General features: G+C 44.4%; 2 protein-coding genes across 3 annotated transcripts; both read left to right on the top strand.

Annotated features, from left to right (window-relative positions):
• The first annotated feature begins 7,913 nt into the window (after positions 1-7,913).
• rraga (Ras-related GTP binding A) lies at positions 7,914-27,243 on the top strand. Its single transcript, XM_078211613.1, has 9 exons — positions 7,914-8,072; positions 14,109-14,208; positions 14,547-14,613; positions 16,797-17,019; positions 17,728-17,823; positions 19,452-19,574; positions 23,330-23,421; positions 23,954-24,069; positions 24,799-27,243. The coding sequence occupies exons 1-9, from the start codon at positions 8,046-8,048 to the stop codon at positions 24,894-24,896; spliced, it is 942 nt and encodes a 313-aa protein (XP_078067739.1). The 5' UTR covers positions 7,914-8,045; the 3' UTR covers positions 24,897-27,243.
• Positions 27,244-40,488: 13,245 nt separating this feature from the next.
• On the top strand, positions 40,489-57,918 carry LOC144492935 (short coiled-coil protein B-like). 2 transcript variants are annotated; one of them, XM_078211606.1, is made up of 5 exons: positions 40,489-40,575; positions 40,652-40,738; positions 53,783-53,866; positions 55,694-55,832; positions 57,726-57,918. In XM_078211606.1, exons 1-5 carry the CDS (start codon positions 40,563-40,565, stop codon positions 57,757-57,759), a joined length of 357 nt encoding a protein of 118 aa, XP_078067732.1. In that variant the 5' UTR covers positions 40,489-40,562; the 3' UTR covers positions 57,760-57,918. The 2 variants fall into 2 exon arrangements, with proteins under 2 accessions (XP_078067732.1, XP_078067733.1); XM_078211607.1 differs by lacking the exon at positions 57,726-57,918 and having other exon boundaries at positions 55,694-55,836.
• Positions 57,919-59,611: the final 1,693 nt, after the last annotated feature.

Below are 59,611 nucleotides of genomic sequence, written 5' to 3'. Positions count from 1 at the left end.
CCTTGAAAACATATAATGTTTTGGCCTCATCTGCTTTCTGGGGTAGCGAATTCCACAGGCTCACCACTCTCTGGGTGAAGAAGTCTTTCCATATCACAATCCTAAATGGTTTACCTCCTATCCTTAGACTGGTTCTGGACTTCCCCGCCATCAGGAATCCTTCCTGCATTTACCCTGTCTAGTCCTGTTAAAATTTTATAGGTTTCCATGAGATCCTCCCTCATTCTTCCAAACTCCAGCAAATATAATCATAACTCACTCAAACTCTTCTCATATGACAGACCTGCCATCCCAGGAATCAGTCTGATAAACTGTACTCCCTCTATAGTAAGAACATCCTTCCTCAGATAAGGAGCCCAAAACTGCACACAATATTCCAGGTGTGGTCTCACCAAGGCCCTGTATAATTGCATCCCTGCTCCTCTACTCGAATCCTCTAGCCATGAAAGCCAATATAGCTCTTGCCTTCTTTATTGCCTGCTGCACCTGCATGCTTAACTTCAGCGACTGGTGTACAAGGACAAAAGGTCTCGTTGCACATTTGCCTCTCTCAATCTATAGCCATTCATATAATAATCTGCCTTCCTGTTTTAGCTACCAAAGTGGATAACCTCACACTTATCCACATTATACTGCATCTGCCATGCACTTACCCACCCACTTAACTTGTCCAAATCATACTGAAGCATCTCTGCATCTTCCTCACAGCTCACCCTTCCACCCAGCTTTGTGTCATCTGCAACTTTGGAGATATTCGCCAAAAATCTCTGTCTGTGTTTGCAGCTCAGATTTTCTGGTGCCACTGAAAATGAATGGAGTTTTCCAAATTTTCCATTCTGACTTGAAGTGAGGTGGCCACAGATGAGATCAGAGAATTCTGCCCATTACATTTAGTTCCCTCATCTAAATCAGGTGAACTGGTGCGATGACAATAATCTCTCCCTCAATGTCAACAAAACAAAGGAGATAGTCATTGACTTCAGGAAGCATAGTGGAGGACATGCCCCTGTCTACATCAACGGGGGCGAAGTGGAAATGGTCAAGACCTTCAAGTTTCTTTGTGCTCAGATCACCAACAACCTGTCGTGGTCCCTTTGACTCTCACTTACTTTTACAGATGCACAATAGGAAGTATTCTTTCTTGTATCACAGCTTGATATGGCTCCTGCTCTGTTCAAGACCACAAAAACTACAAAGGGTCGTGAATGAGGCCCATCCATTGACTCTGTCTACACTTCCTGCTGCCTCGGAAAAACAGCCAGCATAATTAAGGACCCAATGCACCCCAGACTCTCTTCTACTTTCTTCCATTGGGAAAAAGATACAAAAGTCTGAGGAAATGTACTAACCAACTTAAGAACAGTTTCTTCCCTGCTGCCATCAGACTTTTGAATGGACCTACCTTGTATTAAGTTAATCTTTCCCTGCACCCCAGCTATGACTGTAACACTACATTCTGTACTCTCTCCTTTCCTTCTCTATGTACAATATGCTTTGTCTGTATAGTGCACAAGAAATAATACTTTTCACTGTATACTGATACATGTGACAATAATAAATCAAATCAAATCAAACCTATATATATAGAACATAGAACATAGAACATAGAAAGCCACAGCACAAACAGGCCCTTCGGCCCACAAGTTGCGCCGATCACATCCCCACCTCTAGGCCTATCTATAGCCCTCAATCCCATTAAATCCCATGTACTCATCCAGAAGTCTCTTAAAAGACCCCAACGAGTTTGCCTCCACCACCACCGACGTCAGCCGATTCCACTCACCCACCACCCTCTGAGTGAAAAACTTACCCCTGACATCCCCCCTGTACCTACCCCCCAGCACCTTAAACCTGTGTCCTCTCATAGCAACCATTTCAGCCCTTGGAAATAGCCTCTGAGAGTCCACCCTATCCAGACCCCTCAACATCTTGTAAACCTCTATCAGGTCACCTCTCATCCTTCGTCTCTCCAGGGAGAAGAGACCAAGCTCCCTCAACCTATCCTCATAAGGCATGCCCCCCAATCCAGGCAACATCCTTGTAAATCTCCTCTGCACCCTTTCAATGGCTTCAACATCTTTCCTGTAATGAGGTGACCAGAACTGCGCGCAGTACTCCAAGTGGGGTCTAACCAGGGTCCTATAAAGCTGCAGCATTATCTCCCGACTCCTAAACTCAATCCCTCGATTAATGAAGGCTAGTACGCCATACGCCTTCTTGACCGCATCCTCCACCTGCGAGGCCGATTTAAGAGTCCTATGGACCCGGACCCCAAGGTCCTTCTGATCCTCTACACTGCTAAGAATGGTACCCTTCATTTTATACTGCTGCTTCATCCCATTGGATCTGCCAAAATGGATCACTACACACTTATCCGGGTTGAAGTCCATCTGCCACTTCTCCGCCCAGTCTTGCATTCTATCTATGTCTCGCTGCAACTTCTGACATCCCTCCAAACTATCCACAACACCACCTACCTTGGTGTCGTCAGCAAACTTACCAACCCATCCCTCCACTTCCTCATCCAGGTCATTTATGAAAATGACAAACAGCAAGGGTCCCAGAACAGATCCCTGGGGCACTCCACTGGTCACTGACCTCCATGCAGAGAAAGACCCCTCCACAGCCACTCTCTGCCTTCTGCAGGCAAGCCAGTTCTGGATCCACAAGGCAACAGCCCCTTGGATCCCATGCCCTCTCACTTTCTCAAGAAGTCTTGCATGGGGGACCTTATCGAACGCTTTGCTGAAGTCCATATAGACCACATCCACCGCTCTTCCTTCGTCAATGTGCTTGGTCACATTTTCAAAGAACTCAACCAGGCTCGTAAGGCACGACCTGCCCCTGACAAAGCCGTGCTGACTACTTTTGATCATACTAAACTTCTCTAGATGATCATAAATCCTGTCTCTCAGGATCCTCTCCATCAACTTACCAACCACTGAGGTTAGACTCACCGGTCGGTAATTTCCCGGGCTGTCCCTGTTCCCTTTCTTGAATATAGGGACCACATCCGCAATCCTCCAATCCTCCGGAACCTCTCCCGTCTCCATCGACGATGCAAAGATCATCGCCAAAGGCTCCGCAATCTCCTCCCTCGCCTCCCACAGTAACCTGGGGTACATCCCATCCGGTCCCGGCGACTTACCAACCTTGATGCCATTCAATAGTTCCAACACATCCTCTTTCTTTATGTCCACATGCTCGATCCTTTCTGTCCTCCGCAATCCAGCAGTACAACCACCCAGATCCCTTTCCACCGTGAATACCGAGGTAAAGTATTCATTAAGCACCTCCGCCATTTCTAACGGTTCCGCACAAACTTTTCCCCCTTCACCTTTTAAGGGTCCTATGCCTTCACATCTCATCCTTTTACTCTTGACATATTTGTAGAAAGCCTTGGGATTCTCCTTAATCTTACCCGCCAAGGTCTTCTCATGACCCCTTCTCGCTCTCCTAATTTCCTTCTTAAGCTCCTTCCTACATCGCGTATACTCCTCTAAATCCTTAACACCTCCTAGCTCTCTGAACCTTCTGTACGCCTCTCTTTTCTTATTTACCAGGTTCATCACAACCTTCGTGCACCACGGTTCCCGTACCCTACCAACACCCCCCTGTCTCATCGGAACGTTGTCATGCAGAGCTCCAGACAAACATTCCTTGAAAATCCTCCACTTTCCTTCGGTACTTTTCCCCAAGAATGCCTCCTTCCAATTTACCCGTCTAATTTCCTCCCTGATGACACTGTATTTCCCTTTACTCCAGAGAAACACTTTCCTAGCCTGCCTGACCCTATCTCTTTCCAATGCTATCGTGAAGGAGATAGAATTATGATCGCTATCCCCAAGATGCTCACCCACCGAGAGATCCTCCACCTGTCCAGGTTCATTAGCCAGCACCAGATCAAGAACAGCCTCTCCTCTAGTAGGCTTATCCACATACTGTGTCAGGAAACTCTCCTGGACACACCTAACAAACTCCTCTCCATCCAAACCCCTAGCCCTAGGGATATTCCAATCTATGTTTGGGAAATTAAAATCTCCCATCACGACAACTCTGTTATTCCTACATCTCTCCAGGATCTGTTTCCCCATCTGCTCCTCAACATCTCTGTTACTATTGGGCGGCCTATAGAAAACACCCAGCAAAGTTACCGACCCCTTCCTGTTCCTAACCTCCACCCACAGAGATTCCGTAGTCAGTCCCTCCACGGCGTCCACCTTCTCTACAGCCGTGACACTATCCCTGATCAACAGTGCCACTCCCCCCCCTCTCTTGCCTCCCTCCCTGTCCTTCCTGAAACATCTAAAACCCGGCACCTGAAGCACCCAGTCCTGTCCCTGAGACATCCAAGTCTCCGTAATGGCCACCACATCACAATTCGAAGCAGCAATCCACGCTCCAAGCTCATCCACTTTATTCACTACACTCCTGGCATTAAAATAGACACATCTCAGACCTTCAGCCTGAGCACTTCCCTTCTCCCTCACTCGTCTAACCTCCCTCTTACCCTGTCTACATTCCTTATCTATTTGCGAGCTAACCTCCTCGCTCTCAGTCCCCTCATTTCGATTCCCTCCCCCCAACCTTTCTAGTTTAAAGTCTCACCAGTAGCCTTAGCCAACCTTCCCGCCAGGATATTGGTCCCCCTGGGATTCAAGTGCCACCCGTCTTTTTTAAACAGGTCACACCTGCCCCTAAAGAGGTCCCAATGATCCAAGTACCCAAATCCTTGTCCCTTGCTCCAGTCCCTCAGCCACGCATTAATTCTCCACCGATTCCTGTTCTCACTCTCCCGCGGCACAGGCAGCAATCCCGAGATTACTACCTTTGCATTCCTCTTTCTCAGCTGTCTACCCAACTCCCTATATTCTCTTTTCATGACCCCTTCCCTCTTCCTACCTATGTCAGCAGTACCTATATGCATCACGACCTTGGGCTCCTCTCCCTCCCCCTTCAGGATTTCTGGGACTCGACCAGAGACATCCTGGACCCCTATATATAAAAGCAAATTACTGCGGATGTTGGAATCTGAAACCAAAAGAGAAAACACTGGAAAATCGCAGCAGGTCTGGCAGCATATGTTAGGAGAGAAAAGAACTGACGTTTCGAGTCCAGATGACTCTTTGTCAAAGCCTCTCTCAATCTACAGCCAGTCATATAATGGCTATAAAGCAAATAAACCAATATATATTGTGAATGGCTCGGGTCCTAGCACTGATTCCTGCAGTACCCCACTAGTCATTGCCTGCCATTTAGAAAAAGACCCGTTTATTTCTATTCTGTTTCCTATCTGTCAATCAGTTTTCTATCCATCTCAAAACACTACCCCCAATCCCATGTGCTTTAATTTTACAAGCTAGTCTCGTATGTGTGACTTTGTCAAAAGCCTTCTGAAAGTCCAAACAAACTACATCCACTGACTCCTTCTCATCAACTCTATTAGAATTCCAGTATAATTGTCAACTACAATTTCCCTTTCATGAATCCATGCTGCCTCTGTCCAATTCTGCCACTGTTTTCCAAGTGTTCTGCTATTAAATATTTTATATTGGACTCTAGCGATTTCCCCACTCCAGAAGTCAGACTGACTGGTCTATAATTTCCTGTTTACTCTCGACCTCCCTTTTTAAATAGTGGTCTTACATTAGCTACCCTCCAATCCAGAGGCTATAGAATTTTGGAAAATGACTACTAATGCATCGACAATTTCTAAGCTCACATCCTTAAGTACTCTGGGATGGCCCTGGGGATTTATCGGTCTTCAATCCCATCAACTTCACCAACACCATTTCCCTACTAATATTGATTTCCTTCGGTTTTTCCCTCTCACTAACCTCCCAACATTTCTGGTATATTGTGCCCTCCTTTGTGAAGCTAGACCAAAAGTATTTAGTTGGTTAACCATTTCTTTGTTCCCCATTATAAATTCCTTTGCTTCTGATTGTAAAATTAGTCTTCACCAATTTTTTTCTTTTCACATACCTATATAAATATTTACAATCCATTTTTATATATCATGCAAGCTCTCATACTCTATTTTCCCCTTCTTAATCAATCCCTTTGTCCTCCTTTGCCTATTTCTAAACTGCTCCCAATCTTCTGGTCTGTTGCTTTTATGGGCCAATTTATATGCCTCTTCCTTCGATCTTATACTATCTCTAATTTCCCTTGTAAGACATGGTTTTTCTACCTTCACTGTTGTATTGTTGCGTCAGACAAGAATGAACAATTGTTGCAGTTCACCCATGCACCCTTTGAATGATTATCATTGCCTATCTACCATCATCACTTTAAGTAACATATCCAAATCCATCATAGCCAATCCACACCTCATACGATCAGAGTCTCCTTTATTTAGATTCAGGACCCTAGTCTCTGAATCAATCATGTCACTCTCCGTCATAATGAAGAATTCTATTTTATTATGGTTACTGATCCCCAAGAGGCCTCCCACAACTAGATCGCCAATTATTCCTTTCTCATTACACAGTACCCAGACTAGGATGACTTGTTCTCTGGATGGTTCCTCAACATATTGGTCCAAAAAAACCATCCCATAAATACTCCAATAATTCCTCCACTATGGCATTGTGATTAATTTGATTTACCCAATCTACATGCAGATTAAAGTCACCCACAATTACAGATGTTCCTTCATCACATGTGTCTCTAATTTCCTGTTTAATGCCATTCCCAACATCACCACTACAGTTTGGGGGTCTACATACAACTCCCATTAACGTATTTAGCCTCTTTCTCAGCTCTACCCATACAAATTCCACATCACCAGAGCTAATATGCTTCCTCATTATTGCTTTAATAACCGGCAATGTAACTCTGACAATCGATAATGGTTCCATGGTCATCAGTAGATTCCTAATTCCGCCATCTGCCATGGCGGGATTCAAACCCGGGTCCCCAGAACATTAGCTGATTACTAGTCTAGTGTCAAGACCACTACGCCACTGCCTCCTCTTTTGCTAGGTCTTGTATTCACATTGGCCTGGATTTTCTCCTCAGCAATGAAAGGAAGGCTTTCATCCTTGACCTTATACATAGTTGTCCATCGACTTTTCATGGGCTTGTTAGCTGAAATGTCCACTAATCTATCATCTGTTTCAATGCAGCTCCTTCTACAGGGGATCTATGGGGGAAGCATCAGCAAGGTTCTTAAAGCAACCACTGAACAATACAGAGTTAAACCAGGAAGAACTAGGAAATATAAAGTATAATCGTGCACAGGAAGTAATGGGAAATACCTGTGAGGTCCTACTTTTTAACTTGCTTCCTAACTCCCCGTCTTCTGTTTTTAAGACCTCATTCTTTTTATTACCGATGTCCTTTGTATAATGCAGTGGTTCCCAAACTTTTTTCACTGGGCCGCACTTTTGGAATAAAAATTTGCTCGCGCCACACCAAATTTTTTATTGATAAGAAATACATTCAAAAACAAAAAAAAACAACTCCTCGCAGTGCTTGATTCATAACATAGAACACAACTACTTTATAATATGATCATGGGACATCCAGAAAGTATAAAACAATGCTTGTTTAAACCATGTTTAAATGTTTCTTTGATTGTCCTGGAATCTTCCCGCCACACTTGCCATCCTTTCTCGCCGCACCAGTGTGGCGCGCTGCACCCTTTGGGAACCACTGGTATAGTGTGTACCATAACCACTACCTGTGCATCCTCCCCCTCCAGAATCTCCTCCAGCCACTCTTTAATTACATTGCATTAACAATACAGCTAGAACAGCATTCCAGTTACATTAATTCTGCAAATAACTTGTTGATGCCTTTTAATGTGAAGGGTGACTGACACACTGACCACTGAGACAAATCATCCACTCAACATTGGATTTACGACAATGTCGCAAACTGGGAGGACGCGCCGTACAGTGGTTGCCATGGAAATGACGTAAGTGAAGCGCGTGACTACGGCCTGTTGGTGATCCTGAAGCCTGAGAACTGCGGCTAGGAGGTGGAGGCAGGGCAAGGAAAAACCCCTGGGATAGATCAGGACATTCTGCAGGCGGGGGATGCCGAGCACAGCCATGAAGAAAAAGGTAAGGATAGAGTTGTCTTCAGGAATAAGAGGGAGGATAGTACAGCGGGGGTTACCAGGGCAACAGGAGTTCCCCCCCCCCCCCCCCCCGCAGGCTGAGTGTGGATCAAGTCTTTCCCTTGTGCCATTTACTCTGGAAGGTAGCAATACCCTCCCCCTGGGCCATCCCAAACAGGGTCATCCCAAGAACCCCCTCCTCTCAGTTCTCATCAAGGCCACTTCTTTCACTGTTGCACCAACGTTGTCACCCATTGCCTTTATCAGACTGTGGCTGCACTTCCCCAATATCTTCCCCCATTGCATCTCCTTTTCTGCTGCCTTTCAGAACCTGCAAGCTGACCATGACCTCAGCTGCACTCCAGTTGACATCCTCGTCAGCCCGTCCTCACCAAACTTCATTTAAAAAAAAACCTTTTCAATCTTTATCCTAATTTCAAATGTTTTCATGTTTTTGCTTGCTGAGGGACCATGACTGGGTGTTTAAAGTTTATTTATTAGTGTCACAAGTAAGGCTCACATTAACACTGCAATGAAGTTGCTGTGAAATTCCCCTAGTCACCACATTCTGGCTCCTGTTTGGGTCAATGCGCCTAAACACACCTTTCAGACTGTGGGCGGAAACTGGAGGAAACCCACGCAGACACGGGGAGAACGTGCAAACTCCACACAGACAGTGACTCAAGCTGGGAATCGAACCTGGGTCCCTGGAGTGTGAGGCAGCAGTGCTAGCCGCTGTGCCACTGTGTTACCTCTGTGAACATTGCTTCTTTGTTCACCTTGTTGCCCTCTGGAACTAACCCCAAGTTGTCCACCTTCTCCTTTTCCCCTCCCCTATTAGTCCATTTAATCTCCTAGACGTTAGAAGTCATTGCATTATGGGTTCATCAGATTCAAAACTTATTATGTAATAATCAGTTACCATCAAGTGTTTGCCACCTTCCTCATTCTATGCTTGCTGATGTCCATTGGGGAAGTGCTGTGAATTGGGTTCTTACAGGTATTGTATTAACTGCAGGAGCAGCATCTTTGTCCCAAGGACCTTAACAGGGTTATTAATGCAAGATTTGACACAGCCTCAAAAGGCAATCCAAGGGATGATGCCAAAAAGCTTATAAAGCTCATAAAGGAGGGAGGGATGGTTTAGAGAGGGACTTCCATTACAAAGCAATATGAGACTAGTCCTCTTGCCTGACTACTATACTTCACCAGATGCTGCACAGTTTTTTTTGTTCAAAGGATGTGGGCCTTATTGGCAAGGCCAGCATTTGTTTCTCATCCCCAATTACCCTTGAGAAGGTGGTGATGATCTGCATTTTTACACCACTGTGATCCATTTGGGGTTGTTACACCACAATACCATGAGAGAGGCAGTTGCAGGATTTTACACCCAGTGACAGTGAAGGACCAGTAAGTAATATGTTTTCAGGATTTGGAGGAGAACTTGCCTGCTGCTATTGTTCCTCTCGACGGTTGAGTTTGGAAAAAGCTGGGGACGTGCTCGATGGCGGAGGGGTGGGCTGGATGAGCCCCCCCCCCCCGCGCTGGCTGAGCGCGCGGGGGCGTCCGTCTGGCGTGCGGCCAAAGCCATCCTAGACCTTGGGATGGTCGTGCTCGGCCCCGAAACTGCGCGCAAACTCGAGGCGGCGCAGGTGTGCGGTGGGATCCCGCCCGAGCGTTACCCTGTTCGGACGGAATTCCACATTGGCCCAAAACCTCAACCCCCCCTCCTCGGGTGAGGTGCCCCACAGCATGAGCCGCCTCACGGAAATGTCCTCCGTGCCTTTTTCTACCGCGCGGAGGCGTTTCCTGTGCGGGCTGCTGCTGCACACCTTCCACTACCGCGTCCTCGCCTGTCGCCCGGATACACCTTGGCGGGCCTTGTTGCCGCCGGGCGGTGGAGGTCCCTCTATTACGTCGGGGACCTGGGGTGGAGGATGATGCATGCAGCAGTTCCGCACAACCGTAGGATTCACTGGTTCACAGGCTCCGAAGACTGCCCTTTCTGTGGCCTTGTGGAGACCGTGGACCATGTCCATGTTTTGTGTCTTAGGCTGCACTCCCTTTTTGTTTTCCTAAAGAACCTTTTATTGATCTGTTTGCACTTCAGTCCCACGCTCCTGATCTACGAATACCCGGTGCGGAGAGGGGAGGGTTGGGATGGCGACCTCCTCGTGAACCTGCTCCTGGGCCTGGCGAAACGCGCCATTTACCGGTCCAGGCAGCGGGCGATCGAGGGGGCTGTCCATCCTGACTGTCTGCCCCTCTACCGCGGCTACGTTCGCGGCCAGGTGTCCCTGGAGAGGGAACATGCGGTGTCCACGGGCGCGATTGACGCCTTCCGTGCCTGTTGGGCACCGCAGGGGTTGGGGTGCGTTATTGACCCTGACAATCACATTTTAATTTGATGTTTTTAAGTTTCCTTTCTACTTTGATTTTTGTTCGGGCTGCTCCCCCCCATCCTTTTGGGGAGCTGCCCCTTTTGCTTTGTCCCGACTTAATCTGAGTTTGTTTATTTGGTTTGACCTAAAAAGAGGTCAAGGGAGCCTTGGTGAGATGCTGCAGTGTGCCAGTGGTGAAGACACAGTTTTTAAGGTGATAGATGGGTATAAATCAAGTGGGTTGCCTTGTCCTGGATGGTGTTGAGTGATGGTGAGGCACTCATCCAGGACAATGAAGAGTATTCCATCACACTCCTGATTTGTGACTTGGAAGAGCATATGGAAGCAGCTCAGAGAAAATTAACTAGGCTAATTTCTGGGATGAGTAGTTTGTCTAATGGGGAAAGATTGGGCCTATACATTTTGGAGTTTGGAAGAATGAGAGGTGATCTTATTGAAACCTATAAGATCCTGAGGAGATTTGACAGGATTGATGCTGAGAGATTTTTTCCTGCTGTGGGGAATCTAGAACTAGGTGGCACAGTTTCAAAATCAGGTCTCCCATTTAAGACAGAGGTGAGGAAGGAATATCTTATGATGGTAATTAGTTCTCCTAAGCAAGCAGTGGTGATCATTTGAACATATTCAAGCCTGAGATAGATAGATTTTTTTTTGATTGAGAAGGCCAGCATGGTGGCACAGTGGTTAGCACTGCTGCTTCACAGTGCCAGTGACCCAGGTTCAATTCTGGCCTCAGGTGATTGTCGATATGGAGCTTGCAGGTTCTCCCCATCTTTGCATGCGTTTTCTCCCACAGTCCAAAGTTGTGCAGATTAGGTTGATTGGCCATGCAAAATTCCCCCTTCGTGTTCAGAGGACTAGCAGGGTAAATACGTGAGGTTACAGACATAAGGCCTGGGTGGGATTGCTGGCGGTGTAGGCTCGCTGGTCCGAATGGCCTCCTCCTCTACTGTATGGATTCTATGATTCTAAGTCCAGGGTTAAGGGGGAGTAGACAGGAAAGTGCAGTTTAGGCATTTCAAGCCATAAACAGACCAACCATGATATCAACCATGATATCGAATGGTGGTCATGATGTGGAGATGCTTGTGTTGGACTGCGGTAAACACAGTAAGAAGTCTCACAACACCCGGTTAAAGTCCAACAGGTTTATTTGGTAGCAAAAGCCACTAGCCTTCGGAGCGCTGCCCCTTCGTCAGGTGAGTGGGAGTTCTGTTCACAAACAGGGCATATAAAGACACAAACTCAATTTACAAAATAATGATTGGAATGCAAGTCTTTACAGGTAATCAAGTCTTAAAGGTACAGACAACGTGAGTGGAGGGAGTGTTAAGCGCAGGTTAAAGAGATATGTATTGTCTCCAGACAGGACAGTTAGTGAGATTTTGCAAGCCCAGGCAAGTCGTAGGGGTTACAGATAGTGTGACATGAACCCAAGATCCCGGTTGAGGCCATCCTCATGTGTGCGGAACTTGGCTATCAGTCTTTGCTCAGCGACTCTGCACTGTCGTGTGTCGTGAAGGCCGCCTTGGAGAACACTTAGCCGAAGATCAGAGGCCGAATGCCCATGACCGCTGAAGTGTTCCCCAACAGGAAGATAACACTCTTGCCTGGTGATTGTCGAGCGGTGTTCATTCATCCGTTGTCGTAGCATCTGCATGGTCTCCCCAATGTACCATGCCTTGGGGTATCCTTTCCTTATGCTGCAGGAAAGGATGCCCCAAGGCATGGTACATTGGGGAGACCATGCAGACGCTACGACAACGGATGAATAAACACCAGGCAAGAACAAAGAACAGTACAGCACAGGAAACAGGCCCTTCGGCCCTCCAAGCCTGTGCCGCTCCTTGGTCCAACTAGACCAATCGTTTGCATCCCTCCATTCCCAGGCTGCTCATGTGACTATCCAGGTAAGTCTTAAACGATGTCAGCGTGTCTGCCTCCACCACCCTACTTGGCAGCGCATTCCAGGCCCCACCACCCTCTGTGTAAAAAAAACATCCCTCTAATATCTGAGTTATACTTCGCCCCTCTCGCCTTGAGCCTGTGACCCGTCGTGATCGTCACTTCTGATCTGGGAAAAAGCTTCACACCGTTCACCCTATCGATCCCCTTCATAATCTTGTACACCTCTATTAGATCTCCCCTCATTCTCCGTCTTTCCAGGGAGAACAACCCCAGTTTACCCAATCTCTCCTCATAGCTAAGACCCTCCATACCAGGCAACATCCTGGTAAACCTCCTCTGCATTCTGTCTAATGCCTCCACGTCCTTCTGGTCGTGCGGCGACCAGAACTGGACGCAGTACTCCAAATGTGGCCTAACCAGCGTTCTATACAGCTGCATCATCAGACTCCAGCTTTTATACTCTATACCCCGTCCTATAAAGACAAGCATGCCATATGCCTTCTTCACCACCTTCTCCACCTGTGTTGCCACCTTCAAGGATTTGTGGGCTTGCACACCTAAGTCCCTCTGTGTTTCTCTTCCTGAATTTCTCTTCCAAGAGTGTTCTCTTCCTGTTGGGGAACACTTCAGCGGTCACGGGCATTCGGCCTCTGATCTTTGGGTAAGTGTTCTCCAAGGCGGCCTTCACGACACACGACAGCGCAGAGTCGCTGAGCGGAGACTGATAGCCAAGTTTCCGCACACATGAGGACGGCATCAACCGGGATCTTGGGTTCATGTCCACACTATCTATAATCCCCGTGACTTGCCTGGGCTTGCAAAATTTCACTAACTGTCCTGTCTGGAGACAATACACATCTCTTTAATCTGCGTTTAACGCTCTCTCCACTCACATTGTCTGTACCTTTAAGACTTGATTACCTGTAAAGACTCGCATTCCAATCATTATTTTATAAATTGAGTTTGTGTCTTTATATGCCCTGTTTGTGAACAGAACTCTCACTCGCCTGACGAAGGAGCAGCGCTCCGAAAGCTAGTGGCTTTTGCTACCAAATAAACCTGTTGGACTTTAACCTGGTGTTGTGAGACTTCTTGCATCGAATGGTGGAACGGGCTTGAGAAGCCAAATGTCCTATTCCTGCTCCCATTTTTTATGTTAGTTGTAGGCTGACCAGGAGAGCATTGGAATGGTAAAGTCTAGGGGTCATCGATGCATGGCTGGCCGTTTCAGCAGTTTCTGGGTGGAAGTTGGGAAAATTATAGCAGTAGAAGTAGACACTTTGTGATGAACAGGATATGGGGTAGGCAGTTCTGTTCCAGGTTAAACCTGGATCCAAGGTTGCAAGCAGTCCAGTTCAGTCTGACAAAGTTCAGAATGTGCTATGGAGTTCGGCCGAGGGTTGTCGGTGGTTGTGGGGAATAAAGATAGTATTGTGGTGTTAATTGGCAGAGACAAAGAGCTGATGGAAGCTGCTGCCATGTCTGTAGATAATACCAATGGCTAGCATGTAGATGAAAATTCGTACTTGGTTGATGTTGTATTCAAATGGAAAGTTATTTAACTGTGTGGGGACCCTGAAACAATTCAACCTTATTGCCTATCCACCAGTTCCTCTAAATTCACAGGATCTTTTGTGTCAAGTTACAAGCTGGTGGGCCACATCCTCATACTGTGGAGTGTCACGTTACATGCCCACTGATTTGTACCATGATGTTTCTGTTCTCACTAGGTGCTGTTGATGGGAAAGAGTGGGTCTGGTAAGACCAGCATGAGATCCATTATCTTTGCAAACTACATAGCTCGGGACACACGGCGCCTTGCAGCTACAAGTAAGTACTGTGCATGATGGAAGTTTGGAATGAGAGGATACCTTTGAGATGTAAATTGCATTTTTTTTTGAAGTAGCTGTGAAAAGTAATTCAGTTAAAGAAAACAAATATATTTTATGCAGGCATTTGTCTTTGATTGCCATTTACTTTTCTGCATTCTACACTTTTGCAACATTTTAAAATCAGCCGCAAATGACACATCTAGGATTTGCTAGTATAGAATGGCTTCTCTAGCAGCTAATATTAAGCCATAAAAGACACCATCATAACAGTACTGTACAGATAATGTAACATGATTATCATATTGTGAATCTGAAATATCTTATTCTCTTTTATAGTTGATGTGGAACATTCACATGTCCGTTTCCTGGGAAACTTGGTCCTGAATCTATGGGACTGTGGTGGGTAGGTGTTTTATTATTAAATCAATGATAGGAAATTAAGGGAGCATGTCTCTGTCCTTTTCTTTACTGATACCTAGTTACATTTCACAGTTTTGACAGAGAAGACCTGGAACTTTGTCAGATACTTCGGATTAAAATGAACAGATATGGGAGTGTTCGCATAAATTATCACCTGGGGGCAGAGAACCTACCTGCCTGCCAAAACAAGTGGGATGGCGTATATTGTAACATTCTAAACATTAGAAACAGAGTAATGTGATATGTATGTAATGGAAGTAAGATAGAGGCTTCTATTTAATCAAAGGGATTATGGTAGTTGATTTGTGAGGAAGAGAATGCCATTATTCTGGCTTTGCTTTTCTGTTTTGTGATGGGATTTGTGACAGACATTGATAGTTGCTTGACCTTTTGTCATTAGGTCATCAAGGAAAGATTAAGTTAACATGTTAATTTCTCACTTTATAATAAAGTGCTCACATATACTTAATAATCCATCAAAAACCAATGTTTTTAAAAGTATGTAATTAATATTAAACTTTAGAACTACGAAATAAGTTTATACATCATCTGGTTCTGCAGTGGTGGTTTATGACTTTAACTAGTTTACTAAAACTCTAAACTGGCTGGTGTCATACCTGGAACAAAGATTGTAATTGTTGGAGGGCAATCACCTCAGACTTGGGATGTTACTGCAGGAGATGCTCAGGGCTGTCTGAGGCCCAGCCATCTTCAATGATTTACCTCTTTATAAGGTCAGAAGTGAAGATGTTTACTGATGATCCCAAGGTATTCGATACTATTCATGATCCTCGGCAAAACCTGGACAGCTTTCAAACTTTGGCTGATAAGTGGCAAGTAATATTTGTGCCATGCAATGCCAGACAATTGCCATCTTCAACATGAAAGAATCCAACCATCTTCCTTTGGCATTACCATTACTGAAACTCCCACAATCAACATCTTGGTAATTACCTTTGATCCGAAACTGAATTGGACAATTTTTGGCTACAGAGCCAGTCAGAAGCAGGAAATTCTGCAGTGAAAAACTCACCTGATTCCACAAAGCTTGTTCACTATCTGCAAGTCAGGCATGTAATGGAATACTTTCCACTTACCTGGATGAGTGCAGCTCCAACAGCACTCAAGAAGCTCAACATTGTCCAGGACAAAGCAGCCTGCTTGATTGGCACCTCATGCATGCTCTTAAACATTCAATCCCTCTGCACTGATACACTGGGATACCAATATGTACCAAATACAAGTTGTACTGCAGCAACTCACCAAACCTCTGATGCCAGAACCTCCCAAACTCGTCACCGCTCCTACCTCGAAGGCCGCGGATGCACTGGAGCACCACCACTTGCAAGTCACAGGCTAATTTAGAGGTATAATCACTTTCTTCATTGTCATTGGATCAAAAATCTGGAAACTTCTTTCATAGAATTGTGAATCATAGAATTCGTACTGTGCAGAATGAGGCTTTTTTTCTTCATTTGTGGGACATGGGCGTTGCTGGCTGGCAGCATTTATTGCCCATCCTTACTTGCCTTTGGAGAGAGAGTCAACCAGATTGCTGTGGCCCTGGGCTAATATGTAGGCCAGACTGGCAGATTTCCTGCCCTAAAGGACATTAGTGAACCAGATGGGTTTTTCTGACAATCGACAATGGCTTCATAGTCATCAGTAGATTCTTAATTCCACTTTTTTAAATTGAATTCAAATTGCACCATCTGCCATGTCGGGATTCGAACCTGGGTCCCCAGAACATTAGCTGAGTTTCTGGATTAATAGTCTAGCGATAATATCAATAGGCCGATGGGGAGACGATGGCCTATCAAGTTTGCACTGACTCTTTGAAAGAGCATCTTACCCAGCCCAACCCAATCCCCATAACCCTACCCATTTACCATGGCTAATCCACCTAACTTACATATATTTGGACACTAAGGGGCAATTTAGCATAGCCAATCCACCTAACCTACACTCTTTGGACTGTGGGAGGAAACCCATGCTGACATGGGGAGAACATGTAAACTCCACACAGACTGTCACCTAAGGCCAGAATCGAACCTGGGTCCTTAGCACTGAGACAGCAGTGCTAACCACTGTGCTGCTGTTATGGCTTGCTTTTCTTTAGATTAATGGAATGACTAGTGGATATATATCTCTTTTTTTGAATCTCAGCCAGGACACTTTCATGGAAAACTACTTTACCAGTCAACGAGACAACATATTCCGCAATGTGGAAGTTCTTATATACGTTTTTGATGTTGAAAGTCGTGAATTGGAGAAAGATATGCACTACTACCAGTCATGCCTGGAGGCAATTCTTCAAAACTCTCCTGATGCCAAAATCTTCTGCCTTGTTCACAAGATGGATCTTGTGCAGGAGGATCAGCGTGACCTGGTAAGTGGAGGCTAGATTTACATTCGGTAATATTTTGCACTCACCTTCTGCAAATGAAAGGATACAAAGAATTGTGGCGCAATGGGCTGGGGGCTTAGGTTTCAGTTTACCATCTATTAATGGAATGAAATTTTCCTTTTTCACACATTATACATGTTCTATGTGCGGCAACTTAATTCTTGGAGGATGTGAATCCACAGCACAAAATGTTCAGATGTGATTCAACACAAATAGGATGTAAACTGGTGATCTCATTTGGTTAGAAAGCTAGCTGGTGTTTGAAATAGAAAATGCAAAGCAGCACACATGTTACTGTTAGGTTTTAAGCTCATTGTTAGAAAAGTGAGAACCTCTTTGAGTCAATCTACACCTGATCTGAGTGTGCTTTGAAACTAGGGCTCAATGTTGGAAATGGGAAAGTGTTTGATTCTTGCACTCGTATCCCTTAGGTTTTAAAACCTTAATTCTTATTTTCTGAGATTAGTAGATTTGCATAAACAGTCAAGGTCGGTAATCCCTGTAGTTTTGTAACACTAGTTCCCAGCTTTGTAGTTGCTCCGTGTACATTTTACACTTCGTCAGTGGGGACAGAGAATTTATTAAAATGGGCAGCTTCTGTTGCTGAGCCAATGCAGATATAACGGCGTCTTCTGTACTATGGGTGAATGGTTAAGCCTGTCCAAATTTATTTTAATTTCTTGATTATAGATTTTTAAGGAGCGTGAAGATGATTTGAGGCGCTTGTCACGTCCCCTAGAATGTACCTGCTTTCGAACCTCCATCTGGGATGAAACCTTGTACAAGGTAAGATTGAGTTAAAGTGAAAAGATGGAAGCGTTAAAGATAAAAGTTGTTCACTTGCTTTGGCTCATAATTTTTTCTTTGCTGTTCATTAATAAAGAATCTCACTTTCCATCAATCTGGTATTTTTCCCATTACTCCATTTGTAATTCTTGACTTTGGGCAAATACAAGCCGATGTTTATATAATAGATTTCAATAAACTCCAATGAAAAGAAAAGGCTAAGTGGTGACCTGATAAAGAAGGCTTTAAAATTTTATTGGATTGATGTAGAAAAGAAGTTTCCACTTGGAGAAGGTTCACAAACTGTGCCTGTGTGTTCATAAATGTAAAATGCTCATAAATCCAGTAGGAAATGCATGAAAAGCCTATATTTCCAAAGTGGTATGAATGTGGGATGCATTACCACAAGAAGTAATTGGGGCAAATAGCATAGATACATTATAGGGGAAGTTAAGCAAGCACATGAGGGAGAATAGAAAGATATTCTGATAGGATAAAATGAAGAAGAGTGGGAGGAAAATCGTGTGGAGCTTAAAAGTGACAGACCAATTGGACGGACTGACTGGCCTGCTCTGTGCTACAGATGTGATGTACTATTTAGAGGAGTCAGCACAGAGTGTAAAAATAACTTGCCAATTTGCACCTTTGGACAATGGTTGGAAAATATGACCTTGCTGAAATTATTCAGTTATGCCTCATTAGTGAGCGCACCTCTGTCTCTAACAAAGTGAAACGTTGCTTTCTGTTACCACTACCCTAACTGATACATTAGTGCACTCTGAGATGTGCAATTGGACTGCTGTGAAGTAAACTGAAAGAAGCTCTGTATGCTTGGAAGAAGTCCACACTTACAGTATGGAATTTATCTGGCCCGTTTAAGAGGATGTGAAATGGTGGTGGATAGCAGGGTTGAGTTGCGTTCTTAAGGATTTGTGGATGAATTGCATTCGGTTTGCAACTGTCCAAATGCTCATGTGCAAGTGCCCTTTCACATCAAACAAAACCTTATTTTCTTAATCTTCGATGCGGTGGTGGTAATGTCGGCCTCTCTGGAAAGAGAAAGCAATTATCAAAGGATCTTGCTTAACCCAGCAACTCCTGCTGGAAAGTATATTTGTGTTGATGTCAGGATAAAGGTGTATTGGATTTATTTTTTAAGTTTACAGTCTTTCAGACCATTGGAAGAAGCCAGAGCACCCAGAGGAAACCCATGCAGACATGGGGAGAATGTGCAAACTCCACACACAGTGACCCAAGCCAGGAATCGAACCTGGGTCCCTGCTATGAGGCAGCAGTGTTAACCACTGTGCCACCATGCTGTCTGGTTTGGGCAGATATAGGCCTGTCGCCAATTACACAGCCAAAGCTCAGCGCCTTCTGGAAAGGACAAAAAGGGGAGGAATAGTTGACATGTAAAAGTGTGATTGCAATTCTGACATAACTCTACCATCCAAAAAACATAAGTTGTCATCTTTATGATCAATATCTTTGCTATCAGGGTTGCATTAATACCCTCCAGCTGCATTAAAAATCTATTCCGGAGAAACCTTGTATCTATTCCAAATGATGGAAGTATTTTCATCAAGCCGTTGGTGTTTTCTACTCCTCATGAGATTTGCTTCTCTTAGGCTTGGTCAAGCATTGTGTACCAGCTGATCCCTAATGTACAACAACTGGAAACCAACCTGAGGAACTTTGCTCAGATTATTGAAGCTGATGAGGTGCTACTGTTTGAAAGAGCCACATTCCTAGTAAGTGCTTTGGATTTTCTTCCTTCTCGTTTTGATGGTGTTGATTTATGATTTCATTCCTCAGGTGTTGGTTGTTCCTGATAGCTTGAATATGTTTGTTGTGTTCTTGGGCTCAGTCTAGATTTCTATTATTAGCCTAGTAACGAAACCTCTACCGTACCCAGTTTAGTGAATTTATCTTTACACCTGATTTTAATTCAGCTAGCTCAGACGTTTTGGGTGTAGTAATTTTAAATTAAGCATTTCCCCATTAAGTCACCTTTAAGTCATGATTCAATAAAATGTCAAAAGGAGGATTTTAATCTGGTGACATGTTTCAGGTGAGCGAGGAGAGCAAGAACTGCAGGCAACATGGATATTCAAGATTTAAGAGGAGTGCAGCAGTATTAAAGGAGAGGTCTAGGAGTGGAGCATTGTAAAACAGAAGAAGCAGAGCAGCACTGGTCTCATTTTGTGCTGAGAGTCAAACTGAACAGAGGGGGGAAGAAAGGTGTTAAAGAGGAGATTGTTCTGGTACAGTTGCTCTGCATTCACACGAATAAAAAAGCCAGAGCTTCCCTGGATGGCAAAAGAGAGAGCAAAATGAAGCAGGAGAAATATGTATGAAAGAACCAGGCTGAATGTAGAAAGTTCAGAGGAGAAGTGAAAAGACTGACAATATAAAAGTAAATCTAAAAATCTTCTGTTGCCATGTAAATATAGTGAAAAGTTGGTGAGAGGAGCGGGGCCAATTAGGGACCAAAAAGGGGGATTTGTTCGTGAAGGCAGAGTGCATGACTGAGGTACTAAATAAGTACTTTGTATCCAACTTTACTGACAAAGAAGATGCTACCAAAGTCCCATTGAAAAGAGCTTGTTGAGATACTGGATGAGCTAAAAAACAATTGATGGAGGGATATTAGGAAAGCTGTCCGGCTGTAAGTTGATAAGTCACCAGATGCCTCCATAGATACAGTGAGAAACAAGGTGGAAACTGCAGAAGCACTATGCTCTCCTAATACTTCTAAGATACAGGGATGGTGTCAGAGGTCTGCAGAATTGCAAAAATTACACCCTTGTTCAAAAAGGTTCAAATGAACCTAGTGATTACAGGTCAGTCAGTTTAACCTCTGTTTCTGAAAACTTTCCCAACAATCTGGGAGAAAATTACCAGTCACTTGGACAAATGTGGAGTGATGATGGAAAACCAGCACAGATTTGTTAAAGACAAACCATATTTATCCAACTTGATTTGAGTTTTTTTGATGAGATAACAGAGGGTGGATGAGGGTATTGTGATAGATTTAGTGAACAAGGTCTTCCATGAAGTGCCACATAACAGGCTTGACAGCAAAGTTAAAACCCATGGAATAAAAGGGATAGTGGCAGCATGGTTACAATGTTAGATGAGTGATAAGAAAGAGTAGTGGTGAACAGTTTTTGTGCTGGCGGAAGATAGGGTATATAATTGTATAAAAGTCAACTTTTTGAGCTCAAATGTTTGGGCAAAAAAATAGGGAGTTGATTTGTACATATTTTCAAAGGGTGAAAATCCATGCATGCTCTTGGGTATGACAACGCACTCTGGGACTTTTGCTTTACCATTGCTTCATGCCAGGGCCGACAGAGAGCATATTTATTTATTAGTGTCACAAGTAGGCTTACACTGCAGTGAAGTTACTGTGAAAATCCCCTAGTCGCCACTAGGGCACCTGTTCGGGTACACTGGCGGAGAATTTAGCATGGCCAACGCACCTAACCAGCACGTCTTTTGGACTGTGGAGGAAGCCGGAACATCTGGAGGAAACCCACGCAGACATGGAGAGAACGTGCAGATTCTGCACAATGACCCAAGCCAGGAATCGAACCCAGGTCCCTGGCACTGAGGCAGCAATGCTAACCACTGTGCCACCGGCATACGTGATCCAATCAGTACCATTTTGGAGTGGTCTGTCCCACTCCTTGAGATAATTCGAGAGCTGGGAGAGGGAGGGAGTCGGCTTGCAGGAGAGGCAGCAAGTGGATGGTGATTGGCAAAGTAAGGATTTCCTGATCAAAACTTGGGAGTTGACCTTCATTCAAGATTGAGTATTACTCAAATATATATAGTTATATAGTGGAGTTACCCAGGGATCGATACCAAGACCACTGCATTTCTTGCTCTATATTGATAACCTTGACGTGAGTACAAATTTGGAGATGACACAACTTGTATTGTGAAAAGAACATTGGTGGATTTCAAGAGGACATGAAAAGGTGCGTGGCAGATGAAATTTAATGCAGAAAAATGTGAAGTGATACATTTTGGTAGGAAGAACAAGGAGTGGCAAATAAAATAAAGGGTACAATTCTAAAGGGAGTGCAGGAGCAGAGGGATCTGGGAGTTCATGTGCACAAATCATTAAAGAAATTGTGGCCAGTTGACCAACTGATAAGCTATACAGAATCTTGGTCTTGAAAGAGCGGCGTAGAGTAGAAAAGCAAGGAAAATATGGTGAACTTGTATAAAATACTGATTCAGCCTCAACTCTGTTGTTGTCTAATTTTGGACACCACACTTTGGAAGAGTGTGGAGGAATTGTGGAAGGTGGAGAAAAGATTTAAAAGTATATTTCAAAGATGAGGGATTTCAGTTGCAAGGATTGATTGGAGAAACTGAGCCTGCTCTCCTTGGAGAAAATGTTCAAAATCATGAGAGATCTGAACAGAGTTAATAGCAAGAAATTATTCCCATTAATTGCAAGGTCAAGAATTCAAAGACACAGATTGAAAGTGATCAGCAAAAGAACCAGAGGCAACGTGAGGAAAATCTTTCTCACACAGCGAGTGATTGGGATCCTGAATGCACTGTCTGAGAGGGCATTAGAGGCAGACAATGGTGGTTTTCAAAAAGGAATTGGATAATTACCCGAAGACAGAATATTTACAGACTATAAGAGAGTGGAACTAGGTGAGTGCTCTTGCAGAGTGCCTGCACAATACAATGAGCCAAATAGTGGCCTCCTGTGCTGTAACCATGTAGTATGAAATGGGCAAATTGATCATGAGAAATAGGTCCTGATTTTGGTTTTGATCTTTTGGTGCAATGGATTTGATTTTTTTTACAATATTACAATTTTTTTGGGGTGAAGGTTCATTAACATTATATTAAAGATTGCATAGTACATGCTGGTCAATTCTAATCCTAATAATATTTGGATAGTATTGCTCACTGGGGCAAACATTTCTTGAGTGTCTGTGATAAGTTTGTGCAAGGGAAGATGAAAGACAGTTGGAATTTTAATAGTGACTTTATAGGTGTCAATCTGACAGTATGTTGCTTCTAACACTGCTGACTGTCCATGTACAAACCCTGAGACTTGCAAAGACTGTGTTGCAAGACTCTAAATCGGCCTCGAATCTTAACACATGGGAAATACGTACTTTATTTGGTATTGAATCATGTCCTTCCCAGTGCCATATGCCATAGTCCCTTGTGACTTGTTGAACAACGCATGTTAATTTGCTTTTAAGATGTTTGCTCTCCTTTGTGAACCCCCCCCCCAATGCAAATTGAGCTGAATGCATCATTTGCAGTGGATGTCACTGGTAGAAACATGGGGAAACACTTTCTTTCATTGCTGTTGCAGTGCTGTATACTTCAGTAAAATGGTCATATGGTGTATTTGACAGTGTTACCTTTCAATAAAATGCTTTAATCTAGATTCTTGTGTTTGTTCCCAGGTGGCAGAGAGGTACTCTGACAATGAAGCATTTATTTTTCTTCACTCTTTTAGGTGATCTCTCACTATCAGTGTAAAGAACAGAGAGATGCGCACAGATTTGAAAAAATCAGCAATATTATTAAACAATTTAAGCTAAGCTGCAGGTAAACCTCTTTTTTGTCTGAGACGCTGGAATGTTTGTGCTCATCAAAATAAGCCCTATCAGTGCTAGGCATTAAAACACCATTTGCTTAGTCAGTACAGAACATTCCTAAATGGGGTAGGGTGTAGATTGGATGCAGGATAACAATTCACAATGTGTCTTACTTTTAATCTCAAAAAAACCTGTCCTGCCACACCAGTGAAGCCTTTCTATTTTCTGCAATTCTTTAAATCTTTAGTATTAAGATCAAATATGGACATTTTTTCCTACGTAGGAACCTTTGAAACACTGTAGCTAAATCTAAGGTGCTTGTAAAGCATATTCTGACTTAAAGAATGCATAACATCTTGAGCCTGGTCTTGATTAGTTACTTAATCCTGGGACTTGCTGTCCAAAGCCAATGTTTTAGTCGGGCCCTATTTGTTAGATACACTCTAGTCATGCGGAAATCAGTGGTACTTGCAGGGTTGTGTTCATTGTTCTTGGGTGTTGAGCATTTAGCTAATATGTTTTGTATGCTGCTCTTTCTGCAGTAAATTGGCTGCATCTTTCCAAAGTATGGAAGTTAGGAATTCCAATTTTGCAGCATTCATTGATGTCTTCACATCAAACACATACGTGATGGTAATCATGTCTGACCCCTCTATACGTAAGTTGCCAAAATTCTTTCCAATTTGTTGCCATTAACTGTGCAAGTGTTAAATCCATCTCGATGTTTTATTTGCTATGTGATACAAAACCAGATTTGTTTGTAGACAGTTTGACTAATGCAATCTAACTCAATGGTGAGATATGAGCTGCAACTTCATGCAAAGAAAAGCTTTTAATAGATTTGTATTTATATTTAAAAGACCTGATTTTCTTAGTTTTATTTATCTATACTAAGATTTAAAAATACTGGGTTTAAGGAAACACGATAAGAAAACAGACATGGGGTGGGGGGGAATTTTCCCGTCCTGCGCATCACGGAATCGTAGTAGTAGTGGGGTGGTGGTGTTTGGGGGGGGAGGGGGGACCATGCAAAGGTCCATTGACTGCCAGGATTTTCTGGTTTTGGGGCGCATGCGGCTGGAAAATCCCATCCTCTGCATTTGGATAAATCTTTCACCAGGAGATGGGTGATGCAGAGACAGGTGGTCTTTGTGATATAATGAGGCCAGAAGCTCACTTGGGATCAAATAGGATGGCTATAAACAAGAGAAGATTACACTGCTGAGAAAATAAAAAATATGTCTTTGAATCTTCCATTGGGGGCGTTCCCTTTCCCATTATTGCTGCAACTAAACTGCATCCCTTGATTTTATGATTACATGTGCGATTTAACTTGCTGTTTTTCATGTATTGCATTCATAACTTTTTTTTTCTAAACTCTTTTCAGCTTCAGCAGCCACACTCATCAATATCCGTAATGCCAGGAAACACTTTGAGAAGCTGGAGAGAGTAGATGGTCCCAAACACAGTCTTTTGGTGCGCTGAAGGGCAACGTTATTATAGACTGGATATCAGATGGGTGTATGATGAATTGATATTTCTTGATATAATTCTTTATATCGTGTCTGTTTTTTGAGTAATTTGCTGCAGTTGTCACATTTTTTGTGACCTTGAGCACCTTGTCACGTAACTCGTGTCATCTCCTGAAAGCAGCAGGACCTCTTTATTCCAGACTCTGCTCCAAAACTCTTGCAATGAAACATTTGATTGAAACAGTAGATGTCCCATTTTTATGGTAATCCATGCAGGAGCTGAAACCTTTAGAGAAGCATTCTGTGGGAGTCTGTAATAACAAGGCTTTTGACTTTGCATTCTGCATGTAAAATATACTATCTCTCTCTTTCTGACCTGACAATCTAACCTTTGTTTTGCCACCTACAAATGTTGCATTATGATCATTTGTAATTGTGAAAATCCTATCCAAGACGAAGTAATATCTACTTATTAAGGGGATGCAAATATATTCACCACCTATAATAATCCAGTGTTAGTGCTGGAATGAATGGCATGGCTACTTTCACAATTTTTTCCTCCTACCCCTCAAGAATTGAGTTTGTCTTTCAGTAATACAATGTAAAAATGTATGTGTTTCACCTGATGTGCTATTTTTCTTCAACCTTCCAAGATCACCGTGCTTTTTTAAAATATAAACTGGTTGGATTATAGACGGTACGTTGCCAGACTTTTGGATCTTTGCACATTCTCCTCTATTCCTACAGGTTCATTTTTTTTGGTTGCTGTGTTTGGATGAACAAGCGAGACTTCTGTCTCTTTTCTCCCCCCTCTAATCCTCTGAGATGGGAGAATCTGTGGCCAGTCTTCCTGGGCTGCTCTTGCACAGTTCCCAACATTTGGTGGGCCAATGTAAGGGAGTGGTTTCTCTGTCTGTTCCCTGTTAAAATAATGCAAATAATTTAATAAAATCTATTTCAATATTGAATCATCTTTTGTTGGAACCATTTTAGAATTACTCTGCAGTGTTTATTTCTTTCCAAAACCACACCTTTTAGCCCACAAAGTTGTATGCATTTTTTTGCAAAAAATTAGTGTTTCTGCTGACTTAAGCCAAAATATTACCATTGTTTAACCCATGTGATATAGGTATTTTGTTTGCAAATTTCACAGGACTGATCCTCTTCCTCCAGGGGCACATGGTGATAAGTGATGGTGTCTGTTGCATTCTCTTGTCCACTTCAGCATATAACTGAAAAACAAAAAAATCTTTGATCTGTATAATCAGTAAGAGTGAATGTGTGTTTTCACACACACAACTAAGAAAACTCAAAGATCTATGTATCGCACTTTTCACTTCGGGTTTAATTTTTCAAATACTGTCTAAGTTTTCTTGGTGTAAAGTAGTGAGGAGGAAGTTGTTTTGGGTGGCAGTTTGTAATTTTATAAAGTTTTTGTACTGAAAACATGTCAGAAGGCCAAGAGCTTGTGATGAGCTTTATTTTAAAATTGCTCAAAATACATTTGTCACTTTTAAACCCTAAATTGATTGAATTAATGTATGAACTTTTGAAAAAAGTTCACTTCTAAGCACAATTTTTTTTTGTTATATCCAATTCAATCCAATCAAAGTCCAATTCAAAGTCTCAACAAGTGAGACATTCCAGATTCAAGCTGACAAGACAGGCAAGCTTCTTTCTGTCTTGGGCCGGATCGACATGATCCAAGCTGATTGGAGCAGGCATAGCACCTTCTCCAGGGCTTGATCTCATTAGCATCTTAGCCAAAAGGCCTAGATGCCGTTTTTAAAAATTGCTTCAAATGAAGCCTCACTGTAACCTCATTTGACTTCTATCAAGTACAGGACAGCAAAACCATACTTGATCTTAGCCAAAAGGCCTAAGCACAAATGCCTGATTTACACGCACTGAGAATTGTTTATGGATTACTGGGTGTAGAATGTTCTATTACAGAATGTCACTGTAAAAACATCTGGAAAATGGTAGTGTTTCAAAAGCTTCAAGAGACTTTGAACTCTGGCATTTAATAATATTAAAATAATTGAGGTGATCTAATTGCAGCATCTTTACACATTCCCCTTCAAATTGACAGTATTACACCTACCATGTAATGTAATATAAATATTGGCTAATTTTACAGTTTCCTGATGCACACATTGTATATTCAACAGTTGATTTTAGGGTGGCAGACTGGGTGAGAACAGGGGAGATGTATGTTCACATTTCAGTACTACACTTGGAAGTAATTCATTTCTCCAGGACAAGCTGCTCTTTTTGTTTAAGCATTGTACTTTAAATTTCTGCCATTGTTTGTTAAACATCTGCAATTCTTTATATCTCAATAAAGTAATATAGAAGTAGTGCATGGCATTCCCTTTGTTATTTTGACAACTTGACTTCCAAGTTCCCAAGATTGTAGGTGATCAGCTGCATTTGTCCTCCTCTCCACATTGAATATTATATTGGCTAGCTGTGTTTGAATAGAACAGCTTGGATCATTGAAACATAACTCTCGGAGACCTGGAATTGTGTGACATGCTAGAATGATTCAGTGTGATTATTGGTAGTTACCTCTACAATGGAGGGCAATCAAATATCAGTTTCTGAAGCTAGTTCTCCTGATGCTGTCACTCGTTCCCCACCCCCACATGGTTACAGTAGGATTCCCCTTCTGTCCTCACCTTCCACACCACTAGCCTCCTGGACACAGTGGTTAGCACTTCTGCCTCAGCGCTAGGGACCCAGGTTCGATTCCTGGCTTGGGTCACTGTCTGTGTCGGGTCTGCACGTTTTCCTTGTGTCTGTGTGTGTTTCCTCCGAGTGCCTTGGTTTCCTCCCACAGTCCGAAAGACATGCTGCTTAGGTGCAGTGGCCATGTTAAATTCTCCCTCAGTGTATCTGAACAGGTGCCAGAGTGTGGCGAAGAGGGGATTTTCACAGTAACTTCATTACATTGTTATAAGTCTATTTGTAACAAAAACAAATTTAAACTTAACTGGATCATTCTCTGACATTTGCACCATCTCGAGCACAATGTTAGCACCAAACATATCTTTCCCCCTCCCATTTCAAAGGTACCAAGCCCGTTGTAATACCCAGGTGTGCTCCTCACTCACCCCAAGCACTCCTCCTTTTCCCACAGTACAAAGTGTACAAAACTTGCCCTTTTTGCCACCTCACTTTCCCCATTCAAGGCTCCCTTCCAGGTGAATGTGATTTACTTGCATTTTCAATTTTGTATACTGATTCACTGCTCGTGATGTGTCTATTTTGGGCTGACCAGATGTGGATTGGTGACTACTTTGCATAACACCATTCAGTTGCAAGCGTGACCCTGAGCTTCCCATCCTACTCTGACTACTTGTCCCCCTGCAGTGACCCAATGAATCTCAATGCAAGCTTGAGGAAAAGCACCTCATCTTTGAATTGAGCATTTCACAGCCTTCTGGACTCGCATTGGATTCAACACTTTTAGATTGTAACCCGTGTCCCTATTTTGATTTTCGCATTGTTGGTTTGTGCTTTCCTCCCTTGTTGCTCTCAAATTTCCATAGCTTTTGGATGACAGATATTCAGTGTCCTGTCATTCACATCTCCTCTAGGCACATCATTTTGTTTTGTCACTTGTCCCATTAGTACATGTTTTAGCCTTGCACCATCCATTCCTTTGTCACTTAATCTCTCCTCACCATCACCCTATTAAAGACTTTCTCTTTTTGTTTTTAAGCACACTCCCCATTCTCTATGCTCAAAACAATTACATTTCCAACATTTACTAGTTCTGCTGAAAGGTTACAGACCAGAACTGTGTTTCTTTCTTGGTAGATCCTACCTCACCCATTGAATATGGGGAGATGGGACATAAGCTATCATCAACTATTGTAAAAACCCATTTGGTTCACGCTATATCCTTTTAGGGAAGGAAATCTGTCCTTACTTGGTCTGCCCAATATGACTTCAGATCTACAGCAATATAGTTGACTCTTAACTGTCCTCTGAAATGGCCTAGTAAGTCAGTTCAAGGACAATTAGGGATAGGAATTAAAAGTATTTCCAGCATTTTCTGTTTTTATTATGGATTTCCAGTAAACAAGTATTTTGCCTTCTAATCTCTTCGGTTATAGCTTCCTCCTAATGTTTTTAACTTGTGTTCCCAGCCAAAGAAGATGTTTCAATGGGTAGCTCAAAATTCCAATGTCAAATTTGGCACCATTGCATGTGAAACAAGCATATTGCAGCATGCATAACTTGTCCCTCGTGACACAGGGCCCCACAAGATGCACAGATTCTCTTTATCCCAAGAGGAAAAACTATTCTGGAATATTAGTGTTCTGCTGAAGATGAACACATTTGTACAAAAGAAAGATACTAATGGTGCAAATACTTGTCAAAGATAAGATTGTGGGTCTGCAAGGAGTTATAATATTTGCTCTAAAATGTACTCTTTAGCTCCAATAGTTTACAAGACTATTGGAGAAAATCATTCACTGACTTTTTGATATAGTCCTTGTAGATAGCTGTGGGCCTATTCCCATTTCCTACCAGTATAAGAGTCCAGAAACAGCTGTAATTTGGTGCAAGTGGAACTCCATAAGAGTGTTAAAGTGATTTTAAAAAAAAACTAAATTGGTTAACATGAACTGCTCATCTAGGCAGTTAAATGTCAATCAGCCCATGAGCATTTGTGACTTTAGTGTGGCTCATAAGGTGTGTAAAAGTTAAAAGTACAGTATCTGATGCACAGACTAGTTGCAAACAGTGCACGGAGTTGGGGATTTGGTGAAAGAGGGACAGAGGTGCTCTTTTCCGCTTCCAAATGTGATTTTTTTTTTCTATAACAAGACAACACTAAATCTACCTATGAGTTAAACTAAGTCAAATAATTAGTTAAAAACAGACCCATAAACTAAATTGATTAAATACATGGACAAATTAAGTAAAGTGGGATTTTGTAGGATAGAAGTGCAGCAGGTGGAGATTTTGAGAGTATTTCAGTCCTAGACAACCACATATGCAGTAAATTCCACTCCTTTGTAGAAGAGGGCAACTCTAGCCATGCTCAACAGGACAGGGATGCAGGGCAATGGGGATCATATACAGGCTTATTGAGCCTGTCCGGAGTAGCAAGGTGGAATCCAGCCATGGGATATTTTGCAGAATGTCCCAGGTTTATGAGCTCCTCCATTCTCAGAATACCCATCTTCATAAAGAGCGATATGTGGCATCACTCTCAATAGAAGCAGGAGCATTGCACTGCCATTTAGTGCATTCCACATTCTGTAGCATTGACAGATAGGTTACACTGGCACAAAAGTGTATGGACAGGATTTAGATATCCCCAGCTGCTGGTTCGATCAGACAAGTATGTGCATTGGCATGAAAGGTCAGGTCCAGTAGGGTTGCCCCCTCCCGGGACACCATTGCCATTGGCTGCTCCTGGGCCCCTTTACTGAGGCACCATCTACACAGCAAGTTTCCATACCTGAAGCTGCCCGTGCTTTTGCTGGATAGGGCAGCTTGTGGTGGAGCCCCCTCCCCCTCCCCCACTGGCAACATGTCGGCAAAAGTAAACAACCTGCCCCACTTCTACCTCACCCTGTTGGGTAGCCTTATGCAGAGTCAATGGATTCAGCTTACAGCTCAATGGGTGACTTTATAATGCTTTTCTTGACTGATAAACCTTCAGTGTAATGAGGTGGTTCATGATCGCACCCTGATCTGAATGACCCCAGTGTTTTGAGGGCATTAAAGCAGCAATGTAATGAAGGCATATGTGACACAAAGATGGGTGTCAGAGGTGTGTTTTGCATTGTGGGGAAGCACCAGAAGTAACTGCGGCATAGGCATTTATGCTGTGGCACTTGCGGGAGAGGTGTAGTAATGGACCAAATTCACTCCAGGATGTACAGACTCACGTGAATTGTGTCTAGATCAACGCAGCCTGAGCTTCCCTGCTATCCTTGTCAATGGTTTGATGCCTGAGGAAGGTCTTGTAGTGCAGGATCACTTTGCTCCACCATGTTGTCCTCCTCTTCCTCCAAAGACTGAGGTTGGTCCTTTGGATCTTCCTCCCAAAAGTCTACACCTGGCTGGAGGGCCACATTGTGTAGAGCACAGATACCACCACCACAATGTGAGACACTGGTGAGGGGGTGTACTTGAGGGTACTCTTTGGCTAATCAAGGCATCATAACCACATCTTCAAGGGTGTGGTGGCCAGTGCTAAGATGGCAACAAGTGAAACCCCTCTATATCTTTGATATAGGATTGGACACAGGTACTAGTGGCCATTGTTTCAATGGATAGCCCTTGTCTCCTAGCGACCATCCATATAGTCTCTCCAGTAAAGTTAACTTTATTTATTAGTCACAAGTAGGCTTACGTTAACACTGCAATGAAGTTACTGTGAAAATCCCCTAGTCGCCACACTCTGGCACCTGTCCGGGTACACTGAGGGAGAATTTAGCATAGCCAATTCAGCTAACCAGTACGTTTTTCAGACTGTGGGAGGAAACTGGAGCACCCGGAGGAAACGCACGCAGACACGGGGAGAGCATGCAAACTCCACAAAGACCGTGACCCAAGTTGGGAATCGAACCTGGGTCCCTGGCGCTGTGAGGCAGTAATGGTAGAGCTGCATGAACTCCAATTACCTTAGGATGAAGGCATCATGGCAACCTCCAGAAACCTTGCAGGCCCAGGCAGAAAATTATTGTAACAGACACACACCAACAGTGCATTATTGAGGCAGTGATATACCTTCCTGTGAATAAATGTTCCCAGCTGATCCACCAGGGCCTTGATGACCAGATGACCTGCCAGTGAGACAATACCCATAACCCTCTGAACCTGATGGTCCCTTCAGTCTGGGTCAATATATTTCAATGCTGTCTTGTACAGGGCGTCCGTCACTTGTCTGTTGCAATGATGGGCAGCTACTTACAAACTTCCACAAAAACCTGCTGCCATTTCTTAGAAATAACCTGGAGGTGAAGAAGTTCAAGACTACTGTTTTGTGGTTACTGGTAAGGGATGCTCACATAAATGGTGAGGCTTGAAGACCTTGTCCACGAAAGCCCACAAATCAGCAACCATATGTTTCAACAGGCACAGCCTCCGGCAGCTCTGCTGTGCTGACATGTCCAACAAGGTTGAACTCAATCTCCTAAGGGTCGTAAACTAATACTTGATGACTTAAATAAAGTCACAAATGTGAATGTATGTGGGCAATGAAAAGATTAATAAAAAGGGGAGCAAATCTCTTACCATTTGTCACTTCGGAGGCAACATTCTGACCCAACTGAAAGTCCCAATGTGCAAGTATGCAGTGAGCTAGTTAACGTTTGCTTATGATATAATAATAGCCAATAGACTTTAACTGAGTTTGCAAGGAAATTTTGATCGTTGTAGTATTCGAAGTCCTGATGGCAGTTTACATCCCACCCCATGCGGATGTGAAGATCGCGCTGGACGAAATATACACCACTACAAAGAGCCTTGAGACGAAACATCCCGAGGCCTTGTTGATCGTGGCCGAGGACTTCAATCAGGCCAAGCTCAAGAGCGTACTACCAAGTTACCACCAACACGTCTCCTGCTCCACCAGAGGCCCAAACATCCTAGACCACTGCCACACAAATATCAAACATGCCTATCACTCTATTGTCCGCCTACACTTTGGCAAATCAGATCACACGGCTGTGATCCCAGCTTACAAGAAAAAACTGAAGCGGGAGAATCCATCAAAGAGAGTCGTGCAATGTTGGTCTGAGGAATCGGATGATCTTCTTCGGGGCTGCTTGGAGTCAGTGGACTGGTCAGTATTTAAAAGCTCTGCGACCAGCCTGAATGAGTACGCCACTACAATAACTGATTCATTAGTAAGTGTAAAGAAGCAAATCCATGTGTTCCCCAACCGGAAGCCATGGATGAACAGGGATATCCATTGCTTACTGAAGTCCAGGTCTGAGGCATTCAAGTCAGGCGACACTGACCTATACAAGAAAGCCAGATACGCTCTAAGGAGATCCATCAAAGATGCCAAAAGACAATACCAGACCAAGCTAGAGTCCTAGGCTAGCCATACCAATAACCGCCGACTATGACAAGGTCTGCAAGACATAACAGGCTACAAGATGAAGGCATGTAAAATCGCCAGCTCCAATACACCCCTCCTTGATGAGCTCAATGCATTCTATGCCCGTTTTGAGCAAGAGGTCAGTGAGAGTATGCCCTCCACCCTGGAAGCCCTGGATGAACCTGTATCTGGGGGTCACCATTGCAGATGTCAGAACAGCTTCCTTGAAGGTCAACCCACGGAAAGCAACTGGCCCGGATGGGGTACCCAGACGTGCACTCAGATCCTCCGCGGATCGGCTGGCAGAGGTATTCGCAGACATCTTCAACCTCTCTTTACAACAATATGAGGTCCCTATCTTCTTCAAGAAGACGACTGTCATCCCGGTACCTAAGAAAAATCAAGCAGCGTGCCTTAATGACTATCGGCTGGTGGCTCTGACATCCATCATTATGAAGTGCTTCGAAAGGTTAGTCATGGCACAAATCAATCCCAGCCTCCTGGACTGCCTGGATCCACTACAGTTTGCCTACTGCCGCAACAGATCCACAGCAGACGCCATTTCCCTGGCCCTGCATTCAACCCTGGAACACCTAGATAACAAGGACACCTATGTCAGACTCCTATTTATTGACTACAGCTCAGCCTTCAACACTATTATTCCCATGAAACTCATCTCCGAACTCTGTGGCCTGGACCTCAGCACCTCCCTCTGCGACTGGATCCTGAACTTCCTAACTCACAGACCACAATCAGTAAGGATAGGTAACAACACCTCCTCCACAATCATTCTCAACACTGGTGCCCCACAAGGCTGTGTTCTCAGCCCCCTACTATACTTATACACCTATGACTGTGCGGCCAAATTCCCCTCCAATTCGATTTTCAAGTTTGCTGATGACACCACCACAGTGGGTCAGATCTCAAACAATGACGAGACAGAGTACAGGAATGAGATACAGAATCTGGTGAACTGGTGCAGCAACAATAATCTCTCCCTCAACGTCAACAAAACAAAGGAAATTGTCATCGACTTCAGGAAGCGTAAAGGAGAACATGCCCCTGTCTACATCAATGGGGATGAAGTAGAAAGGGTCGAGAGCTTCAAGTTTTTAGGTGTCCAGATCACCAACAACCTGTCCTGGTCCCCCCATGTTGACACTATAGTTAAGAAAGCCCACCAAGGCCTCTACTTTCTCAGAAGACTAAAGAAATTTGGCATGTCAGCTATGATACTCACCAACTTTTACAGATGCACCATAGAAAGCATTCTTTCTGGTTGTGTCACAGCTTGGTATGGCTCCTGCTCTGCCCAAGACCGCAAAGAACTACAAAAGGTCGTGAATGTTGCCCAATCCATCATGCAAATCAGCCTCCCATCCATTGACTCTATCTACACTCTCCGCTGCCTCGGCAAAGCAGCCAGCATAATTAAGAACCCCACACACCCTGGGCATTCTCTCTTCCACCTTCTTCCTTCGGGAACAAGATACAAAAGTCTGAGTCACATACCAACCGACTCAAGAACAGCTTCTTCCCTGCTGCTGTCAGACTTTTGAATGGACTTACCTTGCATTAAGATCATCTTTCTCTACACCCTATGACTGTAACACTACATTCTGCACTCTCTCATTTCCTTCTCTATGAATGGTATGTTTTGTCTGTATAGCGTGCAAGAAACAATACTTTTCACTGTATGTTAATATATGTGACAATAATAAATCAAATCAAATCAAATCAAAGTAATATCTTGTGAGTTAATTAAAACACATTGTATCACTAGAGCTGTGTCTCATTAAATCACCGGCTCTATTTTGCAAAATGTTTTAGCCAGATGTTTTGAGTGTTTCCTATTCTTTGAGGTAGCAATATATGACAATAATGTACAAATACCTCCACTTAAGTGAAATATGGATATCTGACAATTTCCCATATAGACCCAACAGACACTGACAACTAGTATCAAAGATAAGGCATGACCAACATTAAAATGTATATTGCCCACCCCACTTCCTCAAACTAGTTCAGGCCTTTATGATAAGGGATTTCTGATTCTTGGACTTTTGCTAGCAATTGGATAGGTTCTATGCCCTGTCATTTACATGTCAATGCTAGTACCAATCAAGTCATCAGTAGCTTAAACTTCCTCTAAAATCAACTTTAATGGCTTACTTGATGTAACTTCCTAATGTAAGAACATCAGCAGCAGGAATTGACCATTCAACTCCTTCAGCTTTTTCCACCATTCATTAAGATCTGAACTTTCACTAAGATCAAAACTCCACTTTCTTGCTTCCCCTCCATAACCCTTGACTGTTTTGTCTGTTGAAAATCTTTCAAACTTGGCCTTGAATATATTCAATGACCCAGTCTACAGTGCTCTCTCGAATAGAGACTCTGGGGCACAGTGGTTAGCACTGCTACCTCACAGTGCCAGGGACCTGGGTTCGATTCCCGGTTTGGGTCACTGTCTGTGTGGAGTTTGCATGTTCTCCCCATGTCTGCGTGGGTTTTCTCTGGGTGCTCCTGTTTCTTTGCACAGTCCAAAAGATGTGCTACTTAGGTGCACTGGCCATGCTAAATTCTTCCTCAGTGTACCCGAACAGATGCCAGAGTGTGGTGACTAGGGGATTTTCACAGTAGCTTCATTGCAGTGTTAATGTAAGCATACTTGTGGCACTAATAAATAAACTTTACTTTTACCAAAGGTGAACAATTAGAAATAAAATATTGCAGATGCTGGAAATCTGAAGTGAAAACAGAAAATGCTGAATAAGCTCAGCAGGTCTGGCAGCATCCGTGGGGAGAGAGGAACAATTAACGTTTCGAGTCCATTGACCCAAGGGTCAGTAGACTCAAAACCACTAAGTTTTTCTGTTTTTATACCAAAGATTAACGACTCTCTGAGAAAAGACATTTCTCCTCATTTTTGTCTTAAATGGAAGACCTGTTATTCTGAAAATGTGCCTTCAGTGAGAGGAAAATAGTTCGTCAGCATCTATCTGTCATCACCCCCTTTCCAGGATCTTAAACAAAAGCAAAATACTGCAGTTGCTGGAAATCTGAAATAAAAACTGAAAAATGCTGGATAAACTCAGTAGGTCTGGCAGCATCTGTGGGGGGAGAAACAGAGTTTATGTTTCGAGTTCGTATGATCCTACAGAGCCCTGGGATGTAAAATGTTTCAATAAAGTCACTTGTCATTCTAAACGACAATGAGTGTCGGCCTAAACTGCTCATACTTGCCTCTGTAATTCCAGGAATCAACCTAATGAGCTTTCTCAGAGTTGCCTCTAATGCAAGTAGATCCCTCCTTAAATAGGGAGGTCAAAACAGTAAGTAATATTCTAGGTGTGATTGTACCAACAGTTGCAACAAGGCAACTCTGCCGTAGATCAAAAGACCTGCCTACATCTGACAGACAAATTGCTGCCGGCTTCTACTTTGCAGTTTATTAATAAGTGACAGCTTCAATCTTTAATTATTTCTTAATTAGTTTCCCTTTTCACTGGAGGTCAAACCTCTGCTTCCACTGGAAAGAGAACTGAAAACTCCCTGGAAATCTAGTATTGCCATTGCACAAACCTTTGGCTTTTGGAGAAACTCTTTTCCTCTCATGTTCTCTTTTATCATTCTTTATCAATTTCTTTGTCATCCGTTGCTGAATTCTGAAATCTTCCCAATCCTCAGGGTTCCTATTATTTTTGTCAACATTATAGGCCTACCCCTTTTATCCAATACTGCATTTAACTGTTTATTAGCCACAATTAGACTACATTTCTGCTGGACTATTTATTCAGTAAGAAGTTTAACAACACCAGGTTAAAGTCCAACAGGTTTATTTGGTAGCAAAAGCCACACAAGCTTTCGAGGCTCTGAGCCCCTTCTTCAGGTGAGTGGGAATTCTGTTCACAAACAGAACTTATAAGACACAGACTCAATTTACATGAATAATGGTTGGAATGCGAATACTTACAACTAATCCAGTCTTTAAGAAACAAAACAATGGGAGTGGAGAGAGCATCAAGACAGGCTAAAAAGATGTGTATTGTCTCCAGACAAGACAGCCAGTGAAACTCTGCAGGTCCACGCAACTGTGGGAGTTACAAATAGTGTGACATAAATTCTGATTCTAGGATCGCATGATAAAGACTCAGGAGGAAAAAAGCAGAAATATTTATGTGAAATAGTGTGACATAAACCCAATATCCCGGTTGAGGCCGTCCTTGTGTGTGCGGAACCTGGCTATCAGTTTCTGCTCCGCGACTCTGCGCTGTCGTGTGTCGCGAAGGCCGCCTTGGAGAACGCTTACCCGAATATCAGAGGCCGAATGCCCGTGACCGCTGAAGTGCTCCCCAACAGGAAGAGAACAGTCTTGCCTGGTGATTGTCGAGCGGTGTTCATTCATCCGTTGTCGCAGCGTCTGCATAGTTTCCCCAATGTACCATGCCTCGGGACATCCTTTCTTGCAGCGTATCAGGTAGACAACGTTGGCCGAGTTGCAAGAGTATGTACCGTGTACCTGGTGGATGGTGTTCTCACGTGAGATGATGGCATCTGTGTCGATGATCCGGCACGTCTTGCAGAGGTTGCTGTGGCAGGGTTGTGTGGTGTCTTGGTCACTGTTCTCCTGAAGGCTGGGTAGTTTGCTGCGGACAATGGTCTGTTTGAGGTTGTGCGGTTGTTTGAAGGCAAGAAGTGGGGGTGTGGGGATGGCCTTGGCGAGATGTTCGTCTTCATCAATGACATGTTGAAGGCTCCGGAGGAGATGCCGTAGCTTCTCCGCTCCGGGGAAGTACTGGACAACGAAGGGTACTCTGTCCACTGTGTCCCGTGTTTGTCTTCTGAGGAGGTCGGTGCGGTTTTTCGCTGTGGCGCGTTGGAACTGTTGATCAATGAGTCTAGCGCCATATCCTGTTCTTATGAGGGCATCTTTCAGCGTCTGGAGGTGTCTGTTGCGATCCTCCTCATCCGAGCAGATCCTGTGTATACGGAGGGCTTGTCCGTAGGGGGTGTGGGGATCGCCAAGGCCATCCCCACACCCCCACTTCTTGCCTTCAAACAACCGCACAACCTCAAACAGACCATTGTCCGCAGCAAACTACCCAGCCTTCAGGAGAACAGTGACCAAGACACCACACAACCCTGCCACAGCAACCTCTGCAAGACGTGCCGGATCATCGACACAGATGCCATCATCTCACGTGAGAACACCATCCACCAGGTACACGGTACATACTCTTGCAACTCGGCCAACGTTGTCTACCTGATACGCTGCAAGAAAGGATGTCCCGAGGCATGGTACATTGGGGAAACTATGCAGACGCTGCGACAACGGATGAATGAACACCGCTCGACAATCACCAGGCAAGACTGTTCTCTTCCTGTTGGGGAGCACTTCAGCGGTCACGGGCATTCGGCCTCTGATATTCGGGTAAGCGTTCTCCAAGGCGGCCTTCGCGACACACGACAGCGCAGAGTCGCGGAGCAGAAACTGATAGCCAGGTTCCGCACACACAAGGACGGCCTCAACCGGGATATTGGGTTTATGTCACACTATTTCACATAAATATTTCTGCTTTTTTCCTCCTGAGTCTTTATCATGCGATCCTAGAATCAGAATTTATGTCACACTATTTGTAACTCCCACAGTTGCGTGGACCTGCAGAGTTTCACTGGCTGTCTTGTCTGGAGACAATACACATCTTTTTAGCCTGTCTTGATGCTCTCTCCACTCCCATTGTTTTGTTTCTTAAAGACTGGATTAGTTGTAAGTATTCGCATTCCAACCATTATTCATGTAAATTGAGTCTGTGTCTTATAAGTTCTGTTTGTGAACAGAATTCCCACTCACCTGAAGAAGGGGCTCAGAGCCTCGAAAGCTTGTGTGGCTTTTGCTACCAAATAAACCTGTTGGACTTTAACCTGGTGTTGTTAAACTTCTTACTGTGTTTACCCCAGTCCAACGCCGGCATCTCCACATCAGGACTATTTATTCCCCATGGAACACATCTATTTCTACTAAATTATGAATAAATTCATAGTGGATGGGTGCAGTGACAGTGTGGGGGTACAGTGCCAGTGTGGGGGGTGCAGTGACAGTGTGGGGGTGCAATGACAGTGCCAGGGTAGGGGTGCAGTGCCAGTGTGGGGGTGCAGTGTCAGTGTGGGGTGCAGTGCCAGTGTGGGGTGCAGTGCCAATGTGAGGGTGCAGTGACAATGCCAGTGTGGGGGTGCAGTGCCAGTGTGGGGTGCAGTGGCAGTGTGGCAGTGCAATGTCAGTATGGGATGCAGTGCCAGTGTGGGGTGCAGCGCCAGTGGGGGGTGCAGCGCCAGTGGGGGGGGGTGCAGTGCCAGTGTGTGGTGCAGTGCCAGTGTGGGGGTGCAGTGCCAGTGAGGGGTTCAGTGACAGTGTGGGTTTGCAGTGACAGTGCCAGTGTGGGATGCAGTGCCAGTGTAGAGGTGCAGTGCCAGTGTGGGGGTGCAGTGTCAATGTAGGGGTGCAGTGCCAGTGTGAGGGTGCAGTGCCAGTGTGGGGTTCAGTGCCAGTGTAGGGGTAGTGTGGCAGTGTAATGTCAGTGTGGCAGTGTAACGTCAGTGTAGGGGAGCAGTGCCAGTGTGGGGAGCAGCACCAGTGGGGGGGGGGGGGTGCAGCACCAGTGTGTGGTGCAGTGCCAGTGTGGGGGTGCAGTGCCAGTGTGGGGGTGCAGTGCCAGTGAGGGGTTCAGTGACAGTGCCAGTGTGGGATGCAGTGCCAGTGTAGGGGTGCAGTGCCAGTATGGGGGTGCAGTGTCAGTGTAGGGGCGCAGTGCCTGTGTGAGGATGCAGTGCCAGTGTGGGGGTGCAGTGCCAGTGTGAGGGTGCAGTGCCAGTGTGGGGGTGCAGTGCCAGTATCAGTGTGGAATGCAGTGCCAATGTGGGGGTGCAGTGAAAGTGCCAGTGTGGGATACGGTGCCAGTGTAGGGGTGCAGTGCCAGTGTGCAGTGCCAGTGTAGGGGTGCACTGTCAGGGTAGGGGTGCAATGCCAGTGTAGGGGGTGCAGTGCCAGTGTGCAGTGCCAGGGTAGGAGTGCAGTGCCAGTGTGCAGTGCCAGTGTGGGGGGTGCAGTGGGGCGGTCTCTGCCCCGCACTGACTCTGCGCACTGCGGGCTGACGCATCGGCTCAGTGTTGGTGAGAGCAGAGAGCCGGCAGGAGCTGCTCGTGGCCAAGGTTGGTGATGCTGCCCGCTTCCAGCTTCCCCTGGGCAAAGCCCAACAATTGGCATCAGTGACCCGGGGAAGAGTGTCTGCAGCGTGGGGCAGGCAGTGTGTGCCGCGGGGCTGGAGGATGCTGCCGGTGTCTGCAGCTAACACCGGGGAATGGGGGGGAGGGATGGGGCCGCCCCCAGTAGATGCGCTTAGATTGATCAGAAAATGCTACAATTTGTTAAGGGAGGCAGTGCGGGTCAGTTTGACATGATTCCCTAATCGGTAGCTGGGTGATTAGAGCTGAGCGGTTCAGGGAATATTCAATCGCGATTTGGTCATTGGGAGGGGAGTGAATGATCCGCCCTTTAGGTGCAGTCCGCTGGGTTGCTCGCTGCGCTTTGAACCATTCATCGCTATGTTATTCGGGGGTGAGATAATGATCAACACAATAGGCGGCTTTGTGTGATGGGGCAGCCAGTTATTTATCTATTTTGCTTATTTCAGATTATCCGTTCCAAGGAGTTACTGGGCGACGCCGTCGGATGAAAATTCCACAAGAGGCTGATGACAAAATGAATGCGGACGCAGAAGGTAGCTGACATCGTGAGCCTTTCGCGGCTTTACCTGGATTCTGTGGTGCTTTTGAGCTGAGACCAGTTTTTGACCAGAACGGGTGTAAATCTCACTGTGGTTTGTGGGTGAATGGGATAGGGGAGTGGGGGGGGGGGGGGGGGGTGTAACAAGAGAGATTGGTATTGCCTTCATGATAAATGTGGAATGACATTGTCTTTAAAAAATCCAAATTCTGGGACAACAGTGGCGAATCCTTCATTAGCTTCTGCCCTCAGCAGCCCTCTGACAATAAATGGTTTTCTTTTTGTCCGCAATATGTCACCCACCAACCAACCCTCGTGGGTAAGGGAATAGTGGGTGATGTTACTGGTTGCCACCCTCTGTCAATAATATTAAAATATTATTGGCAACAACAGTAAAGGATTTTCCAACGATGACACTTACTTGTCCCATATAGAATCATAGAATCCCTACCGTGCAGAAGGAGACTATTTGGCCCATCGAGCCTGCATTGACTCACCAGCAGAGCATCTTTCTCAAGGCCACCCCCCTGTCCTATCCCCATGCATTTACCCTGTTAATCCTCCCTAACCAACACATCTTGGGACAGTAAGGGGCAATTTAGCATGGCCAATCCACCTAACCTGCACAACTTTGGAGTGTGGGAGGAAACCGGAGCACCTGGAGGAAATCCACGCAGACATGGGGAGAACATACAAACTCCACACAGACACCCAAGACCGGAATTGAACCCAGGTCCCTGCTGCTGTGAAGCAGCAGTGCTAACCACTGTGCCACCTTGCCGCCCAATATATGATCTGTTTAATGGGCATACATGCTTGAGGGGCTGAATGGCCTATTCCTGTTCCTAGATTCCCATTGTGTGCCGGAGTAAATTTGATTTACTTGGATCTTAGTAACCATTTTTTGCTAAGAACCCCATGGGAAACAGAAACAAATCAGCAGTCATGATATTGGGGCAGAATGTTGAGATAGATTGGGTGATGAGACACAGAAAATGTAGATAAATGGTCAGCGTTCTGGGTGGAGGGGGATATGATGAATAGAGCCTCATAAATTATCTTGAATAGTGCATTGTAACTTCATCTAGTTTGCAGATGACACCAAAAAAAGATTGTTAATAGTGTAGAAAATATGATAAACTCCAGGAGCGTTTAATTTGTATGGGGTGGTGGGCTAAGAATTGATCTTTGGCAGTTTAATGAGGGTAAATGGAAGGCCTGGTATTAGGTATATTAAGTAGGCAGGGGATTATAGGAATAATGGAACCATTCTGTCAAAGATCGACTGGGAAAATCATCCAGAATTCATGATGAACAAATTCCTCAAGACATTGAGTCGATATCTGGAAACTGTCAAAAAATAAAATAACATGTCAAGTTGTTCAAAAGCAGAGAAGGGTGTAGATTAAAGGAGGTTATCCTGTCATTGTCTGAGAATTGGTCAGGCCACAACTCATCCATTGTGCGCCACTTTGAAGCCGTCAGTACAAGAAGGATGTAGCTGTGCTGGTAAAGGTGAGGACCGTGTTAATTAAAATGATTGGAAATGAGAGAATGGAACATATAGGAATAGAATAATAGAACTCATTGGAGAGGGGAAGTCTGAGGGTGAGTATGATGGAGATGTTGAAATGAGTAACGTTTATGGATATCAGTCAGGGATATTTGATTTGGCATTGAATAACTCAACAAGGGAGCAGGGCATGAGTGTAAACTAAAAACGTGTGATGTGAGAAAACAGTACCCCACTGATAGGGTGGTTGGTTTTTGGAATAGTTAATGGTGGCAGGTTGTAAGGACAAATAGATCTATTCAAGGTTAGATTGGATAAGTATCTCAAAGGGTAATACATTATTGATTACAACTGCTGGCGGACATAAGTCTAAAATTGCTGGCAACTCAAGAACAGCTCAAAATGGAAACCAATGATGTGAAGAAAGGGACATTGGCTTTAGAAATGAAGCTGAGGGGATGCCCAACATTTTTTCAACAGTTCTTCACTTATATTAAGGAGAACAAAAGGTGCAATGAAGGGAAAATACAGGAAGGAATTTTCTGGTGTTTTAATTGGGTTGACAGTGGCTGGGGTGCACATAGTAACTGGAGCACTTAGTGTGGGATCCAATTGATTTTTTTCCCAGGACTTGATAACAATGCAGTTGGTGAGCTGCCATTGTGAAAATGCACTCCAATACAGGTAATGAATTGTGAGGGACAGTCACTTATGGTCCCCACAAATGAATTGAAGCAGCAGCTTAAAGGGGAGCTGTACCTATGGTGAGGAACTCAACCAAAACAGCAAACAATGTGCACAGAACCCACAGTGCCTGATGCATAATTCAAATCCTTTAAGGTGCAGAACACATAAGTGGCTGCTATCAAATACCTCAAAAGCGCCACCCAACTTTATCTGACAGTAGTTGAGGATTTCTTTAGTTAACACTGGAAATGGTCACTTCTTGGGTGAAGGATAAGCAGGAGGAGAAACTGGCAATATTCAGGCAGCCAAAGATAGACCTGTTATTGGGATCTTAATTGTATTAATTGACCCCAGTGTGCACATTTTTATGAGTCTCCCGCTTGCTCTATCATTTTTACTTATGTAATGATTACATATGTACGTATAAAAGAGGAGCAGAAGTAGGTCATTCGGCCCTCAAGCCTTTTCTGCCATTCAATAAGATCATGGTTGATCTATTTGTGTTTTGAATTCCATATTCCCACAATTCTCCCGATAATCTTTGATTTCCTTGCCTAACAAGAATCTATTTCCCCATTAAAATATACAATGACCCTATCTCTACTGCTTTCTTTCTGAGGCAGAGAGTTCCAGAGAGAAAAGGATTCTCTTCATCTCTATCCTAAAAGAGATAGGTGACCCCTAATTTTCAAACTGTGCTCCCTAGTTCTGGAAACATCCTTCCCACATCCACCTTGTTGAGACTGAAACAAGTTTAGTCTGTCCAACCTCTTCTCATTAGACAACCCGTTCATTCCAGGTATCAATCTAGTAAACCTCTGAATTGCCTCCAATGCATTTACATCCTTCTTTAAATAAGGAGACAACAACTGCACCCAGTATTTGAACTGTGGTCTCACCAATGCCCTGTATAAATGAAGCATAACATCCATGCTTTATTCCTTTCATAATTAGGGATGGCATTCCATTAGCTTATCTTCATTACTTGCTGTACTTGCATACTGACTTTTTGGGACTCATGCACTAGAACATCTAGATCCCTCTGCACTTCAGAATTTTGTAGTAATTCTCTGTTTAAGCAATACTCTGCTTTCTAATTCTTCGTGCCGAAGTGAGCAACTTCACATTTTCCCATCTTATATTCCATCTGATCAAGACTTTTGCCCACTCACTCAACTTGTCCACATCCATCTAAAACCCCCTTATGTTCGCTTCACAACATACTTTCCTTCCTAGCTTTATGTTATCTGCAAATTTAGCTACTATGCCTTTGCCCTCTTCACCAAAGTCATTGATATAAATTGTAACAAGTTGATGCCCAGCATAGACCCCTGTGGGACTCCACTTGTCACATCCTGCCAATCAGAAAAAGATCCGATAATGCATACTCTGTTTTCTGCCAGCCAATCTTCTATCTATGCTAATAGGATACCCCTTACACCATAAGCTTTTATTGTCTGCAATAATCTTTGATGTGGCACCTTATCAAATGCCCTCAAGCACAGTAGGCTAGTTTTGACTAGTTTTAGTACCTTATGTTTCACAATTGGTGGATTTTTTAATATTTAAGGGGAAAAAAAGTGACATTTGGATTTTCTGTCAAGCAATCTGACACCGGTTCCCTGCAAATTACAGCAGTATTCACTCTTATGAAGTTCATAGAGACATAGGGCCCGATGTTACCATTTTCATTCTAAGTGCCGAATCTGGGCGTAGTACAGATCCGACTTAAAAATCTGCTTTCAGGCGCCCCCATACGCTCTCAGCCGTCTCCAGTCCGATTCGTGCTGTGGGCGGAGCTTAGTGCTGCCGGAATGATCGGAGCTCTGAACTGCGCATGTGCAGTTAGAAAAAAATTGGAAAAAGCGCGCCTGTGTCGGATCGCTCCCAACCCGCAGAAAGCGGAGAAAGCGGCCTGGGAGTGAAAAGCGGCAGTGAGGGTGTATTTCGGGGGGGGTGGGGGGGCAGATGGATCTCTGGTGGGGGGTGCAGATGGATCTCTGGTGGGGGGGGCGGGGGCAGGGGGGCCTGCTGCCACTCTGCGGGCGATCAGTGGGGGGGGAGGGGGGCAGGGGTGGCGATCGGTCTGGGTAGTGGGGGTGGTGGATAAGGGAGACACACACACATCACTGTCCCCCTTAACCACCCCCCCACTACCCAGACCGATTGTCACCCCTGCCCCCCCCACCAGAGATCCATCTGCCCCCCCCACCAGAGATCCATCTGCCCCCCCACCAGAGATCCATCTGCCCCCCCCGCCATGAGACACATCTTACCCATCTCCCTCCCCCTCCCCCAGACGACGATCTGGCCTCACTCCCCCCCCCCCCCCCCCCCACAGAGAATGGTCTGGCCTCACTCCCCCCTCCCCTCCAGAGGAACATCTGACCTGCCTCCTCCCCCCCCCCACCAGACAACAATCAGCCCTCCCCCCTACCAGCAGACAACGATCGCCCCCCACGCCAGAGATACATCTGACCCGCCTCCTCCTCCTCCCCCCACCCAATCAGACAACGATCTGACCTCACTCCCCTCCTCCCCCCTCCAACCAGAGAATGATCTGACCCGTCTCCCTCCTCCCGCCCACCACTGATCTGAGTCAGAGAGCCGTTGGAAACACTGAACGCGCCCTTCAGAGGCTGGAGCACCCGACTCAGACTTTTATTTAGCAGGTCCGTAATGGCGCGGTTCCGGATCGGCAAATGCGGTGGTAAAGGGGGAAATGCTGATAAAGTTGGGCGGGCATTTAAATCGCCGTTGCGCCCGTTTTGGATGCGAAGCGGATCGCCGCCATTCCCGGGTTTCAGTAAAGTGGCAATCTGCGCCGACGCGGGTGCGGATCGCGATAAAGGCCTCACACCCGACTTTACCATGATTTCACGCCCAAAAACGGGCGCAAATTGTTGATAAAATCGTGCCCAGCCAACTCCCCATCCTTTGACAGAAGCACATTCTTCAGCTCCAACACTCCCAGATAATACTAACACCTTTCTCTTGCTCCCCTTCCATTCAATCTGGAACTCTTCTCCAGGCCAGTTTAAGTTTTAAATCTTCTTTCACTCCCATTCACGATGGCATTATTCTTGCTCCACTGTGACCGTAATTCCCCTTCCATACCATCCATTCCTTTTCTCATTACTTTCATTACTTTCCTTCCCCCTCATTACCATCCATTCCTCCAATATCATGGGCACGATTCTCCTAGGGCGCTACACGAGCAGCGCAGCAGGCCGAGAAATATCAGCAAGGGGCTTGTAGCAGGATTTGTGATTCTTCCAGGTCCTTTTTTTAAGCATAATCAGCCTCGCACCAGAAATCAGCGCAAGGCTAATTACAAAATGGAAATCGTCATTTCCATATCAATAGTGAGCCTGGGATGGTGTCATCCAGGCTCGCAGATGTTTCCCACTGTGCTGGGAGAGGTTCCCACTTGCGGGAATTAAAGCTGGTCCACATAAATGGGGACCAGGCGTGATCAACCCTTTGGTGGGGATAGAGGACAGTGAGGCTCCCTCAGGAGGTCGGAGGTAGGGGAGTGCCCTTTGGGCAGTGCCAACCTGGCAGTATCAGCCTGGCACCCTGACAGTGTCAGCCTGGCAGCCTGACAGTGCCCACCAGCCACCCTAGTACTGCCCACCGCACATCAGGCAGTGCCAAGGGGGTGGGGCCTGAGGGAGCATGGCCTATTTGGGGGGGCAATTGGTGGTGAGAGGGGACCCGCTGCTCACTCTGCATTAGGGATCAGTGGGGTTGGGAGGGAGGAGGGTGATTGGGGCTAGCCATGGGGCGATGGGGGGTTGGGCTGGACATGGGGAGGGGGGGTGGGCTAGACGCGGGGGTGGGGTGTCATGGAGGCTGGCAATCAGGAGGATGGGGGGGGGGGTGACGGAGGCCGGCAATTGGGGGGTACCATGGAGGCTGGCGATCAGGGATGTGGGGGTCATGGAGCCTGGTGATCAGGAGGCCGGCGATGTGGGGGCCAGTGTACATACTTCGATCTCCCCACTGACAGATTGGTGCATACGCAATGGTCTGCTCAGCACGCTGATTTTCAGACCCGATGTGATATTAAGTAGGTTCCTTGGGATATTACTCATGGTAAATCACAGGGTACCTTATTTCAAAAAAGTAAGCTTGCTGATTTTCTCCTCTTAGTGAGTTAAAGGTGACCCCCTTCAGCATAGCAACAGAGTTTTCTTCTACCAAACTCTATCCCCAACTCTTTTCCCTTCCTTCACTTGGACCTTTCCCTACCTCCAACACATTTTCTCTCTGCGCTTCAATGTTATGGCACTTCCTTCTCCCTCTTTCTTGTCCTCCATTTCTGTCTACCGATGAGCTTTGTTGCTTGTACCCTCTTCCCAACAAAGTGTTTAACCCTTTCTTGTCTGTACCTGTTTTCTCTCTCATCCTCCTTAAAAGGATCCTTCTTCTTGACAGTGCCTAATCTTCATTTTTCCCTATTCTCGAAGCCACAATATTATTGCAGCAAAGTTGAGAATTTGCTTATTGGAGACATCCTCCTGCACACATACATGTCAGGCCGCTGTTAGTCATATTTGTGGTATTCAGAATTTTTTGAGGTTAGACCACACCATTACAAATTTTATTAGATCAGGCTCTACGAAAAGAAAACACTTATGACTGTTTTCATTCTTTTCTTTTTTCCTTTCTCTCTCTACCACTTTTCTATCTTGTAGTTTTCTGTTTCTCTGTAAAAAAAATATAATTTCTTTATGTTTCTCAGTATTTTTTCTAACTCTTTCTCGGTTTTTTTTCTCTCTCTCAACTCCTTTTTCTCAATTTCTCACCTCTTTATTTATCTGTTGACATAATTGGTATTTTTATTCATGTTATCAGTATCTCTCTCTATTTTCTTCTCTCTTTGCCCTTTCTGTGAGGCTACAGAGCTGAAGGACAGTTCCCGTGACAACTGATGTCTGTTGCCTTTAGTGTCGGCTCAGACATGCTGACTGAGGCAGGAGATGTCGTGAGAGGTTGAAATAGAATCATAGAATGCTGCTGCACAGGCAGAACTGGCCTCGACCATATTTAAGATTGTTTATATTTATATGGAACTTGGGAGTCAGTAGCCGGGAGCTTAATTGTGATGTATGCAAGCGATGAGGAGAGTGTCCCTGAGCCCATGATGTTTAGAGGCACAAAATGTTTTACTGTTAGCAGAAAAAAGGAAGTTTATGAACGAATTTATGATTTCTTACAACTCACAAGAAAAGAATGGGCGAGGAGCTGCAAAATGGAGAACTATTTTTGATATTTGCCAAAATCTTGCTGTTGTTCATACCGGCGGGACCATACCGTCCCGCCGATGGCACACCCCCGCCGCAGGTTTCCTGGTGGCGAAGGGTGCGTTCAAAAGGAAACCCCATTTACAATGGCAGGACCGTAAAATCCCGCTGCCAATGAATGGCGTGTCGCCTCCCATCGCCATGAAACACGCCCTGAAAGGAGAAAAATCTCAGCCAGTGTGTTTTCTAGTGAATTGTGTTTCTGAAGAAAATTGAAATTGGGAACTAAGCTTGTCGAAGGGATTCTAGGATTTTGACCCAGTGACAGTGAAAGAACAGTGATTATAATTCCAACTTAGTATAGTGTGTGGGTTGGAGAGGAAATTGCTAGCAGTGATGTTCCCATCCATCTGCTGCCCTTGCCCGTCGAGGTGGTAGAAGTCACAGGTTTGAAAGATGATATCGAAGGTGAGTTGCTGCAGTGCATCTTGTAGATGATGCACTCCTGCCATTGTGTACTCACCCAAGCAGGTAGAAAGTGTTCTTAGGCACACCTGACTGATGCCTTTTAGTTGGCAGGAAGACTTTGGGGAGCCAGAAGGTGAGTTACCACAGAATTCCCAGCCTTTGACCTGCTCTTGTAGCATTGGTATTTTTACTGTTGTCCAGTTCTGTTTCTGGTCAATAGTAACTCCTAGGACGTTGATGGGGGGGAGGGGGGGGGGGCGACAGATTCAGCCATGGCAATGCCATTGAATGTTGAGAGGAGATGGTACGATTCTCACCTTTGGTAATGGTCACTGAACATCTGCAGGCTACCCCGAGTGAGGAGGGTGAACAACCAGTGATCGTGGTCCATATTGTTACCAGCGATATAAATAGAAGGAGGGATATATTCCTGCAGATAGAATTTAGTGAGCTAAGTAGAAAAACTAGCAGGTAGGACTTCAAAAGTAGTAATCTCTGGATTACCCCCAGTACCACGTACAAGTATGCAAGTGAGTATAGAACTAGGAGCAGATGAATGTGTGGCTAGAAAGATGGCATAGGAGAAAGAGACTTACATTCTTGGAACATTGGGTCAAGCTCTGGGGGAGATGGTACCTGTAAAGGCCAGCTGAGTTGCAGAGCTGGGACCAATTTCCTTGCAGGATGATTTGTTAGTGCCTTTGGGAAGGATTCAAATTAAATTGGCAGGGTTCTTTGAATCAGGAGTGTTAGGGTCCTGAACTAAAACCCCAAGTTACATTAGGAAACCAGACTAGACCCCAACAACCTTTCTATTTTGGCATAAATGTGAGGATAGGATGCTTCGCTCCAGGAGTAATTCCACTGACAAATTAAGGATCTTTTTATAGTAAAGCAAACTTTATTTAATAACACAGTTTAAACATAATTCTAACAAATGAAGTAGCTTAATTTTTAACAGTTGAACAATACTTAATAATGAAAGAAAGCTATTTTAATTTCTAACATCACTTTTTCAGTTCCAAATAAGCAACATTCCGCTTACGGACTTACAATGTCACTTTAAATGCAGTTGGCACCCATCAATATTCTTGCTATAATGAGTGCAGACAGTCTTGTAGCTTTCAGAGAGGGAAAATAAATTTCAGCAGCTTGCAGAAAATCTCTGTCTTCAAGCAATTCCCTGCTAGAACTGAAAAGCTGTTTTTCTGCTACAGACCTAGCTCCTCCCTTTAGTCACATCATCACATGGCCCTGCATACATAAACCCACCTCCATTATTTAATCACAGCACCAGGGGAAATAACCAACTATAAACAAAAATCCAGTAGCTATATCCTAAGTAACACTACATGGCTAAAATGAGCAATTATCCTGCTCTCCCAGCATCTGAGTTAAATGTTTTCCAGACACACTGACTGCCTGCAGAATTGAGCAAATCTGTCAACAGTCCCCTTAAACGTAAAAATATATATCTCTACCAATAGCACATTATCATCACAGGAGGTAATGCTGGAGATGGATATCAAGGTGTAAAATATATTGGGAGAGACTGTGTATAAATTAGGAAGTGTAAGGCATTAGGTGAGTTCAGTGTTGAGGAACATTAATAAATTCTAAATTAAGGTTACAGCATGAAAGCGCGGAGTGTGGTAAATAAGATTGGTGAGTTTCAGACACAGATAGCCACATAGAAATTTTATGTTGTGGGGGTAACAGAAATCCAGTTCAAAGAAGAGCAGGACTGGGAATTAAATATTCCTGGATGCAAGGTGTTCAGGAAAGATAGGAAAGGGGTTTGGGAGGTAGTCGTGATTAAGGAGAACGTTGTGGTGCTGCAGAGAGAAGATATTCCAGAGGATTGAAAGGTGAAATCCATTTGGTTAGCGATCAGGAACAACCAAAAGTGCAATAATGTAGCAGAGTAGCCCAGGGCGGCAACTGATGGGAAGGATGCAGGGGAACAAATTTGCAAGGAAATTATGGAGAGGTGGAAAAGTTGTGGAGTAGTTATAATGGGGACTTTAATTATCTGAATATAGATTGGTATTGTAAAGAATATAGAGGAAGAGTTCTGAGAATTAACTACATCTGTATGTTTCTAGTTCAAATGTGAAAGGAGGCATTCATGGACCTGGTTCTTGGGGATGGCATGGGTCAAGTGGCTCAAGTGTCAGTAGGTGAACATTTAGGGGAAAGTGGTCATTGTATCATCAAGTCTAGGTTGGCTATAGGAATGGACAAGGAGCAACAGAGAATAAGAATTAGTAACTGGGGACAAAGCCAGCTTGCTGGGGTGAGAATGGAACTGGCCCAGATAAATTGGAATCAAAGATTAGTCAGTCAAACTGTCACTGGACGATGCGCTGCTTTTAAAGAAGAAAGTTCAAGTCCAGTTACGGTATATTCTCATGAAGGGGAAAGCAGGGCAAACATATCAGGGAGGGTGGGAGGCGAGTGGGAAAGTGAAGTCACCGCCTGGTTAATTCGGTGTGGTGGCATCATTAGGAAATTTGTTAAGTTTGCTTCTTGGCTTCCCAAGATTTTCATGGGGCACTGAGAAGCTGCCTATTTCAAAATAGTGGTGCCAGCGTTGAAACAGAAGAAAAAAACTGCAAATTTCATCAAAAGGAAAGAACAGAGCATCAACAGCCTGACATATAGTCAGACTCACAAAGTCATACCTTACAGACAATGTCTCAGAAACTACCATCACTGTCATGTTCTGTCCCACTGGCAGTACCGGCCCAGCAGAGGTGGTGGCACAGTGATGTACAGCCAGAGGGAATCCTCAATACTGGCTCTGGACCCCATGAGGTCTCATAGCATCAGGTCAACATGGACAAGAAAACCTCCTGCTGGTTATCACTTACCAACTCCCTCAGCTAATGAATCACTCACTACTCCTCCATATTGAACACTATCTGGAGGAAGCATTGAGGGTGGAAAGGGCACACAATGTACTCTGGGTGGGGGCTTCAATGTCCATCACCAAGAGTGGCACAGTAGCATCACTACTGACTGAGCTGACCAAGCCCCAAAGGACATAGCTGTTCGACTTGGTCTTTGGCAGGTGATGAGATAATCAACAAGAGGGAAAAGCCTACTTGACATTGTCTTCACCAATCAACCTATCACATTTGCATCTATCCATGACAGTATTGGTAGGAATGACCACTGCACAGTCATCATGGAGAAGAAATTCCACCTTCACATTGAGGATATTCTCCATCGTGCTGTGTGACACTATCACAATGCTGAATGGGACAGGTTTCAAACAACTCAAATATACAATCACAATCTGTAACCTCATGGCCAGCACACTTGCCATGCTAACATTACCATCAAGCCAGGGGATCAACCTTGGTCCAATGAAGAATACAGGAAGGCATACTAGGAGCAGCGCCAGGTACAACCTAAAAATGAGGTGTCAAACTGATGAAGCTGCAACACAGGACTAATTGCATGCCAAACAATGGTAGCAGCATGTGATAGACAGAGCTAAGTGATTCTATAACCAACAGATCAGCTCTAAGCTCTTGCCACTTCTAGTCATGAATGGCAGTGAACTTTTAAACAACTAACAGGAAAAAGAAGCTCCACACATCTGCCCATCCTCAGTGATGGGTGAACCCACTACATCAGTGCAAAGGACAAGGCTGAAGCAGCCATCTCCAGCCAGAAGTGTCAAGTGGATGATCCATGTTGGCCTCCTCCAGACGTCCCCCGCATCAGATACCAGTCCTTAGTCAATTCAGTTCGCTCCGCATGACGTAAAGAAACAGCTGAAAGTGCTAGATACGGCAAAGGCTATGGGCCCTGACAATAGCATTGAAGACTTGTGCTCCCTAGCCAAGCTGGTTTAGTATGGCTGCAACACTTACAGCTACCCAGCAATGTGGAAAATTGCCCAATACAAAAAGCAGGACAAGTTCAGCCCAGCTACTTACTACTCCATCAGTGCACTCTCGATCAGCAGCAAAATGATGGAAAGTGTTGTTGACAGTGCTATCAAGCTGCACTTACTCAGCAATAATCTGCTTGTTCACTGATGCTCAGTTTGAGCTCCCCTAGGACTGCTCAGCTGCTGACCTTATTACAGCTTTGGTCCAAAGGTGGACTGCAGATGGAGTGGTCACATGAGAACGTGATTAGGCGACTACATAAGAAGTCACGTGGTGGGAGTGTGGGAGTTATCCTGGGGATCTTGGGAGAGCACAAGTACTGTATGTAGCCATTGAGCCGAGCAATTAACTATCTTTATTGGAAGTCTTTGATGTTGGTGATTTAACATTCTACATGGTGTTAGAAGTTGGCAGTATGGCACAAGGACTTTGCCGCATGGACTCACTCGTCTTTGATGAAAACATTGCGGATAATTTTGGAAAGTTCCAGAAGGAGTGGCATATTTACTGTGGTGCTGCACTTTACGACATGTTGAAGAGGGTACAAGTATCCACCCTATTAGACCTCGCGGATCCTGAGGCTGTCAAAACATTTGAGTCATTTATTTTCCAGACAGAGGAGGAGATAATCCTGAAACAATCTGAGAACATCTGTCTCCCGGTTAAACACCTAATCCTTGATAGACATGTATTCAATTCCACAAACCAGAAAACAGGTGAGTCAATGCAATCCTACACAGCCACCCTAAAAATATTGGCAAAGAAATGTGCGCTCAGAACTCGCGCTGAAGACCTAATCAGGGATTGTGTACTTTGTGGAATATTTAGTGATTTAGTTGAGAAGCAGCTGCTGCGAGAGAAAGACGTTTCAAGCAGCCATCAATATCTGTCTGTTAAACAAACAAGCTGAGAAACAGAGATTTTAGACGGGAAACCGAGGTGTTTGCAGCACAGGGGCTTTCTGGATTTTTGATCTCAAAAGCTGTCGAGGGTTTTGACGGGCAGGCAGGAGGGTGGAGGCCACAATCAGATCAGCCACAATCTTATCAAAAGGTCGACTCCTTCTCCTAATTCTTTTTTCTTTATGAATATCTTTAATGTGGAGGAATTTTGAAATTTTAATCCATGAAATATAGAAAACAGTTGAAAGAGGATATTTTGGCACTTGCACACTGTTTTGTGTCAGATTTATCTGATTGTTCTTATTTCCCGCAAAGGCACAGATTATGAAAATCAAGAGGAGCTGGAGGAGAAGACAAGGCTAATAAACCAAGTTCTGGAGCTGCAGCACACACTCGAAGGTGATTAATTAGGCTGTTATCTTGCTGAAATTTGGCTACAAAATTTGTTTCTTTTCTCTTACCAAACTGACCTCCCCCTCTCTGTTTGCTGGCATTTTACTCCCACCACTTCTTTCTTCTTCATGTTGGAATCACTCTTGTTCCATAATGATTCCTGTGACTATGCAGCCTTCTGTCTTTTTCTGTACTCATTTATCTTTTCATGCTGATCTGGCTTTCTCTCTGTCTGCTCTACTCATGTTTCCCTTTTTCTTTCTGTGCTGTTTTCTCTAACTGTGCCATTTCTCCTTTTGTTTTGATGTTTGCCTCTCTTATTTTTTTCCCTGTGGTCTGTTTTTCTCTTTTTTTTGCTCTTCTCTCTCCTAAATTGGCCTTTATCTCTCACTCTTTCAGTGCCTTTCTTCCTATGCTGGTCTCGCTGCCCGTTTCATACTCCAAACTTTCCATGTTCTTTTTATTCATCGTATGATCTGGTTATCAAACAAGGATGGGGATGGGTTATACCTCCTTTATAGAGCCATAGAGTCATGGAGGTTTACTGCATGGAAACAGGCCCTTCGGCCCAACTTGTCCATGCTGCCCTTTTTTTTAAAACCCCTAAGCTAATCCCAATTGCCTGCATTTGGCCCACATCCCTCTATACCCATTGTACCCATGTAACTATCTAAATGCTTTTTAAAAGACAACATTGTACCCGCCTCTACTACTACCTCTGACAGCTTGTTCCAGACACTCACCACTCTCAGTGTGAAAAAATTGCCCCTCTGGATACTTCTGTATCTCTCTCCTCTCACCTTAAACCTATGCCTTCTAGTTTTAGACTCCCCTACTTTTGGGAAAAGATATTGACTATCTAGCTGACCTGTGCCCCTCATTATTTTATAGACTTCTGTAAGATCACCCCTCAGCCCTCTACGCTCCAGAGAAAAAAGTCCCAATCTATCCAGCCTCTCCTTATAACCCAAACCATCAAGTCCTGGTAGCATCCTAGTAAATCTTTTCTGCACTCTTTCTAGTTTAATAATATCCATATTCTTATGGACCTGCTATACACATTGGAGGCCCCCCCACAACGGGGTTTCCCACCTCATGTTTGCCCAGGCCCTATTCACCCCACTCTCGCCCCCTCGCAGCCCTGGTGATTTCCCAATCCCCACCTACCATCCCATCTGGCTCCATTGGCAATTGCTGTTGGGAACTGGATGTGGAGGATGGCTCTATGGTGGCCTCTAAAGGGAGGCGATGGCCTAGTGGTATTATCGCTAGACTTTTAATCCAGAAACTCAGCTAATGTTCTGGGGATCCAGCTTCGAATCCCGCCCCGGCAGATGGTGGAGTTTGAATTCGATAAAAAATATCTGGAATTAAGGATCTACTGATGACCATGAAACTATTGTCGATTGTCAGAAAAACCCATCTTTTTCACTCATGTCCTTTCGGGAAGGAAATCTGCTGTCCTTCCCTGGTCTGTTCTCCATGTGATTCCAGAACCACAGCAATGTGGTTGACTCTCAACTGCCCTTGGGCAACTAGGGATGGGCAATAAATGCTGGGCAGCCAGCGACACTCATGTCCCACGAATGAATAAAAAAAAGCTTGTGAAGCAGCGGTAGGGACGGCCTTTACCTTTATGCTAGGGGCAGGAACTCCACCACCACCCATATCTCCACCCCCGGTAAAATCCAATTCTTTGCTACCATATTGGGCCCCATATCACAACCGCCATCTTTCCTTTTCCTTTGTTCTCCTTTCTCACTTAAAGCAAAATTCTTCTTTCTCTTTTTCTTTCCTCGTCCCTCTGTGCTGATCATTTCCATTGGTTCACAGATCTGTCTGCCAGAGTTGATGCTGTGAAAGAGGAGAACCTGAAACTCAAATCTGAGAACCAAGTACTTGGTCAGTACATTGAAAACCTCATGTCAGCCTCCAGCGTCTTTCAAACCACAGACTCGAAGAACAAGAGAAAGTAAGGAGCTCATGCCACTGATACCAGTCAGCTTTATATCTCGACAGGTGTAGTGGGTTAATCTGCATGTTGTGTTCATCTGTGTTAAAACTCAGTTTGACCCTTTCACCTCGAGATTCAGGGTCATGAGATGTTCTTGAGTCTCTTTGGATCCTGTTTGTAGATTGGCAAGTAAAATCTGAGATCCGATTAAAAGGATATTGATGAATAATTGATAATTGATGGAAAGATTTACGAAAACATTTCAACAAGTCAGCAATCCAAAGTAAAATTTATAAACCTCTCAAAATCCACAACACTTTTTAGGTTATTCTAAATTGAAAATTCTTTGCTTTCAATTGAAGTATTGAAGAAAAATCATCTGCAGAGTCAGCAACCTATGATAAGCAAGGCTGCAGCCACTTTACAGCATGGCATCTTTGATGGCCCACATGTTGCATGTACCCAGTCCCTGGGCACCGCACGAGGAAAGCAATTTAATGGGCACCAGAGTGTGCGGACACAATCTCCGGCATAGAGGTGAGCAGATAACCTACTCCACAGGCTCCAGAGATAAGGTTTATGCTTCAGGCAGAAGAGCAGACAGGTCCCTTGGCCACACTCTGCCTCCTATGTTTGATTTGTTTTTAACTTTTGGAAAACCAAAGTGAAAACAAAGAACAAAAAGCAAAGGCCCGGAGTTCAGAACACTGCCAAAGTTTAGGTTTCAAGGAGTGAAAGAGATAAATGAACATGTGACACCAAGCTTAGCATTTAAAAGACTGTAGATTGGAGGAGGAAAGAAAACATTCCTGGGAAAGAGTGAGTTATGGAGGAGAGACTTAGCAACCTGTTTTGATTTCAATAAATTGAGGGTACAGAAAGGTGAATAGGACAAGATACCAATTTTGATCTGACTTGGTTTATTATTCCAACATGTATTGGTATACAGTGAAAAGTATTGTTTCTTGCATGCTATACAGACAAAGCATACTGTTCATAGAGTACATAGGAGAGAAGGAAGGAGATGGTGCAGAATATAGGTTTACAGTCATAGCTAGGGTTTAGAGAAATATCAACTTAATATGAGGTAGGTCCATTCAAAAGTCTGATGGCAGCAGGGAAGAAGCTGTTCTTGAGTCGGTTGGTACTTGATCTCAGACTTTCTTTTTCCTGATGGAAGAAGGTGGAAGGGAGTATGTCTGCAATGCGTGGGGTCCTTGATTATGCTGGCTGCTTTTCCAAGGCAGCGGTAAGTGTAGACAGAGTCAATGGATGGGTGGTTCGTTTGCATAATGGAGTGGGCTACATTCACGACCCTTTGTAGTTTCTTGCAGTCTTGGACAGAGCAGGAGCCATACCAAGCTACGATACAACCAGAAAGGATGCTTTCTATGGATGCATCTGTAAAAATTTGTGAGAGTTGTAATGGACATGCCAAATTTCCTTAGCCTCCTGAGAAAGTAGAGGTGTTGGGGTGAATGAGAGAGGACATTCCTGAGGAACAATGTTATAGACACATATGGGGATGCAAACATCACAGTATACCCCAATCCCTGGGTGACATGGCAAAAGGGAAATATACACACTTCAGCACACACCATTCTCAAACTGAGAGGGAAGGTGGGTGATCTCAAGCTACAACAAAGACCCCAGATGAGAGGACAAATAGGCGATAGACACTGCGCAGCATGCACCATCTTCCATGACCAACTAATCTACAAGCCATCATTCCCCAACTCATGCCAGTCACTGCAGTCTTGCTGTTCTCAGAATGATCAAACTAAGCAATTACTGATGTTCTATCCAAATAAGGTGAAAGGGTTGAATAGCCAAATTATTACATTCATTCAGTTCATTTGCCAGAAAAGACAAATTAATTTCAATTAAAAAATGTCCTTTTTTATTTTCCAGACCAACCAAAAGCTCCAAGAAGACAGACAAATAATAATAACATTAATTATGGTAAAGGGGACTGGGGGTCAAGACTGCCCAGTATTAAGACTGTAACCCTATTAGAACCAGTAGCTTATTGTCTCAAGTCAGGTTGCATACCTTTTTTGTATTTAGTCTATTTAATTATGGAATAATAAACCCTAATGCTGATATTGTTATGTTTATGTATTCCCTTCTCATTTTGCATACAGAATTCTGTTTGGATGATTAATTTGTGAGATAAAAACTAGTCCATGTTTTGCAGAGAGACGGTACTTTGTACCTAAGCTGTAGACCACAAGAAAATATATCGATTGAGAAAGATCAAGTAACATTAGAGGCATTGAGCCACCTATTTGTTCCAAAATAACCATTAATGATCATTGACTTGCCCTGATTTATTTAATCTCATGATGACAAAGTTGCCATGTAGATGAAGGTTCAATAACAAGACGGCATCATTTTAAGGTGAGGGGTATGAGGCTTAGAGGGGATCTGAGGACAAATGTTTTCACCCAGAGAGTGGTGGGAGTCTGGAATGCATTGCCTGGGAGGGTAGTAGAGGTGGGAAACCTCATAACTTTTAAACAGAACATGGATTAGCACTTGAAATTTCGTAACATTCAAGGCTATGGGCCAAGTGTGGGAAAGTGTAGATTTAGTATAGTTCTGTTAGTGCAGACTTGATGGGCCGAAGGACCTCTTGCGTGCTGTGTGACGCCATCTCAGAGAATAAGGTAGGCCTTTGGCTCTTCCTAATTAATTCATGAAGAAAAAACAAACATTGGCCCCTGTACTTGCCACCCACCCCCACCTCCCACTAGCACCACCACCACCACAGTATAACATCGAAGTTATTATGAATAACTCCTGAATTTTTGCCTTTAATTTCCGACTGGAAGTCCATTCTTATGTGTTGATACCTCTTTACATGAAGAAGAGCATTCTGATGCCATTAGATCTTTTAGTCCATCTGATGCCCTTGTCCTTCTAGGAAAGCAGAGGTCTTGGGATCTTGGAAGGTGCTGTTGAAGGAGACTTGATGAGTTACTGTAGTACATCTGCCACTGTGCGTCGGTGGTGGAGGAATTGAATGTTTATAGAAGAGTTGCTAATCAAACGGGCTGCTTTGCTCTGGATGGTGTCAAGTATTTTGAGTATTGTTGGAGCTGCAGTCATTCAGGCAAGTGGGGAATATTCCAACGCATTCCTGACTTGTGCCTTGTAGATGGTGGACATGCTTTGGGAAGTAAGGAGGTGAGTTATTTGCCGCTGGATTCCTAGCCTCTGACCTGCTCCTATAGTCTTTATGGATAGTCCAATTCAGTTTCTAGTCGATGGTAACCCGCAGAATGTTGATATTGGGAGATTCAGCGATGGTAATGTCATTGAATGTCAAGGGGCGACGGTTAGATTCTCTCTTGAGATGGTCATTGCCTGGCACTTGTGTGGCATGAATGTTACTTAAGACCATAAGACCATAAGACATAGGAGCGGAAGTAAGGCCATTCGGCCCATCGAGTCCACTCCACCATTCAATCATGGTTGATTTCAACTCCATTTACCCGCTCTCTCCCCATAGCCCTTAATTCCTCGAGAAATCAAGAATTTATCAATTTCTGTCTTGAAGACGCTCAACGTCTCGGCCTCCACAGCCCTCTGTGGCAATGAATTCCACAGACCCACCACTCTCTGGCTGAAGAAATTTCTCCTCATCTCTGTTCTAAAGTGACTCCCTTTTATTCTAAGGCTGTGCCCCCGCGTCCTAGTCTCCCCTGCTAATGGAAACAACTTCCCTACGTCCATCCTATCTAAGCCGTTCATTATCTTGTAAGTTTCTATCAGATCTCCCCTCAACCTCCTAA

This window comes from Mustelus asterias, chromosome 4 (assembly GCF_964213995.1).
Source record: "Mustelus asterias chromosome 4, sMusAst1.hap1.1, whole genome shotgun sequence".
Taxonomy (NCBI): Eukaryota; Metazoa; Chordata; class Chondrichthyes; order Carcharhiniformes; family Triakidae; genus Mustelus; species Mustelus asterias.
This window is presented reverse-complemented; position numbering and strand designations above follow the sequence as displayed.

Excerpts from the sequence above, each read along its gene's own strand:
- rraga (XM_078211613.1), top strand. The coding sequence starts at position 8,046 with ATGCCGAGCACAGCCATGAAGAAAAAG. Across the intron at positions 14,209-14,546 it reads ACGGCGCCTTGCAGCTACAA|TTGATGTGGAACATTCACAT; the intron begins GTAAGTACTGTG and ends TCTCTTTTATAG. Across the intron at positions 23,422-23,953 it reads CAATTTAAGCTAAGCTGCAG|TAAATTGGCTGCATCTTTCC; the intron begins GTAAACCTCTTT and ends CTCTTTCTGCAG.
- LOC144492935 (XM_078211606.1), top strand. Across the intron at positions 53,867-55,693 it reads GCTGCAGCACACACTCGAAG|ATCTGTCTGCCAGAGTTGAT; the intron begins GTGATTAATTAG and ends ATTGGTTCACAG. Across the intron at positions 55,833-57,725 it reads GACTCGAAGAACAAGAGAAA|ACCAACCAAAAGCTCCAAGA; the intron begins GTAAGGAGCTCA and ends TTTATTTTCCAG.